The following is a 53,119-nucleotide window of genomic DNA, read 5'->3' as shown; positions in this document are numbered from 1 at the left end:
TACTTATCCAAAGAATGAAATTATGGCATTTGCTTATAAATGGATAAAACTGAACAATATCTTGCTAAGTGAAATAAGTCAGATTCAGGAAGTTAAGGGTCAAATGTTTTCTCTTATATGCGAAACTAGACCAAAATAAGAACAAAAGTGGTGGGATTCCATGATACTTGAAGGTGTGTAAGTGGAGTAGATGAAGGGGTGTAAGGAAAAGGAGGAGGGAAGGGAGAGGGGAAGTACTAGGGACTGAAGTGGAGCAAGTCATATTCCATGCATACATGATTATGTCAAAGTGGACCCCAATATTATGCATACCTATCATGTGCTAATAAAAATACAAAAGGAATGTCAATGAAATAATTCTGATTTCTGACATATTATTAGTATCTTAACCAGGTAGGTTTGTACAGAGAATATAGATTTGGGATTTTTGTTTCTTTATTTCCCGATCAATGTTTCCATTCTAATATCCTGTGAGTCTCTCTGCTGAAGAAAATAACTGGTTTACACTTTTCCATCAATACCTGTCTCATTTTCTTAGAATTGTTCCAGCCCTCATGCTATAAAGAAGAAGCTGTTACTATAATGGCCTAACTTGGGTCATGTGTTTACATGCAGAGAAGAGTTACTTTCCAGTCAAAATGGATTCTGGTTTATCTGATGAGTTATAATCTTGAGATAAAAAATGGTGGCAATTCTTCAACATATAAAACTAGAGAAATCTTAACCTCAGGAAGAGAATCCAGTTACCAATTACCAATATTGGATGCAGAGTATATTTATTTTGTTATTCTCTGGTTCCAATTTACTTTGGACACCAAGGTACACTTCTGTTATTAACTTCTGTAAGCTATCTTTATATCCTTTCAACTTTGTTAGTACACTGTTGTTGAGCTACTTGAATTTAGGGTACTAATTTTTAGTATTTTGTTCTTAAGCAATGGTAGCCATGTTGATGTGAGTTTGGTTTAGGACATCCTTCATTTTGCTCCTTAGTTCTTGTCCGTATTTAAGGAAAGAAGAGAGGGATCAAATATAAGCTAGTGCTTTGGTCTCATGGGCACCTCTCAGGATCTTTCTGGGATAAAAAGTTTAATTGACATCAATATAGAAAAAGAAACCGAAACTTCACCATTTTTCTCTAGGTACCTGGATACTTACATAGCTTTTGCTTTTATTTTATTTTTTATTCTCCTTTAAGAAAGTCTTATATTGTGCATCCAACATATGTTAAAAGAAAAAGATCTTGGCTGAATTCATTTGTGAGTTCTTGGAGATTTCTGGTAGAGTTTCTTGGATCTTCTAAATATAGAATCATGTCCTAGACAAAAAGAGATAGTTTGAATTCTTCTTTTCCTATTGGTACCCCTTTAATTTTTTTTCTATTGCCTAATTGCTCTAGCTAGAGTTTGAAGTTCTATGTCGATTAGAGGTGGTGAGAGCATCCTTGTTTTATTCTTGTTTTTAGAGGGAATACTTTCAGTTTTCCTCCATTTAGAATGATGTTGGCATTGGGTTTGTCATATATCACTTTTACAATGTTGAGGTATGTTTCTCTTTCCCTAGTTTTTCCAGTGTTCTAAACATGAAGGAATGCCGCATTTTGTCAAATGCTTTTTTCTGCTTCTGTTGAGATAATCATGTGGTTCTTGTCTTTAAGTCTATTTATGTGATGCACTACATTTATTGATTTTTGTATGTTGAACCAACCATGCATCCCTGGAATGAAACCCAGTTGATCATGGTATACTATCTCTCTCTTTCTTTTTCTTTCTTTCTTTCTTTCTTTTTTTCCGTATTAGTGCGTCAACCAGGGACACTTAACCACTGAACCACACCCTCGGCCCAGTTTTTATAGTTTATTTAGAGACAGGGTCTTGCTGAGTTGCTTAGGGCCTTGCTAATTTGCTGAGGCCGGCTTTGAACTTGCAATCCTGCCTAAGCCTCCTGAATCGCTGGGATTACAGGCATGTATTACCACGCCTGGCTGCACAATCTTTTTAATGTGTTTTTGTAAGCAATTTCAGATAGGGCGTTAATTTCCAGGTTATACAAAGAACACAACAAATACATGAGAAAATGTTTGAAATCTCTAACAATTAGAGAAACACAAATTAAAGTTACATAAAGATTTCATCTCATTCCAGTCAGAATGGCAATTATCAAGAATACAAGTAACAACAAATATTGGTGAGGATGTGGAGAAAAGGGAACGTTCATACATTGCTGGTGGGACTGCAAATTTGTGCAGCCATTCTGGAAAGCAGTATGAAGATTCCTTCAAAAACTAGGAATAGAACCATCATATGACCCAGTTATCCCACTCCTTGGCATATATTCAAAAGATGAGCCTACTACAGTAACACAACCACATTGATGTTTACAGCAGCACAATTCACAATAGCTAAGCTTTGGGACCAACGTAGGTGCCTATCAACAGATGAATGGATAAAGAAATTGTGGTATACATACATAATGGAATATTACTCAGCCACAAAGAAGAATGACTTTATGACATTTGCCAGTAAATGGATAGATCTAGAGGATATGTGCTAAGTGAAATAAGCCAATCCCCCAAAATCAAAGGTGGAATGTTTTCACTGATATGTGGAAGCTAAACCACAATAAAGGGGGAATAGGAAGAAGAGTAGTTCTGCAGATTAGACAAAGGGGAATGAAAGGAAGGGAGGGGAATAGAAATAGGAAAGACAGTAGAATAAGTTGAACACAATTTTCCTATGTACATATGAAATTACCTAAGTGAACCCCACCATTGTGCCCACCCACAAGAATGGGGTTCTAAGTAAAATAAGGTAGATCCTATGCCAGAATAATTTTATTAAAATGGATTTTAACTCTCATGTATTACTAAGAAGAATCAATAAAATAAAATTAAAAAAAGAAAAGATCTTATTTGTAAGAGACATATTTGATTAGGGTACTTTTGAAAATCTTAATAAAAAGATAATTTCCTACTAGTGCCAAAATTAAAAGTACAAGGAGAAACCGTATTGCTAGGGTGTGTTCTATGAGAGTCTTAAGGGTTGCTTTCTACTGATGGAAACAGTTAACTCCTAGAAAGTGCTGAAGATTCAATGGAATAATGATGGAAAGCAGATAACACAACATCTGATGTAGTGTATATACTTTACAATATACCCAACACATTTCTAATTCCATTTTTTAATATTTCTAGGTCCCATGTAAAGTAGTACTAATATAACTTTCAAATAAATCTTCTGATTAACAACTTAGCATCCATACCTTTTACTAACGTTAGACTTGTTTACTTACCAAGAATGTTTTCTACTTCTGAATACCCTCTTAAAAACCTGACAATAGTGAAAATAGCAACACAAGAGCATGAGTTAATAATATCATAGAGAATATTTTCACACAAGAAACTCAAAGCTTCAGAAGTAAAATGGATAAAAAGCAGGAGTTTTGAAAAGTTGTACCCCATTTGTATACAATGAATCAAAATATAATCTGTAAAAATAAGAAATAAAAATTACAAAATAAAAAAGTGAACCTTATAAAAAATAGTTGATCAAACATTGAAGTGTGGTTTTAAAGAAGACAAAATAATATCAAGGAATTATATGATGAATTATATTTTGGTGAGGAATTGAACTTAAAATTTCATAAGGGACATTGAAGATAGAATATTAGAAACAGACTGGAAAACAAAGAGGTGACAGGGATCAAGAAGAAAATAATAGACAAAGAAGTCTAATGAATATACATCAATTTTTATGTCCCTGGAATACCTGAAGAACATTTTAAAATGAAGGGAATTAGAGGTAATCTTAACATGTGTTTGGCAAAGGACTGACTACTCACCTGAAAAAATTTATCTGAACTTGTCAACTCTGAGACTAATATTGGTAAGTCTATCAAATATTTAAAATAACCAGAATATGCATTTGGTCTTCAGACAAAAACACAAAAACAAGAACAAAAAGAAACAAACAGAAAAACCTGAACTCAAGTCATTTGCAAGGAAAATAAAATCAGGTTTGAATTGCCTTTCTTGACAGCAACATGTAAATCCAATAACAGTAGAGCAACATTGCTTCTTAAAAAAAAAAAAAAAACTCACTCAAGAGTAGAGTATGAACTAAAAATATTTTTCTTGTTAGTGGTTTACTTTAAAATTTATTATTGTTTGTGTTCTTGATAATAGCCATTCTAATTGGAGTAAGATGAAATCTCAGAGTTGTTTTAATTTGCATTTCTCTAATTACTAGAGATGTTGATCACTTTTTCATATATTTATTAATCACCTGTATGTCTTCTTCTGTAAAGTGTCTGTCCAGTTCCTTGGCTCATTTATTGATTGGGTTCTTTCTATTTTTGGTGTAAAGTTTGTAAGTTCTTTATAAATTTTGGAGATAAGTGCTCTCTCTAAAGTGTGTGTGGAAAAGATTTTCTCCCACTCTGTAGGCTCTCTTTCACATTACTGATTGTATCCTTTGCTGAGAAAAAGCTTTTTAGTTTGAGTCCATCACATTTTTGATTCTTGCTTTGGTTTATTGTGCTTTGGGAGTCTTGTTAAGGAAGTCTGGTCCTAAGCCAACATGATGAAGATTTGGGACTACTTTGTCTTCTATTTGGTGCAGGGTCTCAGGTTTAATTCCTAAGTCCTTGATCCATTTTGAGTTGAGTTTTGTGCAGGGTAAGAGATGGAGGTTTAATTTCATTTTACTGCATATGGATTTCTGGTTTTGCCAGCACCATTTGTTGAACAGGCTATCTTTTCTCCATTGTATATTTTTGGCTCCTTTATCTAATATAAGGTGACTGTATTTATGTGGGTTTGTTGCTGTGTCTTGTATTCTGTACCATCTGTCTGCCTGTCTATTTTGTTGGCATGGATGAGGGGAAAAAGGCACACTTTTACATTGCTGGTGAAGTTGTAAATTGGTGCAGCTACTCTGGAAAGCAGTGTGGAGATTCCTCAGAAAACTTGGAATGAACCCACCTTTTGACACAGTTATCCTACTCCTCGGTTTATACCCAAAGAACCAACCTAGATGCCCTTCAACAGGTGAATGGATAAGGAAACTGTGGTATATATACACAATGGAATATTCTTCAGCCATAAAGAAGAATAATAGTATGGCATTTGCCAATAAATGGATGGAATTGGAGAATATCATGCTAAGTGAAATAAGTCAATCCCAAAAAACCAAAGACAGAATGTTTTCCCTGATAAGTGGATGATGATATATAATGGGGATTGGGCAGGGGTGGGGAATGAGAGAAGAATGGAGGAACTTTAGATTATGTAGAAGGAAATGAGAGGGAGGGGGTTATGAAAAATGGTGGAATGAGACAGACATCAGTACCCTATGTACATGTCTTATTATATGAATGTTATGAATCTACATTGTGCACAGCCATAGAAACTAAATGATGTACCCCATTTGTGTACAATGAATCAAAAGATAGTCTGTAAAAATAAAAATAATAATTAAAAAAATTATTATTATTTGAATTGTATGCATTTATGAGATATAGTTTGATAATTCATTTCATTTGTACATTGTACTTTGGGCATTTAGCATTTTCATCTCCTAAAGTTTTTGAAGAATTTTTTGATATATAATAATCATACATATTCATAAGGTACAGTGTGATACTTCAGCACATGTATACAATGTATAGTGATCAAATCAGGTAATTAATGTTTTCATCTCCTTATCACCACTTTGTGCTTGGAGACTTTAAACTCTTCTCCTGTAGTTATTCATAAGTTACATAATAGCTTTTATGAACTCTTAGTCACCCCACCGTGTTGTAGAATACTAGAACTTTTTACTTCTATCAACTGTGTATTAGTATCCTTTATCCAAACTCCTTCTCTCCTCCATCCCCCAGTGTTCTCACCTCTAGTATTAATAATTCTACACTTAGATCGACTTTTTAGAGTATCTACATATGAGAGAGAATGTGGTATTTGCCTTCCTTTCACTAACTTATTTCACTTAACATAATGTTCTCCAGTTCCATCCATTTGGCTGCAAAGTTGGAATATCATTCTTTTTATGACTACATAATAGTTCGTTATGTGTGCCACATTTTCTTTTTCAGAAAAAAATTTATTAGTATATTATGATCATAATGATAGTTGAGTCGTTACAACATATTTACTGTGCACATAATTTGATCAATTTCATTCTCCTCTACCTTCACTTTCTCTCCCTTTCTCCCTCCCCTGATCCATTTGTTATACTCTACTGATCTCCTTGATATTCTTATATTATATTTTAATTATTGTATCCATAAGTCAGTATTCATTGTGGTATATTTTTATATACATATTGTACAATTTAGTAGGATTCATTCTTAGTACTTCCCTGTGCCCCTTCCCCACACCTTACTACCTCTCAATCCCCTGGAAGACTTTTTATGAGAAGCCCTTGAGTAGCTGACTGTGTCCTAGGTTTTGAAGAACAAGTATCTTGGTCTCTCTAGTCTTATGAGTGTCCCCCTGGTCCTACTCTGGAGATGAACCAACTCTCCCCTGTTGTGCAGGGTACTGTATAGCATGGGTGCTGGGGTCATAATTGCTCTTGCTCTTCTTGGTCAAGTGTTGTGAGGCCCCAGTGCTAATCTGGTGGAATACCTCTAGGGGTCCAGGTCAGGTTATATGCAGATGTATCTGACCACTAGGGCAGTATAAATTTGGAAAATAGCTCTCTTTTCAAGACGGTGCTAAACTCTAGCACCAAGGGTTCTGGGGGTTGGGAGGGAGACAACGTGAGTTTTTTTTCCAAAGCAAAGTCACTCTAAGGATTCCAGTTAGCTCTCCTAGCTGGGCTGTAAGTCTGAGATGTCTGTAAAACTTTCCAGTGGCTAGGGGATTGCTGATATTCATGCTGGTAGAGTTTCTGATGGACTCCCCCTTTTACCCTTTGCCCTGCAAAGAGGAATCTCTGCCTAGTATGCTTTGTTCTTGTTTCTTTGCCACTGTCTCCTGTATATGAACATTACAGGGCTCTAGTCTTTCTCTTGCTGAGTTGTAGCACTCTCCCTTGGTCATTCAAGTTAAAATGCAGCTATCCATCTGTTTGTTTGGTTGTTTTCAGAGGAGGGGAGGTAAGCACTGGACATATTCAATCGTTTTGGAATCTATTGAAACTGAAAATTTTATATTCAGCTAAGCTGTCTTTCAAGATCATTAATACAGAAAAATAAGCATTACAGGTTTAGAATATTTTACACATTCTTTCATGGGGATTCATAACAATGATTCAGTTTGATCCAATCAGAAGATAAAAGGGGAAATTCTCAAAAAGATTGATGAGCAATGAATATTATCCAAGACTTCTTTTTATTATTTTTTAAAATTTTAAAATTTTATTTTTTAAAATTTATTTTTATTGTAAACAAATAGGATACATGTTGTTTCAGTTTGTACATGGAGTAACAGATACCATTTACATATTCATATATTTACATAGAGTAATGATGTTTGATTCATTCCGTTATTTTTTTCCTTCCCCCCAGCCCTCCCACCTCTCTTTTCCCTCTATACAGTCCCTCCTTCCTCCATTCTTGTCCCCCTCCCACCCCTCATTAAGTGTCATCATCTGCTTATCAGTGAGATCATTCCTCTTTTGGATTTTTGAGATTGGCTTATCTCACTTAACATGATATTCTCCAATTCCATCCATTTGCCTGCAAATGCCGTAATTTTATTATTCATTTTTTTTCATTGAATGCTTTTTATTTTTTATTTTTTAATTTATTTTTATTGTAAACAAATGGGATACATGTTGTTTCAGTTTGTACATGGAGTAACAGCATATCATTTGCATATTCATAAATTTACATAGAGTAATGATGTTTGATTCATTCCGTTATTTTTTCCTTCCCCCCCACCCCTCCCACCCCTCTTTTCCCTCTATACAGTCCGTACTTCCTCCATTCTTGCTCCCCTCCCACCCCCCATTACGTGTCATCATCCACTTATCAGTGAGATCATTTGTCTTTTGCTTTTTTGAGATTGGCTTATCTCACTTAACATGATATTCTTCAATTTCATCCATTTGCCTGCAAATGTCATAATTTTATTATTCTTTATAGCTGAGTAATATTCCATTGTATATATATATACCACAGTTTCTTTATCCATTCATCAATTGGAGGACATCTAGGTTGGTTCCATAGTCTGGCTATTGTGAATTGAGCCGCTATGAACATTGATGTGGCTATATCTGTAGTATGCTGATTTTAAGACCTTTGGGTATAGGCCAAGGAGTGGGATAGCTGGGTCAAATGGTAGGTCCATTCCAAGTTTCCTAAGGAATCTCCACACTGCTTTCCAGAGTGGCTGCAGTAATTTGCAACCCCACCAGCAATGTATGAGTGTACCTTTTTCCCCACATCCTCTCCAACACCTATTGTTGCTTGTATTCTTGATAATCGCCATTCTAATTAGGGTGAGATGAAATCTTAGGGTAGTTTTGATTTGCATTTCTCTTATTATAAAGATGTTGAACATTTTTTCACATATCTGTTGATTGCTTGTACATCTTCTTCTGTGAAGTGTCTGTTCATTTCCTTAGCCCATTTGTTGATTGGATTATTTGTATTCTTGGTGTAGAGTTTTTTGAGTTTTTTATAGATTCTGGAAATTAGCACTCTATCTGAAGTATGAGTGGCAAAGATATTCTCCCACTCTGTAGGCTCTCTCTTCACATTACTGATAGTTTCCTTTGCTGAGAGAATGCTTTTTAGTCTGAATCTATCCCAGTGGTTGATTCTTGCTTTTATTTCTTGTACTATGGGAGTCCTGTTAAGGAAGTCTGATCCAAGCCAACAAGTTGAAAGTTTGGACCTACATTTTCTTCTATAATCTGCAGGATCTCTGGTCTGATTTCAAAGTCCTTGATCCATTGTGAGTTAGTCTTGTGCAGGGTGAGAGATAGGGATTTAGTTTCATTCTGTTGCATATGGATTTCCAATTTTCCCAGCACCATTTGTTGAAGAGGCTATCTTTTCTCCATTGCATATTTTTGGCACCTTTGTCTACTGTGAGAAAATTGTATTTATTTGGGTTTGTGTCCATGTCCTCTATTCTGTATTATTGATCTACCTGTCTATTTTGGTGCCAATACCATGCCGTTTTTGTAACCATTGCTTTGTAATAGAGTTGAAGATCTGGTATTGCGATACCCCCTGCTTCGCTCTTCCTACTGAGGATTGCTTGAGCTACTCTGGGTTTTTTATTCTTCCAGATGAATTTCATAATTGCTTGCTCTATTTCTGTAAGGTACATCATTGGGATTTTAATTGGAATTGCATTGAATCTGTATAACACTTTAGGTAGTATGGCCATTTTGACAATATTAATTCTGCCTATCCAAGAACATGGGAGATCTTTCCATCTCCTAAGGTGTTCTTTAATTTCTTTCTTTAGTGTTCTGTAGTTCTCATTGTAGAGGTCTTTCACCTCTTTTGTGAGATTGATTCCCAAGTATTTTATGTTTTTCGATGCTATTGTGAATGGGGTAGTTTTCCTAATTTCCCTTTCTGAAGATTCATCACTTATGTGTAAGAATGCACTGGATTTATGAGCATTGATCTTGTAACCTGCTACTTCACTGAATTCATTGATGAGTTCTCAGAGTTTTCTGGTGGAATTTCCAGGTTCCTCTAAATATATAATCATGTCATCAGTGAACAGGGATAGTTTGAGTTCTTCTTTTCCAATTCATATCCCTTTAATTTCTTTGGTTTGTCTAATTGCTCTGGCTAGAGTCTCAAGAACGATATTGAATAGAAGTGGTGAAAGAGGGCATCCCTGCCTTGTTCCAGTTTTTAGGGGGAATGCTTTCAGTTTTTCACCATTTAGAATGATATTGGCCATGGGCTTAGCGTAGATGGCCTTTACAATGTTAAGGAATATTCCCACTACCCCAATTTTCTCTAGTGTTTTGAGCATGAAGGGATGCTGTATTTTATCAAATGCTTTTTCTGCATCTATTGAAATAATCATGTGATTCTTAACTTTTAGTCTGTTGATATGGTGAAAGACATTTATTGATTTCCAGAGGTTGAACCAACCTTGCATCCCTGGGATAAAACCCACTTGATCGTGGTGCACTATCTTTTTAATATATTTTTGGAAGCAATTTGCTAAAATTTTGTTGAGAATTTTTGCATCGATGTTCATTAAGGATATTGGTCTGAAATTTTCTTTCCTTGATGTGTCTCTGTCTGGTTTAGGTATCGGGGTGAGATTGGCTTCATAGAATGAGTTTGGGAGGGTTCCCTCCTCTTCTATTTTATGGAATACTTTGAGAATATTGGAATGAGCTCTTCTTTAAAGGTTTTGTAGAACTCAGCTGAGAACCCATCTGGTCCCGGACTTTTCTTTGTTGGTAGGCTTTTGATGACCTCTTCTATTTCACTGCTTGAAGTTGATTTATGTAAGTTGTGCATGTCCTCCTCGTTCAGTTTAGGTAATTCACATGTCTCTATAAACTAGTTGATGTCTTCGAGGTTTTCTGTTTTGTTGGAGTATAGATTTTCAAAATAGCTTCTTATTATGTTTTGTATTTCACTCGTGTCTGTTGTGATATTTCCTTGTTCATTCCGAATTTTAGTAATTTGAGTTTTCTCCCTCTTTCTCTTTGTTAGTGTGGCTAAGGGTTTATCAATTTTGTTTATTTTTTCAAAGAACCAACTCTTTATTTTGTTAATTTTTCCGATTGTTTCTTTTGTTTCAAGTTCGTTGATTTCCGCTCTGATTTTAAATATTTCCTGTCTTCTACTACTTTTGGTGTTGGTCTGCTCTTCTTTTTCTAGGACTTTGAGCTGTAGTGTTAAGTTGTTTATTTGTTGATTTCTACTTCTTTTGTTGAATGCACCCCATGAAATAAATCTTCCTCTAAGTACTGCTTTCATAGTGTCCCAGAGATTTTGATATGATGTGTCTTTGTTCTCGTTTACTTCTAAGAATTTTTTTATTTCCCTCCTGATGTCTTCTGTTATCCATTCATCATATAATAGTGTATTATTTAATCTCCAGGTATTAGAGAAGTTTATGTTTTTTATTCTGTCATTTATTTCTAATTTCAATCCATTATGATCTGATAGAGTACAAGGTAGTATCTCTATCTTCTTGTATTTGCTAACAGTAGCTTTGTTGCATAAGACATGGTCTATTTTAGAGAAGGATCCATGTGCTGTTGAGAAGAAAGTGTATTCTTTGTTGGATGGTATATTCTATATAAGTTGGTTAAGTCTAAATTGTTGATTGTGTTATTGAGATCTATGGTTTCTTTATTCAATTTTTGTTTGGATGATCTATCCAGTGGTGAAAGAGGTGTGTTAAAATTGCCTAGTATTATTGTGTTGTGGTCTATTTGATTTCTGGAATTGAGAAGGATTTGTTTGATGTACATGGATGAGTCAATGTTCGGGGCATAGATATTTATGATTGTTATATCTTGCTGATTTATGCTTCCCTTAAGCAGTATGTAATGTCCTTCTTTATCCCTTCTGACTAGTTTTGGCTCGAAGTCCACATTATCTGAAATGAGGATGGATACTCCAGCTTTTTTGCTGTGTCCGTGTGCATGGTATGTTTTTTCCCATCCTTTCACCTTTAGTGTATGGGTATCTCTTTCTATGAGATGAGTCTCTTGCAGGCAGCAAATTGTTGGATTTTTCTTTTTAATCCAATCTGCCAGTCTATGTCTTTTGATTGATGAGTTCAGGCCATTAACATTCAGGGTTATTATTTTGATATGATTTGTATTCCCAGTCATTTGACTCCTTTTTGTTTTTTGACATGATTTGGTTTCTCCTTTATTGATATAGTATCTAGGTTTGTTTGGGACATTTTCTTCCCTTGTTTTCTCATATTGGTCAGATGTCAGTGGGACTCTGTGATATTGCAGATTTCCTCTATTGGCTTATAGTGTCCCTGTAGATTTCCAGTGTATCACCTCCCAGCCTTCAGTAGCCTGAAGTCTTGGAGTAACTTGAAAATGCATTTATATCAATAAAATCCAATGACAGCATAGCAGAAGAAATGTCAGAAAGGGAGTTTAGAATGTACATAATTAAAACAATCAGGGAAGAAAACGAGGAGATGAAAGAGCAAATGCAGGCATTAAATGATTGCACCAATCAAGAGTTAAAGGAGCAAATACGGGAAGCAAGAGATCATTTCAATAAAGAGTTAGAGATATTGAAGAAAAACCAAACATAAATCCTTGAAATGAAGGAAACAATAAACCAAGTTAAAAACTCCATAGAAAGCATAACCATTAGGATAGAACACCTGGAAGACAGAACCTCAGATATTGAATCAAAAATATTTAATTTTGAGAACAAAGTTGACCAAACAGAAAAGATGATAAGAAATCATGAACAGAATCTACAAGAATTATGGGATATCATGAAAAGGCCAAATTTAAGAATTATTGGGATTGAGGAAGGCTTAGAGAAACAAACCAAAGGAATGAACAATCTATTCAATGAAATAATATCAGAAAATTTCCCAAATCTGAAGAATGAAATGGAAAACCAAGTACAAGAGGCTTATAGGACTCCAAATATACAAAATTACAACAGACCAACACCAAGGCACATTATTATGAAAATACCTAACATACAAAATAAATACAGAATTTTAAAGGCCGCGAGAGAAAAGAATCAGATTACATTCAGGGGGAAACCAATAAGAATATCAGCAGATTTTTCAATCCAGACCCTAAAAGCTAGAAGGGTCTGGAACAACATTTACCAAGCCCTGAAAGAAAACGGATGCCAACCAAGAATCTTATACCCAGCAAAACTTACTTTCAGATTTGACGATGAGATAAGAGCCTTCCATGATAAACAAAAGCTAAAGGAATTTACAAAAAGAAAGCCAGCATTACAGAACATTCTCAGCAAAATATTCCATGAGGAAGAGATGAAAAACGACGATGCAAATCAGCAACGGGAGGAACTAGCCTAAAGGAATAGCCAAATAAAGGAGAAACCAAATCATGTCAAAAAGCAAAAAGGAGTCAAATGACTGGGAATACAAATCATATCAAAATAATAACCCTGAATGTTAATGGCCTGAACTCATCAATCAAAAGACATAGACTGGCAGATTGGATTAAAAAGAAAAATCCAACAATTTGCTGCCTGCAAGAGACTCATCTCATAGAAAGAGATACCCATACACTAAAGGTGAAAGGATGGGAAAAAAGCTGGAGTATCTATCCTCATTTCAGATAATGTGGACTTCGAGCCAAAACTAGTCAGAAGGGATAAAGAAGGACATTACATACTGCTTAAGGGAAGCATAAATCAGCAAGATATAACAATCATAAATATCTATGCCCCGGACATTGACTCATCCATGTACATCAAACAAATCCTTCTCAATTCCAGAAATCAAATAGACCACAACACAATAATACTAGGTGATTTTAACACACCTCTCTCACCGCTGGATAGATCGTTCAAACAAAAATTGAATAAAGAAACCATAGATCTCAGTAACACAATCAACAATTTAGACTTAACCGACTTATATAGAATATACCATCCAACAAAGAAAGAATACACTTTCTTCTCAGCAGCACATGGGTCCTTCTCTAAAATAGACCATGTCTTATGCAACAAAGCTACTGTTAGAGTATAAGGTAGTATCTCTATCTTCTTGTATTTGGTATCAGATCATAATGGATTGAAATTAGAAATAAATGACAGAATAAAAAACATAAACTTATCCAATACCTGGAGATTAAATAGTACACTATTATATGATGAGTGGATAACAGAAGACATCAGGAGGGAAATAAAAAAATTCTTACAGTAAACGAGAAAAGACATATCATATCAAAATCTCTGGGACACTCTGAAAGCAGTACTTAGAGGAAGATTTATTTCATGGGGCGCATTCAACAAAAGAAGTAGAAATCAACAAATAAACAACTTAACACTACAGTTCAAAGTCCTAGAAAAAGAAGAGCAGACCAACACCAAAAGTAGTAGAAGACAGGAAATAGTTAAAATCAGAGCCGAAATCAACGAAATTGAAACAAAAGAAACAATCAGAAAAATTAACAAAATAAAGAGTTGGTTCTTTGAAAAAATAAACAAAATTGATAAACCCTTAGCCACACTAACAAAGAGAAAGAGGGAGAGAACTCAAATTACTAAAATTCGGAATGACAAGGAAATATCACAACAGACAAGTTTGATACACAAAACATAATTAGAAGCTATTTTGAAAATCTATACTCCAACAGAACAGAAAACTTCGAAGACATCAACAAGTTTCTAGAGACATATGAATTACCTAAACTGAACGAGAGGGACATGCACAACTTACATAAATCAATTTCAAGCAATGAAATAGAAGAGGTCATCAAAAGCCTACCAACAAAGAAAAGTCCGGGACCAGATGGGTTCTCAGCCGAGTTCTACAAAACCTTTAAAGAAGAGCTCATTCCAATATTCTCAAAGTATTCCATAAAATAGAAGAGGAGGGAACCCTCCCAAACTCTTTGTATGAAGCCAATATCACGCTGATACCTAAACCAGACATTGACACATCGAGGAAAGAAAATTTCAGACCAATACCCTTAATGAACATCGATGCAAAAATTCTCAACAAAATTTTAGCCAATTGCATGCAAAAATATATTAAAAAGATAGTGCACCACGATCAAGTGGGTTTTATCCCAGGGATGCAAGGTTGATTCAACATCCGGAAATCAATAAATGTAATTCACCATATCAGCAAACTAAAACTTATTCACATGATTATTTTAATAGATACAGAAAAAGCATTCGATAAAATCCAGCATCCCTTCATGCTCAAAACAGTAGAAAAAATTGGGATAGTGGGAACATTCCTTAACATTGCAAAGGCCATCTATGCTAAGCCCATGGCCAATATCATTCTAAATGGTGAAAAACTGAAAGCATTCCCCCTAAAAACTGCAACAAGGCAGGGATACCCTCTTTGACCACTTCTATTCAATATCATTCTTGAGACTGTAGCCAGAGCAATTAGACAAACCAAAGAAATTAAAGGGATATGAATTGGAAAAGAAGAACTCAAACTATCCCTGTTTGCTGATGACATGATTATATATTTAGAGGAACCTGGAAATTCCACCAGAAAACTCTTAGAACTCATCAGTGAATTCTGTAAAGTAGCAGGTTACAAGATCAATGCTCATAAATCCAATGCATTTTTATACATAAGTGATGAATCTTCAGAAAGGGAAATTAGGAAAACTACCCCATTCAGAATAGCATTGAAAAAAATAAAATACTTGGGAATCAATGTCACAAAAGAGGTGAAAGTCCTCTACAATGAGAATTACAGAACACTAAAGAAAGAAATTAAAGAACACCTTAGGAGATGGAAAGATCTCCCCTGTTCTTGGATAGGCAGAATTAATATTGTCAAAATGGCCATACTACCAAAAGTACTATACAGATTCAATGCAATTCCAATTAAAATCCCAATGATGTACCTTACAGAAATAGAGCAAGCAATCATGAAATTCATCTGGAAGAATAAGAAACCCAGAATAGCTAAAGCAATCCTCAGTAGAAAGAGCGAAACAGGGGGTATCACATTACCAGATCTTCAACTCTATTATAAAGCAATAGTAACAAAAACGGCATGGTATTGGTACCAAAATAGACAGGTAGATCAATGGTACGGAATAGAGGACATGGACACAAACCCAAATAAATACAATTTTCTCATACTAGACAAGGGTGCCAAAAATATGCAATGGAGAAAAGATAGTCTCTTCAACAAATGGTGCTGGGAAAACTGGAAATCCATATGCAACAGAATGAAATTAAACACCTATCTCTCACCCTGCACAAAACTAACTCACAATGGATCAAGGACTTTGAAATCAGACCAGAGACCCTGCATCTTATAGAAGAAAAAGTAGGTCCAAACCATCAACTTGTTGGCTTAGGATCAGACTTCCTTAACAGGACTCCCATAGCTCAAGAAATAAAAGCAAGAATCAATAATGGTGATAGATTCAAACTAGAAAGCTTTCTCTCAGCAAAGGAAACTCAGTAATGTGAAGAGAAAGCCTACAGAGTGGGAGAAGATCTTTGCCACTCATACTTCAGATAGAGCGCTAATTTCCAGAATCTATAAAGAACTCAAAAAACTCTACAGCGAGAATAGAAATAATCCAATCAACAAATGGGCTAAGGAAATGAGCAGTCATTTCACAGAAGAAGATGTACAGTCAGCAGAAATATGAAAAAAGGTTCAACATCTCTAGTAATAAGAGAAATGCAAATCAAAACTACCCTAAGATTTCATCTCACACCAATTAGAATGGCGATTATCAAGAACACAAGCAACAGTAGGTGTTGGAGAGGATGTGGGGGAAAAGGTACACTCATACATTGCTGGTGGGACTGCAAATTAGTGCAGCCACTCTGGAAAGCAGTGTGGAGATTCCTCAGAAAACTTGGAATGGAACCACCATTTGACCCAGCTATCCCAGTCCTTGGTCTGTACCCAAAGGCTTAAAATCAGCATACTACAGAGATACAGCCACATCAACGTTCATAGCTGCTCAATTCACAATAGCCAGATTGTGGAACCAATCTAGATGTCCTTCAATTGATGAATGGATAAAGTAACTGTGGTTTATATACACAATGGAATATTACTCAGCCATAAAGAATGATAAAATTATGGGCATTTGCAGGCAAATGGATGAAATTGGAGAATATCATGCTAAGTGAGATAAGCCAATTATGGCATTTTCAGGCAAATGGATGAAATTGGAGAATATCATGTTAAGTGATATAAGCCAATCTCAAAAAACCAAAGGACGAATGATATCCCTAATAAGTGGATGATGACACATCATAGGGGATGGTAGGTGTTAGTGTTATGGTTAGAGTTAGGGAGGGGGGCAAGAATGGAGGAAGGAAGGACTGTATAGAGGGAAAAGAGGGGTGGGAGGGGTGGGGGGAAAGAAAAAAATAGCAGAATGAATCAAGCAACATTACCCTATGTAAATTTATGATTACACAAATGGTGTGCCTTTACACCATGTACAAACAGAGAAACAACATGTATCCCATTTGTTTACAATAAAAAAAATTCAAAGACTTAATTGGAAGACATAAATTATAACGTTAGAAGAAAATATAAAGGGATTCAAAATTTCAAAGATTTCTTAGATATAATACACAGGTAACAAAGAAAAACTGACAGATGGCTTTGCAAATTGTATGTCATAAAAAATAACACAACAGAGTAAAGGTCACTGACAGAATGTAAGAAGGTATTTGCTGATCATATATTTCATAAGAATTGCCTATCAAGTAAATAAAGTACTTCTATAACTCAAATCTAATATGCCACTTAAAATTTGGACAAAGGACTTTACATTTCTCTAAAGGTGGTTCACAAATGACCAACTAACATATGCAAAGAAGCTTTAATCACTGATCATTAGAGAAGTGAAAGTCAAACAATAGTGAGATGATACTGTATACCCATTAGGGTGACAATTATCAAAAGCAAAACAAAATAAAATAATACTGTTGGCCAGAATATGGAGAAACTAAAATCCTTTGTGAAGTATTGATTTTAGGTGTAAAATTATGTAACCAATAAAGAAGGACTTTCATATGATGCAGTCCTTCAGGGTATATATCCAAAGAGTTGATATGAGGCTCTCCTAGACCTATTTATTGGCATACTAATGTTTACAGTAGCTTAAGCATGCAAGTTGTACAAAAAATTGAAATGCATTTTGATAGAATTTGAATCTTAATAGCTATGTTGAACTTCTATATACCATATTTGTTAGAAAATGCAGATGTATTGATAGCCATACCAGAGGGGTTGTGAAAATTGAACCAGAAAACTATTGGAAAGCATCTGAAGGGGTTTGTGGCACATGGTGGGTTTTCTCAAATCTAACCAATCTTGGACCTTTGGTGTTCCTTCCAGGGAACTCCTTGTAGAAAACTCTATACACTTAGTCTAATGGTTAGGTATCCTCTGAGATCTTGGAGAAACAACGACTTTAGACACCAACCATCTAACTCCTCCTGCATTCTGAAAAACTCCAGGGGCAGAACTAAGAGAAAACTCGTCTCTGGAGGAGTTACACAGTTTGGTTGCTGGGCAGAAGCCAAAGGAAGATGGGTGCCCAGGGGAAAGGACAGGTGATAAAGTATCTAACAGGGAAAGAAGGCTCCCAGTGGGAGGTGGTTAAAAAGGACAATAGTTACCATTTATGTACATTGTTATGTTCAATGTCCTGGGTTATTATTGCTCCTCCTAAAGAGTCCTGTATAAATTCTTCTATTGGCTGAAAGAAATGTGGACTCTCAGGCATAGGTCATCAGAGATAGTTGAATAGAGAAAACTCCAAGGATATGAATATCTAATCAGGGCATCCAAGGGTTGGGTTGATGGAATCTCAAGGCCAGGGTCACCCTGGAAATGAGGATTCATGTCCTCAACACAACTATAGACCACTCTTCAGCCTTGAGGATACTGCTGATACCAAGAGATTCTTCTGGAAATGATGGGAAGATGGAGGAGGTGGGATAGGAAACAGGAACATAGGACAACTTTGGTTGAAAAGGGAGAGAAGATGGGGTAAGTGCAAAATTGGGTTGGTGGAGAAACAACTTTCGGGGATCAAGAAGAGTTATGAGAAAAGCAACCAAGGTTAGGCTGACTGGGAGCATGTTTAGTTGGAGAGGAGAGGCACTCTGGTGAGTACACAGGGCTAGTGTAAAAAGAAAGGCTCCTTTCAAATGAGTTACCTAGTACTTTTACCTTTAAGAAATTTTTGAATTATGAATTTCTCCTCCTTTAAATCGGAATGAAAACCTCACACATCCTGTGATTTGGTTACTCATGTTAAATGGCTTATCTCAGGCCCTCTGGACCTGTGTGTGAGTGTCTCTACAGGATTGAAGGCACAGGTGGCAGTAAGGCTAGAAATGTGACTTAGGAGAGGTTGGCCAGAGCTTTCCAGAAAGTGTGACATCAACAACCAGGAAGCATTGTGTCTGAATCTTGACCTGGGCAGTGGCTATGTGGGTGTGTTCACATGTTCACATCATAAAGTTTTTTTTTAATTTTATTTATTTATTTTGGTACCAGTGGTACTTAACCACTGAGCAATACCCCCAGCCCTTTTAATTTATTTTTTTATTTAGAGATGGGGTCTTGCTAAGTTTCTTAGGGCCTTGCTTGTTGGAGGCCGCTGCCCTGTAGGGCCCGCAGTGGTAGCTGGCCTCGCCCTAAGATGGCGCCGAGAAGCCCAACCGCAAAGAAAAACAACTTTAAGGAAGTGCTTTCTATTGGCTGACTGATCTCCTCTGCGTCCGTGGTGATCGGTACATGTCCTCATTACCCACCATTAAGTCTCCAAGAGCCAAACACCTGACCCGTTAAGGTGATTGGCTGTTATATCCCATAAAGCTGCGTACTTTGCGCGGCAGAGGCAGGCAGGCAGGCAGCAGCTGCGTGACGAGAGAAGAAGAAGAGAGGCAGCGGCGGCGCGAGAGAAAAGAAGAAGAGAGAGAGCTGCCCCGCGAGAGGAAGAAGAAGAAGAAGACGGCGGCGGTGGAGGAGGAGGAGGAAGAACCAGGCACTCGGCTCAGAGGCTCTCCCATAAAAATAAAGACCTTAAAACTTCATCTGAGAGCTGAGTCTTCATTGTACTCGCTGGACAAGACGCTTGCTAAGTTGCTGAGGCTGACTTTTAACTTGCAGTCCTCCTGCCTCAGCCTCCTGAGCCTCTAGGATTAAAGGTATATGCCACCATATCCACTCCACATTATAAAATTTATTATGCTGCTTATCTTCAACTCCTGCATCTTCCAATATTTATCAATCAAAGAGCTAACCAAAATATAAGGGAGCATACAGTGATGCTAAAAGAAGTCAGTGGATAGGTAACACATCTTTGTGGAAATCTTCGTTGATCTTAGCAAGCCGATTTTCAGTGACAAGTTATTGAGTGCAATAAAAATTTTTAAAAAAGGAAACTGACCAAACCAATGTCCTGTTCTCTGAAGAGAGTGATATCATATATAAATGTCTGGCAGGGCCAATTAAGAAGAAAAGTAATTGAATTAAAAAAAAAAAACCAATGTAGATCATGAAAGATATGATCAGTGAGCAGTTTCTGGGGCTGGAGAGAGGAAGGATGGGGCAGGGAATAAACCGAAGTTGCCATCAGAAGAAAAGTGTCTACCCAGGGCAGCCTGGAGGTGGGTGACCTGGATCAAAGGTGAGGGAAGGAGTAGGCATTCTGACTCCTCTGCTCTTCTCCAGCTGCTCAGGAAGTGATGCTCAGCTCATGCAGCAGTCTGAGTACTCAGAAATTTCCTCCCTTTTTACCATTCGACTCTATAACTTTCCCTTGTCTTCTCCTGAGGTATCACTGAACACATCTTACCCTATGGTTACACACAGCAGGGTTCTTATGATCTGTGACACAGTGACCACTATTTCATTGAGTCTGTCTCACTATATATAATTTCTTATGTATAGGCCTTTTCTTTTAGTGGTTGTTTAGTTGTTTGTTTCAATGAAGACCACAGTATGGAATCGGTTCTCAGATATTTGTGTTTTTAGGGAACTCGTGAGGACTCCCCATAAGGTTGCTGAGGGCCCTTGGATGTGGAGTTGTCTGTCACTGATCAATTCTTCAGGAGACAAATGGAAGGGCAAATGTACACCACATGGTTGGGATGCAGAATCAGAGGAATGTCTGTCTAGTGTCTGGCTCACAGAGAAAATGTCTACTACAGCAGATGAGAATGTGAGCCCAGAATCTCATCAATCTGTTCTATCCATCTATTCAGGGAAGGGCCAGGACCCTGAAGAAAGCGTAGAGAGGATTAAATAGAGACAGAATCCAAGGGTAAGGACATGGCAGTTTCTCATTCTGGAAACCCTTTATTGAGGGAAGGACACAGGAAGTGATAGCTAAAGCCAGACTAGTCCTGAGCCTTGGCAAATAAGTCTCCTTCATTGAAGCTTGCCTGGAAACCTAGGAAGCAGTTTTGGGGTTATTTATAACTACTATGAAGTCAAAACAATTGATGTACTGACCCATTGGGCTGATACCTTGAGAGATGTAATATTAGGGCAATGAGGGGTTCTGGGGGGGAGTTCAAAAATACTCAAAATTTTGTCTGGTCCATACTTAGAATCTCAAATCCAAGTCATGTGTACATTTACTTAGGAAGTGGAATTATCTGAGAGCAATAGGAAAAACAGTTTTCATTTCATTTCATTTTATTTTTATTTTTTGGATCTGGAGATTGAACCTAGGGCCTTGTATGTGCTAGGCAAGCATTTTGCCACTGAACTATATCCCCAGTCAGGAGAAACAGTTAAAGTACCAATTTAGCCTGGATCAAAGATGCCTGTCATATCCACTTCTACTCCACCTTTAATGATTTCATTTTTGCATTTTTGTTATATGGCAGCAAAGGTGTTAACTACTCAGACTTTGTTATTAGGGATGGGTTGTAGGTAAATGTAGAAGAATCATTTTCACTGAAGTAGCAATGAAAAGAAAAAACAAACAAACAAAATATCATAAACTTGAGTCATGTCCTATAAAGAAACAGAATGAGCTTCACATGATAGGTAGATTGTGTAGCCACTCACAGGTGGAGCATCTTCAGTGGTAGATCATTGGAGGACAAGAGAAAAGCTTCAGCCAATGCAGGCTGAGTTGGTTTGCATAAGTTGTGTTTTCTTTTGTAATTTGACCCTGAGTCACACTTATTTATTTATGCTATTTGGAGCAATCTGGACCTATAGGATTATGCAGGGAAAATAGTAACAGGTTTATTAGCTACCATCTATTGAACACTTTGTACCAAGAACTTTTACATAGCATCTCCTTTAAATCTCAAAACATCTCTTTGATGGAGGGACTCTATTTTCCATCTTACGAAGAGGCAACTTAAGGCCTGGATTGTTTATGCAATTTGACCAATGCAAAGTGACTAGCAAGTGACAGAGTAGGATTTTCAGTCTAGGGAGTATGACTCTAGAAGAATGCTTTAATTCCTTCTCTTTTCCTGCTTCCTTCATTTCTTCAAGAATATTGTAGGCACAACAGCATGTTATCAGTGGGCCATTAGAAATGTAGATTATTATTTATGCTGCATTCTAAGAGGTAGTAAGGGTTCCTAGAAGATCAACCCACATCTTCCAAGATGGAGTGACACCACTGAGTGAAGAATGGCCCTTGGAAGAATTGTTTGCAGAGAGTGTGGGAAGTGCACATGCCCAAACACTATGTGGATTCATGGAGTCCAACAAAGCTAAGTGGAGAATAACTAGAGGGATTTCACATAGGAAATAAAAGCTGGTTCATGCAGACTCTTATTTTAGGTTTACCCCACCAGGTCATCACACATGACATAGCATGGCAACACCTGACTGAGATAGATGTGAGGCAAAGGCATCGATGAACTAAAATTATCAAGTGTTGGTAGGCAACTTCTGCTGTGCAACACAGAAGGTCCCTTTGCCTTGTGAAATCTGGCCTAGAGAAGCCAAACACTTTTGGGGGGTAAGTCCTGCATGGATAATTGATCTACATTATAAATGGAGAAATACACTCAAATTATAAGTGCTTCACTTATTACGGTACTAGCACAAAGCATCTTCTTTAAAACATGCCTTACTTTCTTTTATTGGATATTTAATTTTATTTGTATTGGTTCTTTTTAGTTGTACATGACAATAGAATTTATTTTTGACATAATTATAAAAGCATGCAATATAATTTGCTTTAATTCAGCCCTGAGTACTTCCCCTTCCCTTCCTTCCTTCTACCCCTATTTCCCTTCCCTCTACTTCACTGATCTTTTGGATATTTACTTACAGTTTTTTAAAAAAAGTTAGTGTCTTGTGGATGTACATGATGTGAGATTTTCTGTGTTATATTCCTATATGTACATAGGAAAGTTAGGTCAGATTCATTCCACTGTCTTTCTCCAACCCATGCCTTCTATCTTTCCTTCATTCCCCTTTGTCTGCTCCACTAATCTTTCTTCTATTCTCTGCCCCCAACATCTTATTTTGGTTTAACTTCTGCATATCAGAGAAAACATTCTACCTTTGTTTTTTTGGGACTGGTTTATTTCACTTAGAAGTTCCATCCATCTACCAGCAAATGTCATAAAATTGTTCTTTATAACACTTCATTGAGTATATATACCACATTTTCTTTATCCATCATCTGTCAAAGGGCACCTAGGTTGGTTCCATAGCTTAGCTATTGTGAATTAGGCTGCTACAAACATTGAATTGCCTTACTTTCTAAAGCATAAAGCATCTTGTTGTCCAGAATGTCTTGGCAGCTCACCATTAACAATGGGTTAATTTTATTGAAGAATCAGAAAACTTATGGGAGCTCTCATCTCTGAGTCAGTATCGAGGGTTTATTTTTAGTATTTTTAATCTATTAATTGAACCTAGCTTGAAGATATCCAAGTTGAACTTAAGAGAAGATAGGAGTTTTAAATATTTCCAGATTTTTTAAATCTCTTGTGGAAATTCATGTTTTTCTCTAATGGCCTTATTTTGCTTAAACACATTAGTGAATTTCTTTAATCACAGGAATGACTTATTGAGGTTTTACCTTGATCCTATACCAGGACACAAAATGTGACATTCCATATCAAGAAACTGATAATTTCATTTAACAATGATTATTAGTAGCTAAGCATAAGAGATGAAAGACGAACTTCTCTGATTTATTAATTCTGTGGAAATTATGAACTATAATGAATATATGTATATTCTTATTTTGCACCACAGCTCAGGGTTACATATTTGGCATAAGGCAACCAGCAAGAGCTACACACTTGAATGCATAAAATAATCATAGGTAGATTTTTGGAATTCTCAGTTTAGATTACCTTGGTCAGCATGTGATTTTCACGAAAGCCCAGAAGAAATGTGCCTAAATTCACTTGAACACAGAATAGAGAGAGACCAGACGTGACTTCTCAAGGGTGGTATCCCAAGAGCTGATCTTTGAACAATGAATAGAAATTAGTAGGGGAAGAACCGTGAGGAGGACAGAGGTGGAGCAGGATAACATCATCATATGTCAGTTTTCTGATCCTGAGATTACCATCCAGCTGAGAATACCCACCAGGTTTATCAACACCATAGACGGGCACAAATTTTACAGGCCTGTATCCTTTCTTATACCACTTTCTATATTAACAGGAAAGCAGCCTCACCTGTGATGCTGGGGCCACCCCACAACCACAGCATGGAAACCCCTGCCACCTTCTTCCTTGTGGGCATTCCAGGCTTGCAGTCTTCATATCTTTGGCTGGCTATCTCACTGAGTGCCATGTACACCATAGCCCTGTTGGGAAACAGCCTCATCATGACTGTAATCTGCATGGATTCCACCCTGAGAGAGCCTATGTTTGGCTTCCTGTGCGTTCTGGCTGCGGTGGACATCGTCATGGCCTCCTCGGTGGTCCCCAAGATGGTGAGCATCTTCTCCTCAGGACACAGCTCCATCAGCTTCAGTGCCTGTTTCACTCAGATGTACTTTGTCCATGCAGCCACAGCCGTGGAGACGGGGCTGCTGCTGGCCATGGCTTTGGACCGCTATGTAGCCATCTGCAAGCCCCTTCACTACAAGAGCATTCTCACACCTAGAGTGATGCTGGGGATGAGTGTGACCATCACCATCAGAGCTGTTACATTCATGACCCCTTTGAGTTGGATGGTTAGTCATCTACCTTTCTGTGGCTCCCATGTGGTTCCTCATTCCTACTGTGAGCACATGGCTGTGGCCCAGTTAGCATGTGCTGACCCCATGCCTAGCCGTCTTTATAGTTTGCTTGGTTCCTCCATTATTGTGGGCTCTGATGTGACCTTCATTGCTGCCTCCTATATCCTGATTCTCAGGGCAGTGTTTGGTCTCTCCTCCAAGAATTCCCAGTGGAAGGCATTAAGCACATGTGGCTCCCATGTGGGGGTCATGGCCTTGTATTATCTACCTGGGATGGCATCCATTTATGTAGCCTGGCTAGGACAGGGCACAGTGCCTCTGCACACTCAGGTGCTGTTAGCTGACTTGTATTTGGTCATTCCAGCTACCTTGAACCCCATCATCTATGGCCTGAGGACCAAACAAATACGCCAGAGAATATGCAATTTGCTGATTTGTTGTCTGTTTGAACATACTCGTGAGGGTTCATGAACACTAAACTCTTCAGACCTTGAATATTCTTGCCAACTTCAAAGGTATCTTAGTGATATATGGAGATAGATTTTTTTTTTTTTACCTACACCCTAGGAATTCTAAGATGACATTGTAAAGAGCATCCTTGCAAAGTTTATAATTTCTAATAAGAATATCAATGGCCTCCTTGGTGGTCCCCAAGATGGTGAGCATCTTCTCCTCAGGACACAGCTCCATCAGCTTCAGTGCCTGTTTCACTCAGATGTACTTTGTCCATGCAGCCACAGCCGTGGAGACGGGGCTGCTGCTGGCCATGGCTTTGGACCGCTATGTAGCCATCTGCAAGCCCCTTCACTATAAGATATTAATTATAATATCAATTATAATTTTTGGACATTTTTATTAGTATTTAATAGGGATAAATTTGAACATAGAAAATATATTTTTGATTTTTCTTTCCTTAGCTTCTGACCTATGTTTCTAACCTAATGTCCCAAGAGTTGCTCTGCTGAAGGAAACAACTATTTAAAACACTTTCTCTAATACCTCTCTGATTTCCTCAGAATTGCTTCTCCCCCATGTGATTACATGGAGGAAACTGTTACTGTGTGACCCTTTCCTTTGGTCATCCACTTGGCTTAGGTCATGTGCTCACACCTAGACCAGTGTCCTCCAACCAAAGTGGATTCCAGTTTTACCTGAGGAGATACAAACTTGAGATCAAAGATGGTGGCAATTTGTCAACACTTGAACTTGGAAAGAGAAAAAAGAATCATAGCAAGAGAAGCCAATTATCAATATATGGTCCAGATAACATTTTTCTGGTTGTCTGGCTCCATTTCACTTTAGACACAAAGATGTATCCCTGTTCTGCTCGTCACTCAACTTTAAGACATAGAAGAGGAACCAAATATAACTTAGGTCTTTCTTCCTTTGGGTACATCTCAAGATCTTTCTGGGATGAAAAGTTTAATTGTGAACAATATATAAAAATAAATTGAAATATCACCATTCTTCAACAGGTCCCTGGCTACTTACATGATTTTTATTTAAATTTTGTTTTATATTTTTCTTTCAGAAAGTCTTAAACCCTAGTTATCAACTCTGTGAAAAGAAAAAAAGATCTCATACACAAGAGACACATATATTTGATTAGGGTACATTTGAAATTCAATAAAAATAATAATTTCTTAATAGTGGTAAAATTGACTATATAAGGAGAAACCATGGGTAGTGAGTTGTTACATCTGTTTTAATGGTTGTTTTCTTCTCATGGTAAAAACAATGTTAACTCATAGAGGGTGCTGAAGATTCTAAGAAATAATGAATGGAAAAAAATTACATAACACCTGGCACATTTTATGTACTTAAAATTTGTCTAACATTTGTTTAATTTTAAAGGATAGTGCTAGGATTGAAACTGTAGTCCTGTATAAATTAATAATAATACAATAACTCTTTCAAACTAACCTGCTTTTAAAACTCAGAATCCATAACTTTTGCTAACATTTGACTTATTTACCAACCAAGAACATTTTCTACTTGAGGGCCAACATAGTAGAGGTAGCCTTATAAAAATCTGGTAATAATGAAAATGGCAATACAACACGAATTCATATGTCTTAAACATTTGTATATTACAAATTTTTCACAAAAAAATCCAGAACTTGAGAAGAAAAATGAATGAAAATCAAAGGTTAGAAAAGAAAGCTTGATTGAACTTGGGAATGTAATTTTAAAGAAGGCAAAGATCATATCCAGGAATTATGTGGTAAATTATATTTTGGTAAGAGGGAAAATATTGCAATTAAAATTTCATTAGGGACATTGAAGATAGAATATTAGAAACACCTAGACAGAAAACAGAATAAAGAGGTGACAGGGATCAGATAGAAAATAACAGAAGACAAAGAAGTCAAATGAAAATGTGTTAGATTTTCATGTCCATGGAATCCCTGGAGAGAATTTAAAAATCAAAGGAATTAAAGGCGATCTTAACATGTATTTTTCAAAGAACTCACCTGGAAACATTTATTTGAAATTGTCAACTCTGAGACTAATATTGGTGAGTCTGTCAACTATTTAAAATAACAAAAATTGCATTTGGTCTTCAGACAAAACCAAAACCAAAACCAAAACCAAATAAACAAAATACCCCAATCCTAAGTCATATTCAAGGAAAATAAAACCAGGCATGAATTGCTTTTTTTTTTTTTAAATTATTTTATTGGTTCTTTTTAGTTATACATGACACTAAGAATTCATTTTGATAAAATTATACAAGTATAGGGTCTATCTTATTCTAATTAGGGCCCCATTCTTGTGGGTGGGCACTTTTTGCCAGCAACATGTAAATCCAATAAGAGTAGAGTAACATTTTTAAAAAACAAACAAACAAAACTCCCTCAAGAATGGAAATTATGAGCTAAAAATATTTTTAATGGCTTATTTTAATTTATTATAATTTTAGTTGTACCTATTTATGAGATACACTGTGAGAATTCATTACATGTAATCATTATCTTGAGTAGTGATTAAGTTCAGTGTATTTAACATTTCTGTCTACTTAAACTTTTTTTTGAATTTGTATTAACACAAAATAATTCACATTTATGAGGTACAGTATGACATTTTAATACATACCTATAATGTGTAGTGGTCAAATCAGAATAATTAATATTGTCATCTTCTTATCATCATTTTGTATATGGAATCTTTGAGCTCCTCTCTTCTAATTTATTTTTAAAATATAGAATACATTTTAGATGAAATGGATGTTGAATTTTATTGAATGATTTTTCTCCATCTATTGAGATGATCATGATTTTTGTCCAATTGTTGATGTGGGGCATTAAGCTTATTGTTCATATTGAACCACAGCATGTGTTGAACCATACTTGCATACCTGGAATGAATTCCACTCAAATGAGATGAATGATCTTTTCAATATGCTCTTGTATTTAATTTATTATTATTTTCTTGGGAACTTTTGAATGTGTGTTCACTAAAGGTGTTGGGTCTATAAAATGTGTGCATGCGTGTGTGTGTGTGTGTGTGTGTGTGTGTGTGTGTGTGTTTCAGTATCAGGGTAAGGTTGGCTTTATTGAGTGAGTTTGGAAAAATTCCCTTTCAATTTTTTGAAAAAGTTCGAGAAGAATCGGTATCTGTTCTTCCTTAAAAGTGTCATAGAATTTAGCAGTGATACCATCCAGTCCTGGACTTTCCTTGTTGTGAGAATTTTTATTACTCATTCAATTTTATTACTCCTTGGTTTGTTCAGGTTTTTCATGCCTTCATGGTCCACTTTTGGTAGGTTACATGTACCTAGGAATTTATCCATTTCTTCTAGGTTTTGTCCATTTTTTTTTTTTTTTTTTTGGAACTGGGATTGAAATCAGGGTGCTTAACCACTGAGCAACATTCTCAGACTTTTTTTTTTTATGTTTTATTTAGAGACAGGGTCTTGCTAAGTTGCTTAGGTCTTGCTAAGCTGCTGAGGCTGGCTTTGGACTTATGATCCTTCTGCCTCAGACTCCTGAGCTTCTGGGATTACAGGCGAACACCTCTGTGACTGGCAGAATCTCATTACTTTTGTGGCTGAATAATATTCTGTTGTGCATATATACTATACTTTCTTTATCTGTTCATTCACTGAAGGGCATCTGTATTGATTTCATATTTTAGCTATTTCAAATATGTTTTCATTTGAATTACTGAGTTCTTCATTTCCAAGCTTTGTTTGGTTCTTTTTCAAGATCTGTATTTGCTAAATTTTTGATTCATATCATGGGTTTCGTTTCTATTTTGTTCAACTGTCTTTCTGTACTCTCTTGAGTCTCATTGTTTCCTTATAATTATTATTTTTAAAGCTTCATTAGACATTTTTATCAGTATTATTCCCTTGGAATCTGTTGCTAGAGAGTTATCATATTCTTTTGGAGGTACTATATTACCTTTTCATATTTTTTATGATGTGTGTGTGTGCGTGTGTGTCCGTGTCTGCACTGGACATTGAAGCCAGGACCTCATGTCTGCTTAGTAAGTGTTCTACCACTGTTACATCTCTAGACCTGACTCTTTTAATTTGTAAATATTTGGGGTAAGTTATTTATATCATTTTTATATAATGAGTTTCTTAGTAAATGGCTTTCTCCTTAAGATGTCTTATGGTATCAGTTTGGAGGGTTATCTTACCTTTGGGTCCATCTGGGCACTGTGGTTTTGTCTCCCTATAACTACTTTGGCTGTGGTTGATATCTTTTGAGTACAGCAGCACTGTGGTCAGAGAGACCTGCTGTCCACAGGGGCTGTGCTGGTGTGGGGCCCTCTAGCAACCCTGGCAAATGTGGTACATACAGCAGTGTGGGTTGGGTATGTACCATATGGACACCCTGGAAAGAGATGGTGCTGGGAATCTGGTAGACATTTTTTCAGGCACTGCTGGGGCTTGCCGTGCTATCAGCAAAGACCACTGGCCTGGCGACTTGGATGGTGGTGAGAAGGCTGCAGCACACGCTCTCAGATCCAGCAGTGGAGCATGCCCAGGAGCAGTTGGCAGTGGGGAGAGGCAATATCAGGGAACTAGAGCATCTGCCTTCATTCCCGTCTGGCCATGCCCCCTGTTCCAGGGAACAAGTGTCTTCATGTCTGAGGTTTTGGAAAGCATCACCCTTCCCTCCTCCAGAGTTGAACCATTTGTTCCTTGTAGTGCTGGACACTACATGGGTGTGGGTTCTGGGGTTATAGTTGCTCTGCTGGGTGATTCTGGGTTCAAGAGGTTACAGGTCCCTTTGATAGTGGGTGGAATATCTGTGGTGTTCCAAATATGGGGACATTTCAGATGTTTCTGACTGGAGGACAGTATGAATTACTCCCTTCTCTGGCTGGTGCTGAGTTTCAGCATCCTGAATTATAAGGATTTAAAGGAAGACAATGTGAGTTCCTTTCCCAAAGAAAATCTATTGTGAAGACCACACCTTAGCTGCCTTGTGAGGGTTTTAAGCCTGTGAGGTCTGTGAAACTATCTAGTAGCTATGATTACTGATATACTGATGGAGTTTCTGATGAATCCTCACATTCACCCTTTCCTCTGCAAAGAGGAGTCTCCCTAGTTATTGTGTTTGGTTCCTGTTTTTATACTGCCTTTCCAGGTATCTGATTCTTATAGAATTTCAGTCTTTCCCTTGCTCATTTGTAGCATTCTCCTTGGTCACTCATTTTAATATGCAATTACACTTCTGTTTATTTGGTTCTTCTTTGATATGGCAGTGGTGGTCTGTGGGCAATTTTATTCGATTATTTTAGAGTCTTTCTGAGCTAAAATTTTATACTGAGATAAATTATATAAGATCAAGAATACAGAAAAGTAGCCATTAAACACATAGAATATTTACCTGTTCCTCTGGCATGAGAATTCATAGCAGAGGTCCAATTTGACACACCTGAAAGATGATGGGGGACACTTTCTCAAAGGGACGGATAAAGTACAATGAATAAACTTATTATCTAAGGCTTTAAAAATATAAAACAATGGAAAGAATGCTAAGTAAATATTATATATTCTGAGCTGTTGGGAAAAATGACACGTTAACTAACTCAGGCTGCTCCTTACTCCCTGGCGAGTGAGCAAGATCAAGGCCTCAAAGGCGGTTTCAAAAATTAATGACGATAAATTGGATCACTGTCAGGGATTGGTTAACAACAGTTCCGCGAATGTGATCAGCTCATGCTTGCCATATAGTCCTATGGGACTCTCACCTGCGTGAACCCCCGTGCCTTGCTGACCTTTAAGCTGATTGGCTCCTGCCTAGCCCCCACCCTACATAAAAGCTGTGTGATTTCCTCAATAAACGAGTTCCTGCTGTGACTGGTCTCCCTGACGTGTCTGATTGTCCTCCAATGGAGGGCTGGGTGCGGTGGGTCAGTGGGCCCTACCTTTCCAGGTCTGGCCTTGTTGGGGAGTGTCCCCTTCCCTTGTTGCTGGTCGAGAAGAGCAAGGGGGCTAAAGACCCCAACACTGAGCAAGTAGAAAGAATGCAAATAAAAATAGAGGAAGAATGATAAAAGAGAAAGTAAAAATTCTTCAACTGTATACAAGAATGAAATTCTATCATTCATACCTCTGCATCCCTGGAGGACATCATGCTAATTGAAATTAGCCAGATGCAGAAAGACAAATACCATATTATCTCATTCACATATTGAATTGGAAAGTTTATTTCATAGAACTAGATATTATAATGGTATTTAATAGAGGTGGAGGTTGTCAGAAAGGGGAAGAGATTGGTCCACAGATACACATTTATAGTTAGGAAGGAGGAATAAATGTCATAAATGAGAATTCATAATTTTCAATAAATGAGAATAAATAAGCCACTTAGTAAATGGGTTGTTTATTTTGTGGTGTTGAATTTTTTGTTCTTTACATATTCTGGCTACTAATCCTCAGGAAAGACATAGATGGCAATTATTTTTCTCACATTGTGTAGGCTGTCTCTTTATTCTGTTAATTGTTTCCTTCGCTGTGCAGAAGTTTTAAATTCAATGTCATCACATTTGTAAATTCTTGCTATTATTTGTGTTGTGAGAGTCATATTCAGGTAGTCATTGCCTGTGCCAGTATCTTGAAGGTTCTCCCCTATGTTTTCATTTAGTGGTTTTAATGTTTTAGATCTTATACTGGGGTCTTTGATCCTTTTTTGGGGGGTATCAGGGAATGAACTCAGGGGCAATTGACTACTGAGTCACGTCCCCAGCCATGTTTTGTATTTTATTTAGAGAGGGTCTCACTGAGTTGCTTTAGCACCTCACTTTGCCGAGGCTGGCTTTGAACTCAGAATCCTCCTGCCTCAGCCTCCTGAGCTGCTTGGGTTACAGGCATGTGCACTGTGCTTGGCTTCTTTGATCCATTTTGAATTGTCTTTTGTATAGGGTGAGAGACAGGATCTTGTTTCATTCTACTACATATGGATATCCAGGTTTTCCTGAACCCTCTGTTAATATGGCTGTTTTTTCTTTAATATTCTGGAAACTTTTTCCAGAATCAGATGACCGTACCTGTTCAGGATTACTTCTGTGTCTTTAATTCTATTCCATTGGCTTATGTGTCAGTAAATGGAATTGTTTTTCTGATTGAAAGAACTAAAATTGCAAAACTAGAAGTAAATAAAGGGAAATTTGAAATAGTTAAGACTTTTTTAGATATGACATCAAAAGCACCATCAACAAAGACAAAAATATGCAAGAAACGTGATTTTGTGTAACAAAATACCCAATCAAGTAAAGAACAAACTACAGAATGGAAGAATATATTTGCATCTCATATTTTTTTAAGATTCTCCTATCTAGTAAATTTAGAACTCCTATAGCTCAACAACAACAACAAAAAAATCAAAGACCCCAATAAAAACTGGGCAAAGGACTTAATATTTCGGAAAAGATGATATGTAATGGACCAACTAACATATAATAAGATGTTTTATTAGAGAAAGGAAAATTAGAAGTAAGGGTATTACCTCATGACCATTAGAATAACACCTATAAAAAATAAAATCGAAGTGGCCTGAACCGGAGTCCTGGTCTCTTGCCTTCCTCCAGTATGAGTTTTGTCACTCCACCTTCTTCAGCAACTACTAGTCCCTAGGCTCCATCTGGTCACCAGGTCTGGCCTGGCAGTAGCACAGCCAGAGTCTATGTAGGCTCTAGAGGCTTGGGTTGAGGGATCTTGTTTTGCTTCCCATTCCTCCCAGTTTCCAGGGAGGCTGGGGTTCCAATGTCCTGGTGGTAGGGATGGTCAGGGGTCTGGGCAGGAATAGGAATCATCCAGAGCAAGAAGGAGACCATGTAAGACCTGGTCTCCTTCCTGGACAGAGTGAGGATCCTGGAAAGTAAACTCTGGGAACATCTGAAGAAGATGGGACTCCAATTAAGGGACTGAGGGCAGTACTATAAGATCATCAAGGAGCTTCAAGCTAAGATCTTGGCAAATTCTGTGGACAATGCCAGAATTACTCTGCAGATTGGCAATTCTCATCTTGCTGTTGAAGATATTAGAGTCAAATACGAGACAGAGGTGACCATGTGCCAGTTGATGGAGAGTGACATCCATGGGCTCCTCAAGGTTATTGATGACACCAGTATCATTTGACTTCAACTAATTGGAAATTGAGGCTCTCAAGGAGGAACTTTTGTTCATGAAGAAGAACCATGAGCAGGAAGGCAAAGTCTTCAAGATAGATTACCAGCTGTGGATTGACTGAGGTGAATGCTCCCAAATCTCAGGACCACAGTAAGATCATGGCAGACATCCAGACCCAGAATGAGAAACTGGTTCAGCATAACTGAGGGGAGCTGAAAAGTACTGGTTCCAGCAGATCAAGGAGAGCACCACAGTGGTCACTTTGCAGTCTGCTGAGATTGGAGCTGCGGTCTGCTGAGGTTAGGACTGCTGAAATGATGCTCACTGAGCTGATTGCATGGCCCAGTCTTTCGAGAGTCACCTGGACTCCATGAGAAATCTAAAGTCCAGTTTAGAGAATAGTCTGAGGGGCATGGAGGCCTGCTACACCATGTACATGGAATAGCTTAATGGGGTCTTGCTGCACCTGGAATTAGGGCTGGCACAGACCCAGGCAGAGAGGCAGACCAGGCCCAGGACTTACAAGGCCCTGCTGAACATCAAGGTCCATCTAGATGCTGAGGTTGCCCCTTACCACTGCTTGCTGGAAGACAGGGAGAACTTCAATGTCAATTATGGCCTAAATAGCAATAACTCTATGCAAAATATTAAAAGGACTGCCACCTGTGGGATTATGGATGCCAACACAGTGTCTGAGACCCATAATACAAATGTACCGAGGCACTGAGGCAGCAGAAGCAGGGGACCTTGGGGGAACAATAAACCAAAAAAAGGTCAGAAGTCACTGGAGAAAATAGAATAATGATTGTTGGCAAAGATATGGATAAGAAATCCAAGATGGTGGACTAGAGGAAGGCTGCATTCCTTGTCGCTCTTAACTTGGGATTCAAGCAAAGGAAAATCTGTTTCTCTGTGAGGTCATCTTTGCTGTTCATCAATCCCTTTCTGTTTACCCCATTCATCCACTGTGATCACCCACAGTCTGCCAGCATATCAATTACTTTTTGAGTGCAGATCGCTCATTGACTGCCACCTATCATCCGCCCTTGCCCATTTGCCTGCCTCTTGCCCGCCCACTGCCTGCCTCTCACCTACCCATCACCCATGGCCCAAGATCCACCTGCTGATCATCTGCCAATAGTCTTCAGATGACCCACAGACTGCCAGTGGATTGCCAGCTGCCTGCTGTTGCCTGGAAGTCCATTGTCACAGTACCTGCAGGGTTGGTTACATGTGGCTGCCACAATTTTGAGACAATAGCCAGGACCTACAGGACCCCTGGGCCAACTGACCATGCCCTTCCTTCAGGGCCCATGCCCCGTGGGGACTCAGTGCCCTTGCCTGGTCAGCACCCACGCTGTTTCTCCCCATTTGCCAGTGCGTCCATCCTGGATTATCCAAGAAGCAAAAACCACCATCTTTAGGTGGGATTGCTCCCATACTGAGATGCCTGCTGGAGACTGGGAGCTCATTGTCAGGTGCCTCTATGCATCAGGCTACCAAAGACTGGGAGGTTTGAATAATATATGACTATTACGGTACAGATTTTTTTCTCCTTTTTGAAATTTTCAAGTTTTTATTTTCTTATTTTTCTTGTGCTCTTTATATATTCTTTTCTTATCCCATTAAAAGTTATATCCTATACCCCTTCCCATCACCTTTGTCCATCATTACAAACTATAGACCTCATTGCAAATCTATTGGTTATTCTGTACATAATAATCAAACACATCCTCTCTGTTCATTATGGCAATACTGTTAACATATTCATAGGGGCTATTTGGTTTAGGGCTTCATATTGTTTGTACTGGGTGCTGCTAATATTGATCGCCCCCTTAGAGGAGAAGTATTGGAAACCTGCAGGGTCACTATAAGCCTATAAGGGGAAAACTGCAATACCACAGATCTGCACTGCTAGACGGGAAGATACACAAACAACATGAAAAGATATGGGAAGAAAGTGCCCCAAACAAACCAAGATGTTATATTTATAGAATCCATTGACAGCACAGTAGAAAAAATGTCAGAAAAGGAGTTCAGAATGTACATACTTAAAATTATTTGTGAAGAAAGGATGATAGAGCAAATATAGGCAACAAAAGATCACTTAAATAAATAGTTGAAAGAGCAAATGCAGGAAGCAAAAGATTACTTCAATAAAGAGATAAAGATTCTAAAAAAAACCAACCAAACGAAAATCCTTGAAATGAAGGAAATAATAAAGCAAATTAAAAACTCAATAGAAAACAACACCAACTGACTAGATCACCTGGAAGACAGTACCTCAGACAATGAAGACAAAATATTTAATCTCAAAAATAAAGTTGAACAAACTGAGAAGATGTTAAGAAATCATTAACAGAACCTCCAAGAATTATGGGATATCATGAAAATACCAAATTTAAGAATTATTGGGATTGAGGAAGGCACAGAGATATAAACCAAAGGAAAGAACAAACTGTTCAATGAAATAATATCAGAAAATTTCCCAAACCTGAAGAGTGAAATGGAAAATCAAATACAAGAGGCTTACAGAACACCAGGTGCACAAAATTACAACAGGTCCACACCAAGGCACATTATAATGAAAATACCTCACATACAAGATAAAGATAGGATTTTAAAGGGTGCAAGAGAAAAGTGTCAGATTACTTATAAGGAGCAACCAATATGGATATCAGCAGATTTCTCAGTCCACTCCCTAAAGGCAAGAAGGATCTGGAACAATATATTTCAAGCTCTGAAAGAACATGGATGCCAACCAAGAACACTATACCCAGCAAAACTAACCTTCAGATTTGACAATGAAATAAAATCTTTCCACGATAAATAAAAGTTAAAAGAATTTACAAATAGAAAGTCTGCACTACTGAACATTCTCAGTAAACATTTCATGAGGAAGAAGTGAAAGACAACAATACAAGTCAGCAAAGGGAGGAATTACCCGAAAGGAAAAGTCAATCAAAGGAGAAACCAAGTCAAGTTAAAAACCAAAAATAAGTCAAAATGACCAGGAATACAAATCATATCACAAAAATAATCCTGAATGTTAATGGCCTAGACTCATTAATCGAAAGGCATAGTCTGGCAGATTGGATTAAAAAGAAAGATTCAGAAATATGCTGCCTTCCAGAGACTCATCTCATAGAGAAAGACATCCACAGACTAAAGGTGAAAGGATGGGGAAAAACATAACATGCACATGGACTCAATAAAAAAGCAGGGTCTCCATCCTCATATCAGATAAAGTAGACTTCAAATATTAGTCAGAAGGGATAAAGAAGGACATTTCATATTGTTAAGGGAAGCATAAATCAGCATGACATAACAATTTTAAATATTTATGCCCCAAACAACAGAGCATCCATGTACATCAAACAAACCATTCTCAATTTTAAGAATCAAATAGATCAAAACACGTTAATAGTGGGGGACTTTAACACACCACTCTCACCACTGGATAGATCCTCCAAACAAAAACTGAACAAAGAAATGATAGAACTAAATAATACAATCAACAATATAGACTTAATGGACATGTACAGAGTATTTCATCCATCATTGAGTGAATATACTTTCTTCTCAGCAGCTCATGGATCCTTCTCCAAAATAGACCATATGCTATGCCACAAAGAAGCCATTAGTAAATACACAAAACTAGAGATACTACCTGTATTCTATAAGACCATAATGGAATGCAACTAGAAATCAATGATAAAATAACAAATAAAAACTACTCATATACCTGGAGATTAAATAATATGCTATTGAATAATGCAATGATAACAGAAGACATCAGGGAAGAAGAAAAAAAATTCTTACAGGTAAATGAGAACAATGACACAACATACCAAAATCTCTGGGACACTCTGAAGCAGTACTAAGAGGAAAGTTCATTGCACTGAGCTCATACATTAATAAAAAAAAAAAGTCAACAACTAAATGACTTAACATTACACCTCAAAACCCTAGAAAAAGAACAGATCAACACCAAAAGTAGTAGAAGACAGGAAATAGACTAGAAAAGACTGGAAAACTGGAAATCCATATGTAGTAAAATGAAATTAAACATCTGTCTCTCAACCTGTACAAAACTCAACTCAAAAGGATCAAGGACTTAGAAATCAGACCAGAGACCCTGCACCAAATAGAAGACAAAGTAGGCTCAAATCTTCATATATTTATTAATCACTTGTATGTCTTCTTCTGTAAAGTGTCTGTCCAGTTCCTTGGCCCATTTATTGATTGCGTTCTTTGTATTTTTGGTGTAAAGTTTTGTAAGTTCTTTATAAATTTTGGAGTTGAGCGCTCTATCTGAAGTGTGTGTGGAAAAGATTTTCTCCCACTCTGTAGGCTCTCTTTTCAAATTATTGATTGTATTCTTTGCTGAGAAAAATCTTTTTAGTTTGAGTCCATCCCATTTATTGATTCTTGCTTTGATTTATTGTGCTTGGGAGTCTCGTTGAGGAAGTCTGATCCTAAGCCAACATGATAATGATTCAGGCTACTTTGTCTTCACTTTGTGTTCAGCATCTCTAGTAATTAGAGAAATGCAAATTAAAAGAACTCTAAGATTTCATCTTACTACAATTAGAATGGCTATTATCAAGAACACAAACAATAATAGAAGTTGGTGTGGCTGTGGGGAAAAAGGCACAGTCATACATTGCTGGTGGAGTTGTAAATTAGTCACTCTGGAAAGCAGTATGGAAAGTCTTCAGAAAACTTGGAATGGACCCACCTTTTGACACAGTTATGCCACTCCTTGGTTTATACCCAAAGGACTTAAAATCAGCAAACTTACATTAACACAGCCACATCAATGTTTATAGCAGTTCAGTTCACAATAGCTAGATTGTGGAACCAACCTAGATGCCCTCCAACAGATGAATGGATAAAGAAACTGGTGTATATATATATATATATATATATATATATATATATATATATACATACATATATATATATATACAATGGAATACTATTCAGCCATAAAGAAGAATAATATTATGGCATTTGCAAATAAATGGATGGAATTGGAGAATATCATGCTAAGTGAAATAAGCCAAACCCCCCAAACCAAAGGCTGAATGTTTTCCCTGATAAGTCGATGATGATACATAATGGGGGTAGGGGCATGGCAGGTGAGAGAAGAATGGAGGACTTAAGATTATGCAAAGGGAAATGAGAATGAGGGGGGTATGAAAAATGGTGGAGTAAGACAGACATCATTACTCTATGTACATGTATGATTACATGAATTGTATGAACCTACATTGTGTACAACCATAGAAATGAAATGCTGGACCCCACTTGTATACAATGAATCAAAATGCAATCTTTAAAAAATAAAAAAAAATAATTAAAAAAAACACAACCAATAACTTAGACTTTACAGACATATATAGAATATTCCATCCATCAATGAGAGAATACACTTTCTTCTTAGCAGCAAGTGGATCCTTCTCTAAAATAAACCATATGTTATGACAGAAAGCTACTCTTAGCAAATACAAAAAGATAGAGATATTATCTTGTATTCTATCAGATCATAATGGAATGAAACTAGAAGTCAATGACAAAATAAAAAACAGAAACTACTCCAACACCTGGAGATTAAGTAATATGCTATTGAATGAAGTATGGATAACAGAAGACATCAGGGAGGAGATAAAAAAATTCTTAGAGGTAAATGAGAACACTGATACAGCATATCAACATCTCTGGGACACTATGAAAGCAGTACCAAGAGAAAAATTCATTGCATGGAGCACATTCAAGAAAAGAATAAAAAATCAACAACTAAATGATCTAACATTACATCTCAAAGCCCTAGAAAAAGAAGAACAGATGAAAACGAAAAGTAGTAGAAGACAGGAAATAATTAAAATCAGAGCTGAAATAAATGAAATTGAAATGAAAGAAAGAATTCAAAATATTGACAAAACAAAATGTTGGTTCTTTGAAAAAGTAAACAAAATAGATAAACCCTTAGCCACACTAACATAGAGGAGAGAGAAAACTCAAATTACTGAAATTCATGATGAAAAAGGAAATACCATGACAGACACCAGTGAAATATATAACATATTTAGAAGCTACTTTGAAAATCTATACTCCAACAAAATAGAAAATATCAAAGTCATTGACAAATTTCTAGAGACCTATGATCCTCCCAAACTGAAGCAGGAGGTCATACGCAATTTAAACAGATCAATATCAAGCAATGAAATATAAGAAACCATCAAAAGCCTACCAACCAAGAAAAGTCCAGGACCAGATGGATTCTCAGCTGAGTTCTACGAAACCTCCAAAGAAGAACTAATTCCAATACTTCTCAAAGTATTCCATGAAATAGAAGAAGGTACCCTTCCAAACTCATTCTATGAAGCTAGTATCACTCTGATACCCAAGGCAGACAAAGACTCATCAAGGAAAGAAAACTTTAGACCAATATCTCTGATGAACATAGATGCAAAAAATCCTTAAGAAAAATGTATTAAAAAGAGAGTGCACCACAATCAAGTGGGGTTCATTCCAGGGATGCAAGGGTTGGTTCAATGTTCAGGAATCAATAAATTTATCACATCAATAGACTTAAGGTTAAGAATCATATGATTATTTCAATAGATGCAGAGAAAGAGTTTTACAAAATATAACACCCCTTCATGCTCAAAACAGTAGAAAAATAGGGATAGTAGGGATAGTAGGAACATACCTCAATGTTGTAAAGGGTATATTCTAAGCCCATGGCCAACATCATTCTTGATGGAGAAAAACTGACAGCATTCCCTCTAAAAAGAGGGATGCCCTCTTTCACCTCTTCTATTCAACATTGTCCTTAAAATACTAGCCAGAGCAATTAGACAGACAAAAGAAAATTAAAGGGGTACAAATAGGAAAAGAAGAACTCAAGTTATCACTATTCACCAACAACATGATTCTATATTTAGAGGATCCAAAAAACTCACCAGAAAACTTCTAGAACTAATAAATGAATTTAGCAATGTAGGAGGATATAAAATCAACATGTGCAAGGGCTGGGGATATAGCTCAGTTGGTAGAGTGCTTGCCTCAGATGCACCAGGCCCTGGGTTCAATCCCCAGCTCCACAAAAAAAAAAAAAAAAAAAAAAAAAAAAAAAGAATAAAATAAAGGTCTATCAACGACTGGAGAAATATTTTAAAAAAATCAACACACATAAATCTAATGCATTTCTCTTCATAAGTGATGATTCCTCTGAAAGAGAAATTAGGAAAACCACTCCATTCACAATAGCTTCAAAAAAAAAAAAAAAAAAAAAAAAAGAAACTTGGGAGTCAATCTAACAAAAGAGATGAAAGACCTCTACAATGAAAACTACAGAAGATTAAAGAAAGAAATTAACAAAAACTTTAGAAGATGGAAAGATCTCCCATGTTCCCATGTTCTTGGATAGACAGAATTAACATTTTCAAAATGGCCATACTTCCAAAGGTGCTATACAGATTTAATGCAATTCTAATTAAAATCACAATGACATTCCTCATGGAAATAGAGAAAGCAATCATGGAATTCATCTGGAAGAACAAAAGACCCAGAATAGCCAAAGAAATCCTGGGTAGGAAGAACGATGCAGGAGGTCTCACAACATCAGACCTTATAGTTTTTGTTACTATAGAACAATAGTAACAAAAACAGCACGGTATTGGCACCAGGAAATACAGGTAGACCAATGGTATAGAACAGAAGACACAGAGACAAACGCACATAAGTACAGTTATCTCATACTAGACAAAGGTGCCAAAAACATATGATTTGCCTCTTCAACAAATGGTGCTGACAAAACTGAATTCCAGTAACCTGAAATTAAACCTCTGTCTCTCACCCTGTATAAAACTCAACTCGAAATGGATCAAGGATCTAGGAATTAGACCTGAGACCCTGCATCAAATAGAAGACAAAGTAGGCCTGAATCTTCATCATGCTGTCTTAGGACCAGACTTCCTTAACAAGACCCCCATAGCACAAGAAATCAAAGCAAGAATCAATAAATGGAATGGACTCAAACTAAAAAGCTTTTTCTCAGCAAAGGAAACAATCAGTAATGTGAAAAGAGAGCCTATGGAGTGGGGGAAAATCTTTTCCACACATACTTCAGAGAGAGCACTAATCTCCAAAATTTATAAAGAACTTAAAAAAATTCACTCTAAAAATACAAAGAACCCAATAGATAAATGTGCTAAGGAACTGGGCACACACTTCACAGAAGATATACAGATGATCAACAAATATATGAAAAAGTGCTCATCACCTCTAGTAATTAGAGAAATGCAAAACAAAATCACCCTTAGATTTCATCTCACTCCAATTAGAATGACTATTATCAAGAACACAAACAATAATAATTGTCGGCATGAATGTGGGGAAAAAAGACACACTCATACATTGCTGGTGGAGTTGCAAATTGATTCAGCCACTCTGGAAAGCAATATGGAGATTCCTCAGAAAACTTGGAATGGACCCACCTTTTGACCCAGCTATCCCACTCCTCAGTTTATACCCACAGGACTCAAAATCAGCATACTACAGTAAAGCAGCCACATCAATATTTATAGTAGCTCAATTCACAATAGCCAAAATATGGAACCAACCTAGATGCACTTCAGTTAATGAATGGATATAGAAACTGTGGTATATATGAATTCAATGGACTACTACTCAGCCACAAAGAAGAATAAAATTATGACATTTGCTGGAAAATGGATGGATTTGGAGAATATCATGCTAAGTGAAATAATCCAAGCCCAAAAACCCAAAAGGAGAATGTTTTCTCTGATAAGTGAATGATGATACATAATGAGGGAGTGGTGGCGGGGGTAAGAAAAGAATAGAGGAACTTTGGATTGTGTAGAGGAAAATGGGATGGGGGTGGGTAGGGGAAGGAATGATAGTGGACTGAGACAGACATCATTACCCTATGTACATGTATGATTACATGAATGGTATGAATCTACATTGTGTACAACCATAGAAACGAAAAGTTGTACCCCATTTGTATACAAAGAATCAAAACGCAGTCTGTAAAAATTTTAAAAGATGGATAAATTGAAACCTTTGTACAGTGTTAATGCAGATATAATATGGTACTATTACCTGCAAAGAATGTGACGGATCCTCAAAAAATAAAAAATGAAACTACATGATACATGAATCATGGATATATATTCAAAGGATTAAATTAATTTAATAGTAGCAATTAAGTACAAGAGTAGTACAAAAAGTGAAATCTGTCATGATACAATGTGAATCTTGATTCTCTGGCTTACGAGCTATGTGACCTTCTATGTACCGCACATTCATCTATGAAATGTAAATGCTCTGATGAATGCTTTCACATCAGACGGTTGTAAAACTGATTGAGAACAATCTATGAGAAGCATATTGCGGGTTTTAACAAATGTAACCAATGTTGGACCTTTTATTTTCCTTTCAGGATGCACTGTATATTATTAATCTGACATTTAGGTATTCTCTGAGGACTTGAAGAAACAAAGACTCTTCAGTCACTAAGCATCTTCTTCATCCTGTATTCGAGAAAACCCCAGAGGCAGGGTGCAGGGATGAACTAGTCTCAGGAGTCACAGTGTTTGACTGCTCAGCAGAGGCAAAGGAAAAATGGCTGTCCCGGGAATAGGGGGAATAATAGAGTATCTAACAGGGAAAGAAGGTTCCCAGGGGGTGGTCTGAAAAGGACAATAGTCACCATGACCCTGCATTGTCATCTTCGACCTCCTGGGCTGTTTTTCTCCTTCTGAAGGTACTGTATAAATTCTCGTTCTATTGGGTATAAGAAATGTTGACTACCAGGCATAGACCATAGAGAAAGTTGAATAGAGAAAACTTCAGGGATGTGGGTAACTGACCTGGGTATTGAAGTTTGGGTTGATGGAGACTCAAGGCCAGTGTTATCCTGGAAAGGAGGATTCAAGTCCTGAACACAACTATAGACCACTGTCCAGGTCTGGAGAGTACTGCCAATACCAAGAGATTCTTTTGGAAATGATGGGAGGATGGAGAAAGCAGGAGAGGGGGCAGGGACACAGGACAACTTTGGTTGAAAGCAAGACAATATGAGGTAAGTCTAAACTTGGGATGGTGGTTTTTCAGGAATCAGGATGAACTATGAGAAAAGCAGTCAAGGATAGGGATAATTGGGAGCTTACTGGGTTGGAGATTAGAGGCACAGGATTATTATAAATAGAAAGGCTCCATTCAAATGAATTATGCATTAGTACTTCAACTTTTAAGAAAATCTTGAGTTATAAACTTCCCATCCTTTAAATAGGAATGCAAACCTCACACAAGCTATGAATTCTTATTGATGTTAAGTGACTTCTCTAAGTTAGTTTTTAGTGATCCTCTGGGTCTTCATGTGAGTGTCTCTGTAAGCTTGAAGGCAGAGGTGAGAGCAGGGCTGGGAATGTGCTTAGGAGAGCTTGGCCAGAGCTTTCTGAAAAGAGAGACCTCAACAACCAGGAAGCATTGTGTCTGAATCTTGACCTGGGTAACAGCTATGCAAGTGTGTTCATATATTTACATTATGATGTTTTATCATGCTGTATACTTTCAGCTTCTTCATCTTAAAGTATGTATGTCATGCTTCAAAGGGTTAACAAAACTAAAAGGGAGCACAGTGATGCTAAAAGAAGTCACTGGATTGGCAACAGATCTTTGATGAAGATCACCGTGATCTTAGCAGTAAGATCTTAGAAAATTTTGAGTGGCAATAGGTTGGGTAAAATAAAAAAATTTAAAAGAGAAAACTGACCAAACAAAATGTCCTGTTATTTAAGGAGAATTAAGACACATGTGAACCTCTTCCAGTGCTGATGAAGATCAAAAGTACACAAAGAAGAAAAAAACAACTCTGAAGATTGTAAAAAGAATGTCCCTGCACATCCTGCACGAGATGGGTTCCTGTTAGAGGGGTGGGCTGGATGCAAAATAAAAGCTAAAAAATTTATAAATCAGAAATAAAGACAAAAGTCAAGAATATTTTTGAAGCAGGGGTGTGACCGATTGAGTCATCCAGAAGGGTCTGTCTTTAACAAAGGAAAGAGACTGCACTTGCTTTATTTATATTGGTACAGACCAAAAGGTACTGGTAGGAGCTTTTTCATGGAAAACAGGTTGTGGGGTGGACATAAGCAAGCCATTTGGCTCTAGTGGGTCACTCCCACATTGGCTGCCTGTATTTGAACTTGAGTGATGAGCTAATGCAGGATAACCACGTGACTCTAGAGTTCTCAGTCAATATCCCACTCTGAGTAACTGAAGCCAGATATTCCTGTTAATGGCTGAAACAATGCTCGGCTCTCATATGAGTCATGGATGGCTTCTTGCAGGAATGTCCACTAGATAGGGCTGGGTAGAGGAAGGATGGGGTAGGGCATAAACTGAAGCTTCCCTCAGAAGAAAGGTGGGTTTACACAGAGCATCCAGGAGGTGGAGGACGTGGGTCAGAGGTGGGTAGAGAAGTAGGCATTCTGAATCCTCTGCTCTTCTCTAGCTGTTCAGGCAGTGATGCTCAGCTCTAAATTTGTGGCATTCATCATGCATACAGCAGTCTTAGGGATATCCAGATATTTTTTCCACTTGTCACCACTATTCTCCTTTAAAAGTTTTCCCCTGTCTTTTGATCTGTCACTGAAAACATCTCACCATGTGGCTATACATAGCACACTTCTCATGACCTGCTCTGTAGATCATTATTTCATTTGATCTCTCCCATCACATAGCATGTATTGTTACTGAGGTTTTTTTGTTGTTTGTTTCAGTAAGGACCATAGTTTGGTAGAGAACTCCTGAAGACTCCCCACAAGGCTTCAGAGGGCATCTGGGTGTGGAATGATTACTGATTAGCCCTCCAGAAGCAAATGGAAGGGGTGAGTGTGCACCAAGTGGTTGAGATGCAGAATCAGAGGAATGTCTCGCTAGTGCCTGGCTCACAGTGAAAAGGTCTAATGAAGCAAGTGGGAATCGAAGCCCAGAATTCCATCAATCTGATCTATCCAACTGTTCAACTCTCCCCTGAAGAGAATTAAAATGGAGTGAGTAGAGAGAGTCAGTATCTAAGGGTAAGGATGTGGCAACTTCTTAACCTGGAAACCCTTCATTAAGGGGAGGTAGAGGAAGTGATAGCTAAAGTCAGGCTAGTCCTGAGTCTTAACAAATAAGCCTCCATCATTGAAGCTTGCCTGGAAACCTAGGAAATAGTTCTTGGATTGTGTATGACTACTGTCAAGTCAACACAATTGGTGTGCTGACTCACTGGGCTCAGGCCTTGAGACATACAGTATTAGGGCAATGAGGGTAGAGATCAAATGAACTTACAATGTCCAGATTCACACTTGAGATACTGAGTCTAGTTCTGGAACTGAGCTACTTGCCCATTTCTCTGGGGAGTGGAATGATCTGAGAGTAATTGGAAAACAGTTGAAGCATCACTTCAGTTTAAATCAAGGATGCTCATAATGCCCACTTCCATTTTATCTTTAATTTCATTTTGTAAAAAGTATGGCAGCCGAGGTGTCAGCCATTCTTACCAAGACTTTGTTAGTAGAGATGGGTTATAAGTAAATGTAAGAGACATTTTCAAAGAACTGATAATTTTTAACATAGTAATCAAGCAAGCAAACAGAAAATCTAAGCTTGAGAACTGTCCTATAAATGAACAGAGAATGAATTCATGCTGATCCTTTTAGGTTTATCCCACCAGGCCATTTTAAATTATATAACATGGAAACACCTGAATGAGGAGATGATATAAGACAAAGGCAGAAATGAATTGAAATTTCCAAGTGTTGGAGCTCAGATCCTGGCTGTGCAGATGGGTAACTCCTTTTTCCTTAACAAAACTGTACAAGTGAAGCAGTAACACTGTTTTTGTAAGTATTCATAGTTATTCACCTGATTATTACTCTATTTACTTAATTCAACTCCTGTAGTCACAGATGGAAAGACCTAGACTTGTATCTTAAATTTATTGCATAATTGCTATTTTATCTTAGATGAAATATCTCTTGTTTTGTTAACTATGATGTATGGATGTTTGTTGTATATTATACTTCACCAATGTCATAGAGTAAAACAAATATATTTTTATACCACTTTCTATATTAACAGGAAAGCAGCCTCACCTGTGATGCTGGGGCCACCCCACAACCACAGCATGGAAACCCCTGCCACCTTCTTCCTTGTGGGCATTCCAGGCTTGCAGTCTTCATATCTTTGGCTGGCTATCTCACTGAGTGCCATGTACACCATAGCCCTGTTGGGAAACAGCCTCATCATGACTGTAATCTGCATGGATTCCACCCTGAGAGAGCCTATGTTTGGCTTCCTGTGCGTTCTGGCTGCGGTGGGCATCGTCATGGCCTCCTCGGTGGTCCCCAAGATGGTGAGCATCTTCTCCTCAGGACACAGCTCCATCAGCTTCAGTGCCTGTTTCACTCAGATGTACTTTGTCCATGCAGCCACAGCCGTGGAGACGGGGCTGCTGCTGGCCATGGCTTTGGACCGCTATGTAGCCATCTGCAAGCCCCTTCACTACAAGAGCATTCTCACACCTAGAGTGATGCTGGGGATGAGTGCGACCATCACCATCAGAGCTGTTATATCCATGACCCCTTTGAGTTGGATGGTTAGTCATCTACCTTTCTGTGGCTCCCATGTGGTTCCTCATTCCTACTGTGAGCACATGGCTGTGGCCAAATTAGCATGTGCTGATCCCATGCCCAGCTGTTTCTACAGTTTGATTAGTTCCTCCATTATTGTGGGTTTTGATGTGACCTTCATTGCTGCCTCCTATATCCTGATTCTCAGGGCAGTGTTTGGTCTTTCCTCCAAGAATGCCCAGTGGAAGGCATTAAGCACATGTGGCTCCCATGTGGGGGTCATGGCCTTGTATTATCTACCTGGGATGGTATCAGTCTATGTATCCTGGCTAGGACAGGACTCAGTCCCTCTGCACACTCAGGTGCTGTTAGCTGACTTGTATTTGGTCTTTCCACCCACCTTGAACCCCCTCATCTATGGCCTGAGGACCAAACAAATACGAGAGAGAATATGGAGTTTGCTTATCTGCCCTTTTCACAATTCCAGTCTTTGCTCATGAACCCATTAACTGTTCTGTCCTTGAGCATTTATGTGAACTGCCTAGTTTTGCAGATCTACCCAGTGAGATTGGTTTGCCAGGCACTATAGAAATTATAAGAAGAAGCTGTGAATAGTATTCTTATCTAAGTTTACAATTTCTAGAAAGGAAATAAATGGAATGATTTACCATTTTTAATGGTTTCATTCAACTCATATCTGAACAAGAAATAAGTTTGAGTAGAGTTCATAGATTTTCAGTTTTTTCTTTTCTCAGTAATGACCCATAGTACTAATACTAATATTCTACGTACCATGGAAACCTTTTTATACAAAAATGTCTATATTTCAAAGCATATTTATACATGCATTGACATAAATATTGAATCACACAAAAATTTATGTATATGTTCATATACATTCATTTGCATATGCATGCCCAATATTTGATTCAAACAGTAGGTATGCATTTTACTCTAATATTTCCATATATATGTATATATATATATATGCACACACATGTTATAAGTGTTTTTGTGTATATTTTCACATGTATATTCATATAAATATTCATATTTGTGGAAATATATGTTCTAACTCTAACCCTAATTCTAAACTGACCCTGTCACTTGGTCCAAATCCTCACATTAACAGTAGCCATGAGAACATTTAATAAAAATCATGTATGTTTACATGAAAATCCATACTTATATTAACATCTACATTAATATATAAAATGACATACATACTCAGATGCACTAATTTGCATATTCATACTCTATGAGTAGGCCAAACTGCAATTATAGAGCAATCACAAAATTCATCTGAATATGTAAAAAAAAAATACTTGTACACATTTTTGTATATATTTTCACACAAAAATTCATATAAGTGTATATGTATGTTCTAACTCTAACACTAACCCTAATGCCAGCCCTAAACTTTGGATAAATATTCATATTTACATATAGATATATGTTTTAACCCTAACCCTAATCCTAACCCTACCCTCTCCCTTGGTCCAAATCCTAACACAGTAGCCATGAAACCATTTATATTAAAAATCATATATATCTGTATAAATATTCATAGTAATATTAACATCTACATTTACAGTTTTAAAATTTTTCCTGCCCCTTTATTTATTTATTTACAAATTTTTGTTGAGCATTTACTATGTGCCTATATTCTATAAATGAAAATAGTGAATTAAAAAACACTGACATATAAAATGACATACATGTTCATATACACTCATTTGCATATTCACACTCTATAAGTAGGCCAAACCATAACTATTCAATGATCACAAAATATATCCATATTTGAAAACAAATAATTGTACATGTTTTCACATATATTTCCACACAAAATTCATATATATGGACATGTATATTCTATTTCTAAAACTAACACTTGCATCACCCCTCAACTTAGTACTTAGCCTGAAAAAACTCCTACCATGGAAGCCTTTTTATACAAAAATGCAAATATTTCAATGTATATTTATACATGCCTTAAGAAATATTTATATAGTCACACATCAAATTACATATGTTTATATACACTTATTTGCACATGTATGCTCTATATTTTATCCAAAACATAGTATGCACTTAAATCTAATATATCCTTATACAGATATACATGTTATAAATGTTTTCAGGTCTATTTTCATGTGTTTGCATATAAATATTCATATCTATGGATATATGTGTTCTAACCCAACCCTAACCCTAATCCAACTCTGTCACTAGGTCCAAATCCTAACACTAACAGTAGCCATGAGACCCTATTTATTAAAAATCATATGTTTATATGAATATTAATACTAAACTATTAACTTCTACATGTACATTTTGACATATATGATGACACATATATTCTATACACTCATTTGCATATTCATTCCCTGTGGGAGGCTTTCCATGTCCTGCGTGGATGAGGGGAAGGGTTTGTCAGACAATGACAGTGCCGGTGATCAATTAAATACTAATAAACTTATCTATTCAATAAACATAAGAGCCAATACTCTTTTGAAATGGAGGGGTATGATGGATCAGGCCATACCAGATCTAACTTCCAACAAGATGGGGAAGCCCCACCTTCACCTTTATTTATAGTCCCCACAGGTAAAGGAACCAAGATGGAAGGGGCTTCTTCTGTAAAGAACAGAATGGGGTGGAGTTAAGGAAGCCATTTGCTTAGAGAATTATCATATCTTGAGGGGTGAGCCACTCTGTACAGGGCCACTTACTCCTTGGCTGTCTGAAACAGTCTCCTATGACTGCCAGTTCCTGGGAGTCAGAGCTCTGGATTCCATGGCTCTGCCAAACCTGATTCTGCTAAACATGGGTGGCTCCCCGCAATACCCTATGACTAGACCAAACCATACCTATATGTGAATAATGAAATTCATCCATATACAAAAACAAATACTTATGCATGTTTTTGTACATATTTTCACATATATTTTCTCACAGAAATTCATATATGTGGATATGGTTGTTCTAGCACTAACCCTAACCCTAACACTAGCCCTAAACATAGTCATAAGCCTGAAACAACTGATACAATGGAAGCTATTTTTAGCCTTTTTAAAGTGAAATGGTTCCTATTTGGTGATCAATATATTAATCATAAAACTGTTGAAAACAAGAATTGATGCAAGTTGGTGCATTATCAAATTTAATTTGTAGAGGATGGCCCAGTGCTGTAAAAGCAGTTAAACAGTGGGAAATGACTTGCTGAGTAGTTTTACTTGGCCAGGAAAATTAGCAAAAGTCACCTGTTTAGCATGTGAAGATTTCCAAAGTCAATGTTGTTGTTGAACTAGAAAAGGCACCACAGTGCAAAAAAGCTCAGCTCTCACCAATAGTATGATTTAATTTTTGTCTTTAATAATAAACTGAGCAATGAGATTATGAAATGAGGTCAACAATATAAGTTAGTCTTCCATCTTGTTTGTCCTATATAGGTGATGGCCTTATTATCTTAAATTATCTGAGGTTGTTATATTAAAACTTATACTTATGTAAGGCATTAACAAACAACAATTATAAAGTTTGTAAGAAAAATACAAAATAAAATTAATGAGAGTAAAAACATATTTAGTTTGTACAATAGCTATGAACCAAGGATCATAATTTTTGTAATCTTAAATCTTTCCTTGGCTATATATTATACTTTGTTTATTTTAAGATTCCAGTGAGCCTTATAACAATAATCTACCTTTTGAACTTAATTTTAAATGAACTTGAGTGGTTAGCTTGACATGGAATAAGATGAGAGGCAGTGTCTTAACTCAGGTAAGAAGGCACTTGAAAAATCTAAGGGTGTTTTATTTTTGAAACTAATCTTTTATTTTTTATCAAATATTATTTTATAAAGTTTCTATATATTATTTTTTGTTTATATGAACCAGTTAACATAATTTAACATTACATCTGAAACATGCATCAAACAAGAGAGCTTTTAACCCCCTTTTATGGGAAAGTTGCAAAATGTTTTTATATCCCATATTGCCAAACTTTAGATAAGCCAGGCTGTCTTTATTGTCTTTAAAATATGTATTTAAGTTTGCATCTCAGTGTACAGAGTAACACAAAATTTTACAACTTATGACAGATTTTTAAGTGATGTAAATAGATTTCGAACTAATTTGTTACTTTAATATATACAAGTCTGTAAGAGACCACCATTACAGAGAAATTTAATTTGGAGAGCACCAACTTAGTGAAATGTTCTTTTAAATCTTATACTTTAAAGACTTGTATACTTGGGAGATAAGAATACATTTAGTATATAAAGAAGCCAGTAATAGCATCACAATTACACTGATGTTTTTATATTAACCAAATTTAGTTTTTAAAGAAAAAATTGAATCCGGAATGTTATACTTTAAATATATTTAAAATATCAGTTGTTCAACCAGAATTGCACAAGTCTTAATTCCTTTAAGACAAGTTTCTCTAAATAATAAAACTTAACAGACACAAAAATTTACTTTGTTGGAATGAGAGTAGGTTAATGTTTTAAGAGATCCTATTACTTTAACACAGAGAGGGTTAAACTTTTGTTTTATATCAGTACATTAGTATTTGGCTTGTGTTTGGGGAAAGAGTCAACTTTTCTTTCCTCCTTCAGCCTTTATTTAGGAAGCCCAGGTAGCTGCTGTACTGTAGCAGAGGTCTGTAAAAAAAATTCGTTTCTCTCATCTATTTTTGTAAAGAGGTTCCATGCCAGAAACTTGGCACAAGGCCAGTTTCATGGATTAGGAACTTTTCATTTTTTAAAGAGGAAAATGCCTTAAATAATATTAGGTGATTTTGTTACTTATATATAACCAAATCGATTACATACAAACTTTTTGAAGTTTATCCTCCACAAACCTTTTGTAATTTACTTAGTTAAAAGGTTTTACTTTACAAGACAAAAAATGTTTTTAAGCAAAAACATTATTTTACTTTTTATATTAAAATATATTCCCACGCCTAAAACCTTATCTCTTCCTTAGTACTGACCTCTTCCAAATTTATATTTTGAAACAATCCCTATGATATTTTTGAATTTAGACAAATTGTTTCACTTTAATAAGATGAATTATTGTTTTTTTTAATAGTACCAGACCAAAACTTCTTAGACTTTTTGCATGTAAATTACACCAGACAGAATCTTAACTCCCAGCAACTCTGTTTTTAGTGAAGACGCAGAGACAAAGCAATCTTAAAGCTTTTTTAGTAACTGATTTATAGAAACACATCTAATATTTAAATGTATTTCCTTATGGAAGTTTAGTAGTTGATATTTTAGTACTTTAACTTTGTAAGTTAATTAGATTTTTAAACAACATAGTTATGAAAATTATTACCATTTGTGTTAAATCTAATTTACTTATTTTTAATTGGAAAAATCAAGATATCAAACAAATATAATTAACAGTATTAACAATCTCTTTCTTATTGAAGAAAATTGTTAGAAGCAATGGATATTACATTTTAGACATTTTATAGAAACTAATACTTTATTATTGGTTTAAATGTAACAGTGGTCCACTTTACCTTTTGAATATAGCTGTTGCTGTTTAATTTAAAAGAGATTTTTTCCCCTCTTCTCTCTCTCTCTCCAACACTAACCTGGGGGCAGGGAACACAATCACCTTGAGTTATCTGTCTGCACAGGAAGGAGAAGTCATCCAAAGAACTAGGAAGTGTCTATCTCCCAAAGTAACAAGTGAATTTCAACACGCCATCAAGGTGTATCTAGGACCCCCTGCCAGGGCACACCTGTAATGTAGCCTTTGAATAGCTTTTAAAGAGACTTTTAAAGAAGCTCTGTTTTCCCTGATGGGCAGAATCACAGTCTCTGGGACAGAAGTTCCCTGTTTCTCCTTTGCTAGTAAGGCGATAAAACTTCTTTTTCCTTTTTCTTGAAACTCTGTCCTCATTATTAAATTGACACTGGGAACAAGGACAGAGCTATCAATAACATGACCACCTAGAAAAACTTGTGAGTTAGCAATTTTAAAGACTTTGTAATTTTTATCTGTTTACCCAATTTAAACTGAACTTCTTTTTAAGTCATGTAAATTAAAAAAATACTT

General features: G+C 36.8%; 2 protein-coding genes and 1 pseudogene across 3 annotated transcripts; all 3 read left to right on the top strand.

Annotated features, from left to right (window-relative positions):
- Positions 1 to 24,287: 24,287 nt before the first annotated feature.
- LOC306638553 (olfactory receptor 52I2-like) lies at positions 24,288 to 25,262 on the top strand (the record flags this gene model as incomplete). The annotated part of the gene is made up of 1 exon (XM_079101773.1): positions 24,288 to 25,262. The coding sequence occupies one exon, from the start codon at positions 24,288 to 24,290 to the stop codon at positions 25,260 to 25,262; it is 975 nt and encodes a 324-aa protein (XP_078957899.1).
- A 160-nt stretch (positions 25,263 to 25,422) lies between these two features.
- On the top strand, positions 25,423 to 34,108 carry LOC306638552 (keratin, type I cytoskeletal 18-like; annotated as a pseudogene). The gene is made up of 2 exons: positions 25,423 to 25,589; positions 33,114 to 34,108. The product of its transcript is annotated as a keratin, type I cytoskeletal 18-like (transcript).
- Positions 34,109 to 43,493: 9,385 nt separating this feature from the next.
- On the top strand, positions 43,494 to 47,539 carry LOC306639876 (olfactory receptor 52I2-like; the record flags this gene model as incomplete). The annotated part of the gene is made up of 2 exons (XM_079103566.1): positions 43,494 to 43,498; positions 46,549 to 47,539. The coding sequence occupies 2 exons, from the start codon at positions 43,494 to 43,496 to the stop codon at positions 47,537 to 47,539; spliced, it is 996 nt and encodes a 331-aa protein (XP_078959692.1).
- Positions 47,540 to 53,119: the final 5,580 nt, after the last annotated feature.

Source organism: Sciurus vulgaris (genome assembly GCF_902686455.1).
Source record: "Sciurus vulgaris genome assembly, chromosome: 11".
NCBI classification, from domain to species: Eukaryota; Metazoa; Chordata; class Mammalia; order Rodentia; family Sciuridae; genus Sciurus; species Sciurus vulgaris.
The sequence above is the reverse complement of the archived record's forward strand: the minus strand, read 5'-3'. Positions and strand labels throughout refer to the sequence as shown.